This window comes from Peromyscus californicus, unplaced genomic scaffold (genome assembly GCF_007827085.1).
Source record: "Peromyscus californicus insignis strain IS unplaced genomic scaffold, ASM782708v3 Scaffold_6__1_contigs__length_162567912, whole genome shotgun sequence".
NCBI lineage: Eukaryota > Metazoa > Chordata > Mammalia > Rodentia > Cricetidae > Peromyscus > Peromyscus californicus.
Window position 1 is genome coordinate 33,086,088 of NW_026294584.1, and position 72,089 is coordinate 33,158,176.

The 72,089-nt window shown below is 36.6% G+C and overlaps 1 pseudogene; it reads right to left on the minus strand.

Moving 5' to 3' along the window:
* Positions 1 to 9,072: 9,072 nt before the first annotated feature.
* LOC128098756 (ubiquitin-like domain-containing CTD phosphatase 1) lies at positions 9,073 to 19,780 on the minus strand (annotated as a pseudogene).
* Between the last annotated feature and the right edge of the window lie 52,309 nt (positions 19,781 to 72,089).

Consider the following 72,089-nt stretch of genomic DNA (forward strand, 5'->3'; position numbering starts at 1 on the left):
TCATGCTCATTAATTCCTGTTATTAGGGAATCAGGGAATGGAAATGCTCAGAAATAAACACTTTAAAAATAGTAATTTTAAGATGACTAGCAGTTTCATTATTAGCAAACTGCATATTAGCAGGTTTTTTTTTAATTCTTCAAGTCGGTAAAACTTGAAAAAACTTCAAAATTACTTAGATAAAAATACAACTGTAGTTAGAGCTCTGATGTTGACCTATTTATAGAGCAGGTGCACTCATGAGCACAATCTATATTTGATGACAACTTAGTGTCAAATCACTGTAAATCTTCTAGAATTCATAAGTAAGTTCCTGTGGTGATTAAATTATGAATTTGATCTTACAGTAAGACTGGAGCAAATCTCTTAATAACAAAGGTCACTTTTTCAAAATAAATTGATAAAAATACTGTTTTCCTCAAAGGGAAATTTCTTCAACCATTTTAGATTCCATGAAATGAATAAAAAAGGAAATTTATTAAGGAGCTTTATATGAAAAATGGCATTTCCTTTTTCATCGAGAATCATCTACACTGCTGCTTTATTGAAAATTATCTTTGCTGAAAATGTTTCAATCTGGTCAAAAAACAACAAAGGCAAAGCACTCATTATATCTTATTCTCATGTTGGGATAAATATTAATACTTAAGTTTGCACCTATCTGCCACTTGAGTAATTTTAAGATAAGTACTGAAACTGTAAGTTTTTTTTCTTTTTCCTTTTTTAATTTTATACTTTGATTTAATTTAACATATCAGCCACGGATTCCCTTGTCCTCCCTCCTCCCACTTCCCCCCCCCCCCGCCCTCCCCCCAGTTCACCCCCCATTCCCATCTTCTCCAGGGCAAGGACTCCCCTGGGGATTCAGCTCAGCCTGGTAGATTCAGTCCAGGCAGGTCCAGTCCCTTCCTCCCTTCAACCAGGCTGAGCAAAGTGTCCCTGCATAGGCCCCAGGTTCCAAACAGCCAGCTCATGCACTAAGGACAGGTCCCGGTCCCATTGCCTGGATGCCTCCCAAACTGTTCAAGCTAATCAACTGTCTCACTTATCTAGAGGGCCTGATCCAGTTGGGGGCTCCTCAGCTATTAGTTCATAGTTTATGTGTTTCCACTAGTTTGGCTATTTGTCCCTGTGCTTTTTCCAATCTTGGTCTCAACAATTCTTGCTGATACAATCCCTCCTCTTTCTCTCCGATTGGATTCCTGGAGCTCCACCTGGGGCCTGGCCATGGATCTCTGCATCCGCTTCCATCAGTCATTGGATGAGATTTCTAGCATGACAGTTAGGGTGTTTGGCCATCCGATCACCAGAGTAGGTCAGTTCGGCCTGTCTCTCGACCATTGCCAGTAGTCTACTGTGGGGGTATCTTTGTGGATTTCTGGGGACCTCTCTAGCACTTTGCTTCTTCCTATTCCCATGGGGTCTTCATTTATCATGGTCTCTTTTTCCTTGCTCTCCCTCTCTGTTCTTGATCCAGCTGGGATCTCCTGCTCCCCTAAGCTCTCTTTCCCTCGACCTTCACCCTTCATTAACCCCCCTCACGTCCAGTTTGCTCATGTAGATCTCATCCATTTCTCTGTCATTGGGTGATCCCTGTGTCTTTCTTAGCCTGCTACTCACAACTCCAGGGAGGATACCTAGAAAACAGGAAACTGTAAGTTTTTATGTGAAATAAAATTATCATAAATTCAGAATGATTCAATAGATTACTAATTATGTTATTTATTTTTATTTTGAAATGGTTAAAATATTACCAAAGAGCTTGGAGATTCCAATATAAAAAGTCATTGTTTTTCAATAATTAAACAATATTATAACATTGGATAATTGATTTTTGAAATACCTTGAAGGAACTTCTAGATATTTAAGTCATAAATTTGTAGGAATATCCAAAATAAAATTATTATAAATGCAGAATGTTTCTATGGATTAGTAGACTAGTCATGTTATTTATTGTTTTCTTTATGAGTTAAATACCCAAGCACAACTTTTTAATCTAAACAGTAAGATTGATAGGTTTTGAAGAAAAATTAGAAAAGTAAAGATAGAGACAATGGACCAAAGGAAAAAAAGGACACATTAATACAGCATCTCAGGTTTAGCTTTCATCTTACTTGAATGCATTCCTGTGGGATATATTGTTATAGGGAACCTGAGACACATAACAGCACCAGGCATAGACTTTAGATAATATACTTTCAATAATTTATTATGCTCATTATTATATCACATAGCAACATTTCCTTGCCCACCTAGAAGCCACCGTCTCTGCTTAGTCCAAAGTTATTCTATAGCTTTGTCAGTTACGATTTTCTTAATACATCTTCTGAAAAAAAAAAACCAATTTAAGAGTGAACAAAGACTTGCTTCTATCAGTAACACATTCTGATATCTACTGAATATTAGGTTGCCTCCGTGATGAAAGAAAGAACCAGAAGGAATGAGGTTAACTTTTCAGCAACCCCTCCCTCCATATGTTGAATGCTGATGACTTGTATGGAGGTCATGATTCTTCAAGACTTGGCAGCCATACATCAAATGGAGACAGAGATGCAATCATAGCAGGCATAGCAAAGTGGAATAGTTGAATAGGCTTCATTTATTTACAGTACTGATTACCAGTGCTTGGCATCTGCATCTAAACTATGACTTAAAGCACAGTGTGAATGTTCTCATTGATTGAATATAAAGTCAAGAATTTAACTGATATGATGATATTTTATGTGATCTCTGTGCTTTGAAAAGGATATAATCATCCTTTGGAATAGTTGACTAATCTCAGTATTTTTTCTCTCAAATTCATACAAAAAGTGAAACAATGGCATAATCATTTTTGAATTCTACTTCTATTTTGATACATGAATGCATTCCATTCTCTGTGTGTCTTTCTGGTTCCAAAATCATTTGACATGCTGCCGAGAAGTGCAGCAAATAAACCTAGACAATGTAGGCAGATATTTGAATTCATTAAGTGAAAGGTGGGGTGCACAGATCTACATTCTATGAGAATTGGACAGAAAAACAGTTTTGAGTAGCACAGTAGATAAGAGACTTCATGCTCTCTCAGAACAGCACCTTTTATGAACAAGCTTCTATTTGAGCTCTCTCCTCCTGAACTGGGTACAAATAAGTGTTTTCTTATCATATCAAAATACCAGAATATTTACACCAAAAGAGAGGAAAAGATAAGCAAGTTCAGGTCAAACCATGGCACATTTTTCTTTGAAATAACTTTGTAAAAGTAAGACTATAGCTTCAGAGTTTGAAGTTTGGTGTGGTGATGGTTGCAGTTTGGGATAAAGGTTATTGATTATGCTGACTTTATTACTGATGTATTGTAAAGTTTACCATTAATTCAACACCTGGCTGCAACAATATTTTATATAATAAGAAAAGAAACATCACTCACTTTACAAAATATATTTTAATTTGAGTGGTATTTTATAGATTGTATTGTGGTATATCAATAATCATAAGCTTTGAGCTAATACAAGATCGCTTAGAGATCTTTTCAAAATCCACATTGTAAGGCCCATGTCTCAACCTTAATATTAGTGATTGTCAGATCAGTGCCTTGAATCTGCATTTTGTATGGGTCCTCAAGTGGTTATGGTAATGGTGGTTTAGGGACCACATATAGATCCTGTAATATGTTTTAGTGGGTAACATAATAAACATTTTAGACTTGTAGACTATGCATTCTCTCTCATAACTTCTCAAATCTGTCATTGCAGCTCAAAGACATGTGAGCAATATATAAGCAAATCAGTTGCTTTACTCCAAAGAAAGTTTATTTCCAATAACAAGTCATGTGACTAGATTTGGCCATGGTGGAAACACAAATTACAAACCAATCTCTGCTCTAGAACAGGTTTTTTTCAACTTCAGAACTTGGGTATCTTGGAATGGAGAAACAATGGTGTCAGGTAGAGATGGCTCTGCCTTATAGGATGTGGAGGGACATACTTTACCTTTATCCACAAGATTCCTGCTGCACATCTGCAAATGTTAAATCAAAGGTGTTTCCATAGATTGTCAGTTATCTCCTGAAGACTGAGATTTCTCTTATTTGAAAGCTACTACTGTATTGGAGAATGAATTATTACACAAATGAGGATGTTGTGATAGAAAACCAGTGGATTTGTACTCCAAGTGAATGAAAGCCTGAGCAATCATAGCAAACATTTCTCATTCCCTCTTTATCTTGAGATTCCTTCATATACCAAGCAGCAGTGTGGGAGTCAATTTTTGAATGCATCAGGGAATTAAATAAAGTTGTTATTTTGAAAGCTGCTAAGGATGACTCAAGTATGACATGTGGTGCTGGCTTCCAATTAAAACCTGTCTGATAGGTAAGTGACATGAGATAAATGCCACCAACAACCTGTTTTCAAGGTATGCATACCAATTAGTGGATGAACGGATAGACTTAGTATTTAGAACAAGGAGGAAAATGAATCTTGGCCTTTTAGTTAATACAGTTCCCAGAGAGTCTAGGGACTTCTGTTGGCAAGCATCAAAAATAATTTACAGAGGTGCAATTTCTCAGGTTCTTAAGATTACACCAGCCACCTCTGAGAATTTGAGTTTGAGTGCAGAATGTCTGGATTTCATATATTTATTTTATTTTTAATGATGTGCGTGTCTGTGTGTCTGATGTGGGTGCGTTCCCATATATGGGATTGCCTACAGAAGCCAGAGGCAATGGGTCCACTGAAGCTCAGTTCCAGGCAGCTGTGAACTATTAGAGAGAGGTGCTGGAAACAGAACTCCCACCCACTGGAAGAGCAGACCAGACTCTAAACTGTTGAGCCACCTCTCCAGCACATTTAAGATTTAATTTTAAGATGCTTCCCATGTGAGACGATGCATATTAAAGTCTAAAAGACACTATTACCACATGTACTTGAAAATAGAAAGTTTCCAATTTTTTCTTTCATTCACTCCAAATTCAATAAAAAAGGCAGACAGTTAGCCAACACCAACTCTGCTGGACCATAATTCCTTCCACTTCTGCTTGAGCTGCTGCCAAGAAATTTAAAGAAAAAAAATAACTTTTAAAAACTAAAGTTCCAGGTGCTGAGAGCCATTTATTCATTACAGTCACAAACCATTCAATGAGCTTATGGTTTGTTGCAGGGTACAATGAAGGTGAACAAGAAGAGGTGATTATAAAAGGGTCCAAATAATGAATGGGAAGAATAGCATGAAAAGTTAGTTTTGTCAAAATAAGAACTCTTAAGGACAAAAAATCCATTCTAAGAATGGTGATAGGAGCACAACATTTAATTCCTAAGTATAAGAATTGAATGAAGAAACTGAAGGTGAGGCTCATGAAAATATTTCTTGATTCAGCATATGATTGCACCATATTAATGTGCAACACATCACTATTTAAATAAGCATCTTCATCCATTGCTGTCCATGGCCAGTGGTTGATTCACTAGTTCACATTATAAATCATACATAACAAGTAGTCTGCACATATACACAAACTTGCCAATAAAACTGTCATTGAAAGTTTTACACATTACAGACTTGGAAAGAATTCACCTACTATGTTCATTACTCCAAAAACCCAAAAACATCTGTCATTCAATGTTTCAAAATGTATGTATGGTGTTTTAAAGTGCAATGCTATATTTAATTAGAATATATTCATCAGACAAAAAATTTGGCTCCATAATGACATTTCATTCAAATGTTTGAGAAGATTCACCCTCAGCCTGTATCCTCTTCTTCCCCCATCTTATTCTCCTTTGTCTTTCCAAATGGTCACCCTTCTACTTTTACGCCATATTTATATGGAGTTCAGTTCCCAGTATATGTATATAGATAGATAGATAAATGATAGATAGATAGATAGATAGATAGATAGATAGATAGATAGATAGATAGATAGATAGTGGCTCTTAATAAGTTGTCCAGCCAGGACTCCCCTTGTGATTTTATCTGTGAGATTATGCTAAGCTGAAAATTCACTCTGTTAAATAATTATTCCTTTTATTTCTCTAATTCTATTAACAAAATCTATTATTCAAAATCCAGTTTGAACAGAGCAGCCTAAAATCCCCAGAGCTATTGTTTTAAAAATTACACATGAAAATCTATCTCAGGTCTTATATATATGTATGTATATATATATATATATATATATATATATATATATATATATTTAAAATCTTCATGCAGTTTTTTGCTAGACTGCAAAATGGCGCTATATCTTAAGTAATCTCCATAATAAAATGTCTTCAAAAATAATCTAATAAACAAGATATTTTCCATGATGCTAAACTGAGGCAATATGATGTCAATCTTAAAAATATTTTCCTCAGTTTTACTACTGTTACTCTTTGATTCAGAGTATAATTTCCAACTCTTATTGAATGCCCCTAGAGAATAGTTGGAGAATAGTTTCCAGATAATCAACTTCAGTTATGTTCAGATTGTAGCATCTCTAATAGTGTCTATTGTCAACATGATGAGCTCTAGAGTCACCTAGAGGAGAGAAGGTAGGTTTCTGGGCATGTCTGTTGAGGATTATTTTAATTAGGTTAATTGAGGTGGAAAGATCTAAGTGCGTGGTGTCTGGTGCTATTTCCTTGGCTAGGATGCTGAATTATATAAAAAGGAGAAACTGAGCTGAGTGTGAGCATTCATCACTGTCTGCTTTTGACTGTGGAGGCAATGTGACCAGCTGCCTCAGACTTCTGCTCCTGTAACTTCTTTGTCATGATGGAATATGACCTCAAATTGTGAGCCAAAATAAATCCCTTTCCATTAAATTAGTTTTGTCAAAGTATATTTTAAGAAAAGATATTCATTATTTACACCTGTTGGTAAACTGAGTCACATATGATGGCTGAAAAATGAGAGACACTCAAGGATGTGATGAAGCCTTAAAAGGAGCAGAGAACAGCCTCAAAAGACTGAGCAGCTTTGCAGAAATTTATTTATTTACTGTTACACAAGTTATTCTTTATTAAGAAATGGCTTATTCATTTTACATACCAATCACAGACCCCCTCTTCCCTCCTCCTGCCTCCCCAGTCTGCCCCCTCTTTGTGCAACCCCAACTTCCTCCTACAAGAAGGTATGGCTCTTCATGGGGAGTCAGTGGAGCCTGGTACATTCAGTAGAGACAGATTCAAGCTCCCTCCACCACCTCTACCACATCCAGGCTATGCAAGATGTCCCACCATAGGTAGTGGGGCTCATGTACCAGGGATTGATCCTGATCCTCCTGCCAGGGGACCCCCTTAAGCAAATTAAGTTATACAACTATCTCGCTTATGCAGAGGGCCTAGTCCAGTCCTGTGGAGGCTCCACAGGTGTTGGTCTAAATTTCCTGAGTTCCAATTAGTTTGGTTTGGTTACCCCAGTAATAAGATTGGCGAGTACCCTACCTGTCATCACAGAGCCTTTCTCCAGTAACTGATGGAAGCAGATGCAGAGATCCACAGCCAAACGCCAGGTCAAGCTCCACAAAAGTTATTTCTAAAGTAAGTCAAGTTCCTCATACCAGAGCCTCTGCTCTGGTCTTTGTGCTGCCTGAAGAAACACATGGCCCCCACACTTCTCGGTCCTAATTGCGCGTGGTTTGCAGTGCTCAATAAGGTAAGAATTCCAGGTTGGTCAGGAACATCTTGTGACTGACGTCATGTGAAGGCCATAAAGCTCCTCCAGAAAAGCAGCACCACAAATCTCAGAAGACAATCACTGATCAAGATACAAATGATTTCCTCAGGGCTTGGTGCACCAAAAACAATCCCACCACTCCAGTTTGGTGTTCATGCCAGATACAATAGTTTACCTGTGTTCCCACTACATACAGTACTGAACTAGAACAGTGTACACCGTATTCATTTAAAAGGAGCAATTCCCTTCAGATGCAGGAACTATATAAACCAGTACTGTCAAAACAAAATATTGCATATCTGCAGGGTTATGCGTTGAAAGTAACAGGTATCTTTATTCTTATGGCTAGATATGTTTAGTGCAATGGTGTCAGTAGTTAGCAATGACACACTGGTGGAGCAGAAAGAAATGCTATCCATACTTCTGAGAGAGAAGTCGGTGAATGCGCCTTTGTACTACTGTGGTAAGATGTGCTCATGACTATGGTTTTAAGGAGAAGTACTTATACTTAGCAACAGAAAAAGAAACATACTCTTGTCCTATAGTGTCATTTTGGTCTGCTTGTTGCCCTGCCATCTTGGGCATAGCTTCATCATGCGGATGTCCTCTCTTCTTAAAGAACACTGGCACAATCTTCCTGGTCGACTGCAGAAGAGAAACTGTGACAAGGAAGGACAACTCTTGAGAGTTTTCAGCATAACAAACATGGTTGTTATTTAAAACCTGGTTTGGGCTTTTTGGTTTTTAAGTGGGAAAATGCTAGCTAGTTTCAAGATTGGTTTGGTCTCAGACTCAGGCAGCTGACTATACAAGGAGACAAAGGCACAAGACCAAAAGTTGTTTCCGAAGTCACAAGATGCCACTGGTGGATTTACTTTTTGCTCCACCTCTCCTCTTCTTTTCTTTTTTCCATTTTATAGAGGGTTTGGAAAACACCTCAGTAATCAATGCCAGATAATGTTTTCTTCAAGAGTAAGTTAGCATCGAGGGAAGAGAACTTTTTAACGCTTTTTTATGATCTTTAAAAAATACAAAATTAAATTCACAAAGTGCTAGAAGACCCCAGCTAGGCAGCCTGGCATCTGCTTCAATGTCCAGTAAAATCATGGCAATGTTGAGCAAAGAAACTACCCCCATTGAGGCTTCCGGTAGCTGTCACCCCTGTGAGGCAGGGCCGAGAGAGGAGCCCTTAAGACCAGAGATCTGGATGTGCCGACTCTCTTGGTTCCTGGATCCTGGACACTAGAGGTCGACCGAGCAGAGTTCTCCAGAGAACACTGCCGGACTGCACTTCACCTTTCCCTGTAGTCTATCCCTTTACTTGTAAGTTACCCCACAAAATAAACCTCCCTTTTAACTATGTGGAATTGCCTTAATACTTCCACCAATAGTCCGTGGGTCTCAAGGACCTTCAGCTGTGAGTGTCGCTAGTAACTACTGTCCTTGCTTCTTTGACAAATACCTTTTTCCCAGTACTTGTGCTTGGCTATCTCCTTGAGACACTGAAAGAGCTTCACCAGTTCTCTGTCTTTATTTTGATTTGAATGCACTTTCATGAAATGCCTATCTTCAGTCCATTCTGCAGATTCATGAGAAATTTTATTCCTACGTTATCAAACATATATGTATATGTATATGTATATGTATCTGTATATGTATATATATTGCTGGAGAACTCAGAAAACTTCCCAAATAACACAAAGAGGCTTCACATTGATGAGCCCTCTCTCCTTCGAATGTGCAAGGTGATTGTAGCACTGTCCAGCATGGCGGTAATCTTATAATTGGCATTTGTGGTCACTCCAAGTTCTTTCATTTCAGCTCAAATCCACTTCATATTTGTTACATACCAAATAACAATGTCATAATCTTCATATGCAGATGTTGGAAATTCCTGAAGATATTATCCCAATAATATACCCCAGTCTCTGCACAAGACCTATGATCAAGTAATATATAATTGGCATCCAGCACCAGAAGTTTTTTCCCTTCCCTGAACAGTTCAGTACTTCCACTTTGTACTCTCTGATTCTGTGAGAGATCCTCAGTAAGTTTTCTTCCCTATTTTCTACTTCAACTGCTTCATCTTCAATGTCAATGTCAATGATGACATCATAATCAGTGAGAGAAAATACATCTTCAAGCTTTCCTCACAATTTCCCATTTTGATTTTGGTATTTTGTTTCAGAGTGAGAGCTCATAATTTTCGGTAGGTTTGCCTTTAACTTTGAGCCCCAGTAATTTCTGGTCTCTGGAAGCACTTCTGTAAGAGTATTGGGAAACTGCTTGAGATCCAGCACAGTATCATCTTCAAAAGGAATGGTCATTGAATACTGCTGCCCACTCCATTTCACAATGATGGGGAGCACTATTCTTCAAGCTTATAAAGTAGTAGCTTTCTGTCAGAACAAACTACCTGGAGAGTGGCAGAACCAGTCACAGAGGATGCAAAAACTGGCCACAGTAGAACCTAAGGAGACTGGAAGTCTTGTTAAAGTATTTTAACACAGCAACAGTATAAGTAATGAAAAATATCTTTTGGACATTTTATGAATAAAGTTAATTTTTTTTATTTAAAAAATGCATTCATTGGGCTGAGGGCTTGGTAAAGTACCTGCCAAAGGAACATTAGGATTTGGATTTGGATCTCCAGTACACACATAAAGTTAAGCTGCAAGCTGACAGTAAATCATTGAAGCTCACTGGCCAGCCAACCTAGCTTATTAATGAACTCGGGTCCATTTGGAGGCCGTGTTTCAAAAACAAAAGTGGATAGCTGTTGACACAGGGCTTCAACCTCTGGCCTGAATATGCATGTGTGTGAGTGACAACAAGTGCATGCTCGCACGTGCGTGTGTACACACACACACACACACACACACACACACACACACACACACACACATACACACACAGGCACTTTTAAGTTTTGTTTCAATATAATTAATTGAGATAGTAGACTTTTAAAGTACAAAATAAATGTTAAATGAATGAATTGGAACTCTATGAAATCAAGTGCACAAAGAACTACAGATCTAATAAACTGTAATCAAATGGGGAAAAAGAATTATGTCACCAGTTATTTAGAATATCTGCTTTCAGGGACATTTCAATAACTGTAATTTACCAGATTGTGGGTCTTCATTGTAAATGCATGACACTATCAATGGTTAAATGAAAAATAGACAGAAAAAGAAATCACCAGTGGAAAATGAAAGCTTCCAAATACTCAGAAAATCTGTATATGTTGCCACTTGTTTCTTGTTTTGAAGGTGGCCGTGATCTTATTAGAGTTGCTAATATTTAACACCACAAATAAACTTTTCATTAACTGAGAAATATTGACTCTGATAAAACTGCTATTAAGTAGCAATTTTGAACTTGATTTAATTTTTTTTTCTGGCTTGAAGGTCCAGGCTCCTTCCCAAACTATCTCATAAATCAAAATATTCTAAGGTAGTAGATGTTTGACTGAGATCTTTTGACTGAGATCTTTTCAGAAATACCAGGTTCAAATTAGAACATGAAAAGTCATTTCTTTTAACAGCATAATGCTATTAACTGCCATATATTCTCAGGCTTCTGTTTCTGTGACCCAGGTGGGTTATTTATGAGGATAGAGCCCTGTCTTTCCCTCTCTTCCTGTCTCTCTCTTTCTCTCTAGTTAATCCAGACAGTATTCTAGACCCATGACGGACAAATTTTATGGAAGAATGAGGTGATGAAAATAATTTTTTAGTTTTTGAGGCATATGGAAACTTAACAAATACACATTAAATACCAAACAGAATAGCAAATGCTGAGACATAATTGAGAATATTTTTTCTTAATTCTTTGTCTCTATTAAATAGTCATCTTTACTAATTGTTGGAAATGCTGTAAGCATTGCATTTAATTTATCTCATTCTCTTCTATTTTGTATGAGAACAAATTTAGTGTAATAATCATATAGCAGAGAATTGTAAAAACTCAATAGAGATAGAGAATAACAATATCAACTTACTTGCCCATCAGAACATTTCAGGTGGCTCATGTTCATGTAAGCACTTTACCCAGATGTCAAATGAATCAATTCCTCAAACACAACTTTTCTTTGCTTTAAAATATAAGTAATACAATTCACATCTTCAAGTAATGTTGACAGCTGCTGGTACCAAGAGGTCATGGAGGTATACAGCAGATGACAACTAGTGTTCAGCAGGTCGACCCACCATACTCTCTGATGGGGAGCCCCACTTGACAAGACCACAGAGTTACTGACTGTTAATGACCAGTTGCTCCTGTCTGTAATTTTTCTCATATGCCACTGCATTTATTCCCTAAGAACAGCTATGATTGTTATCCCACTGCTTGTGTGTTTATCTCATGAAAATATTCCATCTATTAGGCACACATATTTGTGGGTGGTCAGAAAGATGACTTCTTATATAACTGTATATAACTTATATAACTCTATGACTTCTTATATAACTAATATAACTATATAATTTTGATGAATAGAAACATATGAAAATATGCTTCATAACTAGAGCTATTGTTCTATATGACTGTTAAAGGTCTGTGCTCTATTTTTTACTTACTGACAGGGCAAATTGGACAAATGAAGTGTTTTTGGGATAGATTACAGGCAGAACTTTCACAGATTTTATTCATAAGAGAACTTGAAGATTTTTTACCTTGTTGGATTAAAATACTTAAAAAGAGTTGTAGCGAACTAGAAATGACAGTGCAGGTATTTGGCTTTGTTATATTTTAGTCATTCTAGAGAACAATAGCACCTATGTTGCCCTAAGCTTCCTCCACCGGCACCTCCCCACTCTGATGCAACAAACAATTAATATTTCATATTTATTTCTACACCAGTTTTTAATGCAATATTTTAGGCTCAGTAGACTATGTATAGGTCCTGAGATTCAGGAGATTAACAGAAAAAGGCTGTTAACTGATTTACCATGTCCAGATATTATTAACCACATACACATATTCTTTGCCTTTTCCTTAAATCTCTCATTGATTTAGTTTCTTCCCTTGTACTCTTGTGGCTATCCCTTTAAGAGATAGCCAGAACTTTTTTTTCTTCATTCTTAATCCAAATTTTATTTAATTTTCTTCATTTGATGTTCTTTTTTTTTTTTTTTTTTGCAATACAATTCAGTTCTACATATCAGCCACGGATTCCCTTGTTCTCCCCGCTCCTGCCCCCCTCATCTTCCCCCCAGCCTACCCCCCCATTTCCAACCTCCTCCAGGGCAAAGCCTCCACCATGGACTGAGATGAACCTGGTAGACTCAGTCCAGGCAGGTCCAGTCCCCTCCTCCCAGGCCGAGCCAAGCCTACTCTGGTGATGGGATGGCCAAACACCCTAATTGTCGTACTAGAAACCCCATCCAACGACTGAGGGATCTGGATGCAGAGATCCATGGCTAGACCCTGGGTGGAGCTCTGGGAGTCCAATTAGCAAGAAAGAAGAGGGTTTATATGAGCAAGAATTGTTGAGACCAAGGTTGGATAAAGCACAGGGACAAATAGCCAAACGAATGGAAACACATGAACTATCAACCAATGGCTGAGGGGTCACCAACTGGATCAGGCCCTCTGAATGGGTGAGACAGTTGATTGGCTTGATCTGTTTGGGAGGAATCCAGGCAGTGGGACTGGGTCCTGTGCTCATTGCATGAGTTAGCCAGAACTTTTTACAACCTACAACTGTTGTCAGTCGCCAATTAAGCTGGCCAAGTCTTCACCAAGTGGAACTCTTATCAGAATGCTTGTCTCTGAGAGTTTGCTTTGTAGTTTTTACTAACAAGTTTCTAATGAATGGATATATAAGAAGAAATAAGAACATGAATAAAGAACACATAGAATGAAGAGCATTTACCCATTTGTATGAAATTATTATAGAAATCTTCTTTTCCATCACTCCTGGAAGCATTTCTCTTAAGGAACCCTGGGTAGGAGCAGAGGGCAGGTACCTCAACCCCTACAAAGAAGCACTGCTATTTCATCATTTAAAACATTGCCTCATTATACATTAAGAAAAGAATATACAGGAAGAATGCATGACAAAGAAAAATCCCCAGATCCTCAATTTGGCAAAGACAAAAGGCTCTTAATCTTGCTTTTATGTTATTCTTTTTATTTGTTATTGAGAAATAAAATTGGTTCCTTAGGAAAAATGAATAGTACTCAAAGGCTTGACAAGTCTATTTAACATAATAAAAAGGAGCTTATTAAAACAGTTGTACACTCTCAAAGGAACTTAGACAAAGACTGAAATTCTTGTGAGTGGTTGAAAAAAAAAGCAAAGAAAAACTAAGTGGGCACACAGAGTGGGACCTGGTTCTTAGCAAAGTTGTAAATGAAGTAAAATATGAATACGTCAAGTGCTGTCTACAAGACTTATAGGAGGAGATGTAGACATCTGCCTATGGAGACCAGAACTTTAAAGCTGCAGAACATGTGGCCAATGAAATACTACCTTCATTTCTTTTATCAGAAAGCCAAATGATCAAGATCATAAACAGCACAACTGCATACAAAAACACAAGAAAAATGGCAGTTAGAAAAGAAAAAAGTTAAAGTTTGAATTTTCTTTAAAGACAGTAATGTTTCCTGTTTTATAGCCTTTATATCATGTAAAGAAACATGGAGAAGTGGAAAGATGGTAAGAAAAGGTTTCTTCATTTTTGTTTTGGGATGGCACCAACAATGAGTGCAGATCCAGAACACACACCAGAGTCATAGAGTCCACCTCAAGAATGGAAATGTTTGTTATCTCCTGTGTTTCAATGTATATATGTGTAATATATGTGTACAAATGCAAAAACCTTTGATTTCATGGATATCTTTTGTATAATAAGTGTGATGTGTGCACTGAACACCAACCTCCTTATTTCTTCCAAAATCATTTATTGAATTCTTAAACCTGAAAGAAAAATGTTTTATTTCAGAACTGAAAATCCAGAACTGAAATTTTAATTTCAGAACTGAAAATGTTATACAGTCAAACTTGGTAAAAGATAAGTGGCATTCCAATATTCAGAGAAAGAAGTTTGCCATTCATGCTAAATCAAATATTTCTCTGAGGTCAGTATCCTAAAGGCAAAGGATGCATGTGTGAAAAATTGAATCTTGGAGTAACTCTTGCTGATGTTGTCATTTTTATACTTCTTCATGAGTCTTTTCATCAGAGAGGCTGACTTAGAGAAGCCCATTGGGTCATTCCTAGAAGTTTCTACTTAGTTCTGATTCTGCTAGTGTGTTTACTTTTCAAATCCTTTCTCAGCTCTATTTTTAGCAAATATAGTAAGAGAATGGCTACAGGACCTTTCTTAGCTTGAGAGTAGCTAGTACTAGATATCATAACCCATTAACTTTTTATTAACTGAGATATAATACATGGCATAGTTCTTGACAGGACAATCAAGTGGAAAAGTTAGACATAGTTTATAAAAATTGAAAGTCATGCCTGAAGACCTTCAAAACACTTTTTTTGCTCTAGTCAAACATAACAGTATCTGAACAGAATATGTTACTTTGTATGAAATCCCTCTTAGGAGTGAAGCAGAAGGGTTATTTTGATGAGTCATAAAAGAAGGGTAAGAAGTGACTTAATGAATTTAGTAATTAGAGATAAAGTTGTAGCTGGAGTTTTTTCCGGTCCCTCCCAGTCCCACAGCTGCTCAGAACCAAATAAATACACAGACGCTCATATGAATTAAAACTGTTTGGCCTAATGGCTCAAGCTTCTTGTTAGCTAGATCTTACATCTTAAATTAAGCCATTTATATAAATCTATACCTTGCCACATGGCTCATGGATTATTGGTATCTTTACAACTTGCTTCTCATGGCAGTGGCTGGGAGCATCTCCTGACTCAACCTTCCTGTTCCCAGAATTCTCTTCTCTGCTTGTCCCACCTATACTTCTGCCTGGCTACTGGCCAATCAGTGTTTTATTTATCAACCAAATCAGAGCAACACATTCACAGCATATAGAGCGATATCCACAGCACTTCCCCTTTTCTTTTTTTTTTCAAAACAGAAGGTTTTAACTTTAACATAGTAAAATTACATATAACAAAACAATTATCAAGTAAGAATTATAGTTATAATATCTAGTCTATTTGTATTTGGCAAAATTAAGAAGATATCCTATTTATCCTATATTTGTGAGTCTAAGGTTTCATATCTAACTTATCTTTTATCATAACTAAGGAAATTATAACTATCTAGCCTTCAATTACATCAAAGACCCCAGAAGGATATCATATTACCTAAGCAAACAGGAAATGCTTTGTAAGTAACTTTCAAAAATCTAGAATGACAGAGAAAGCTGGCTGCCTGGACAGTCATCCAAAGTTCTTCTGTAACTTTGGGGCATCCATTCTTTAGCCTATAGGCCTAGAGTCTCTCAGTCATTTCTCCCTGTGTCCTGTAGAATGTCTGGCAGTTTCCTCTGTGAAGCAGGACCCTGAAGGACCATGTTGCCAAGCAAAGTTCAATGGTCACATTCCTATGGGTCCTGCATATCCAGTTGATATATCATTTTGTCAAGCAGTCCAGGCAAGAACAGTTTCCTGCCCAAATGGCTATTTTTGCCAAGAAAAAGATAAACTCCATATAGAGTGTCTTCGATGCCCATTCTCCCCTCTGAAATAAATCAGTGCTGTGAGGAACAGGCATGCCTCACTGTCTAGAAAGTCTAAGTTTTTAAAATATTTTAAATGCCATATTCTACAGGTCTTTGAAGTGTTTGAAGATTACCTACTTAATTAAATTATATCTATGTATACCTAGAAAACTTAGCATGACTGTAAGTTTGACTATTCATAGAAGACTAATTATTAATCTGTATTTTTCAATTATTGATTGCAGTCTAAATGAGTTACATAACATAATACCACAGACAGGGGTAGAAATATATATACAGAATAACAAAATTAAGTTTAAACTTGTATCAATAAACTAAAATCATACCAATGTAAGACATTTTTTTTTCCGAGACAGGGTTTCTCTGTGTAGCTTTGCGCCTTTCCTAGAACTCACTTGGTAGTCCAGGCTGGCCTCGAACTCACAGAGATCCGCCTGGCTCTGCCTCCCAAGTGCTGGGATTAAAGGCGTGTGCCACCACTGCCCAGCATAAAACATTTTTAAACAAGTTGCTGCTCTTTAAAAGTTGGTTCGTTAATCTACCCTGTATTCTCTGAACCAGTTGCCTTGAAACCATTCTGGATGTTGGATCATCTGGGCCATGGTGTCATGGGAGACCTTTCAGGTGGTCTTGGCTGGTCAAACCTGATGTATCTTAATCTGGAACAAACCCATAGCCTCTTGTTTCCTGTGGAATCCTGCCACGGGCATACGGTTTATAAGTAGTATAAGTCTCTGTTTGTTTACTTGGGTCTGAGTGGCTACAGAAGCTGGGTGGACACAGAAAAACTTCAGCTACATAAAGTTATACTTGATCATGTGTAATAATATAGAAACTTCAAATTCTTCAGCTTTGCAGAAATGAGAAATATCATAGGAAACAACCCATGAAGTATTCCTAGCATACTTCTGCTGAGTGTTTCAACACAGATTACAATACAATCTGACAGTTTATATACTATTTATCTGATATATCAATATCTAAATTAAATATTATCTAAATTAAAAAGAAAGGAAGAGCTTGGAGAGATGGCTCAGCAGTTAAGAGCACTGCCTGCTCTTCTAGCACCCACAATAATCTATGACTCCAGTTCCAGTGGATCCAACTCTTCTGACCTCTGCAGGCAGTGCTTACATATGCTAGACAGATATACATGCAGATAAAACATACATACACATTAAATACAACAGCAAAGGAAAACAATTTTTAAAAAGAAAATATGGCATTCTAATAATGCATTCTAAATAGCTTATAATCTTAAACCAAATTCCTAACTTGTTTTGGTTTTAAAGCTCTCATAATTTAACATACTTTAAATCTAGTCACTCAAGTGGTTAGGTATAGGAAATAAAAAACAAGATGTGTTAGGAAAGTTCAAGTTTTCCTGTATTCAGCTTATTTCACTTAGTATTATGATTTCCAGTTGCATCTACTTTCCTTTAAGTGTCATGATTTTACTTTGATTTATAGCTAAACAAATTCCATTTATATTTGCACATATCCTTTATCTGTTAACCTGTGAATTTGTAATTAGTCAGGTTAAATTTCTTGACAATTGTGAATAGTGAAGCTATAAACATGTATATACAACTATGACTGAACTATGTTGACTTAGCTGACAGACACCCAGGGGAAAGTTCGATGGTCACATTTTGATAGCCTCCTGTATTGATTTCAATAGTGTCAAAGGTTTACATTGTGAGCCGCGGTGAGTGAATAAGGGGTCCATTTCATCTGCAACATTGCCAGCATTTTTATCACTTGTATTGTTGATGATAAGCAATCTGATAGCCTTAATCTGCACTGCTGTGATGGCTAAGGATATTGAATGATCAAGTATCTATTCACCATTTATAATTCTTCCTTTGAGAAATGTAGATTTATTTCATTTTCCTATTTATTCACTGGATGTTTTTTAGTGTGTTCTTTGTTTTGTTTTTTTGAAGTTTGCTGTGGGATGTCTTTCTGTATGCTGTGAATATGTGTTGTTCTGATTGGTTAATAAATAAAGCTGCATTGGCCTATGGCAAGGTAGCTTAGAGGCAGGCGGCAAATTCAAGCCAACATACAGAGAAAGAAAGGAGAGGAGGGAGAGACATCTACCGTGCTGAAGGAGAAGCAAGATGCCAGCAGACCAGTAATGTCACTGACACGTGGCAACTTATAGATTAATAGAAATGGTTTAAGTATAAGAAACCAGCTAGTAAGAAGCTTGCCATAGGCCATACAATTGGTAATTAATATAAACCTCTGAATGATTGTTTTACCACAGAACTGTGCAGGACCAGAGAAACCTTCTGGCTACAGAAGATTTTTTACATGTACTAGATATTTATTGTGGTTTGAATGATAATGGATTCAATAGGCATATATATTTAAATTATTCCTCCCTAAATAGTTGGCAGAACTTTTTGGGAGGGAGCAAGAGATGTTGGAGGTATATTGATTGCCTGACCTTGTGATTTTTTTTATCATTTTATTAAAAAATAAAACTTGAGAGTAAATATTAGGCCATAAACCTGAGAGATCCACAGAGTGACTCAGAGACGATCACCCTCTTCTCTCCACTTTCCATGTGAAAAGGGCCTCACTACCTCTCGATTCCTCTTCTTCCTCCTCGTTGTGCCCGGGTATCTCCTTCTGAGTCAGCCAGGGAACTCTATGGTCTACTCCAGCCACCTGAATGTGGACTTTGCCCTCTGAACTGAGGTCAGAAACTATTTGTCCTCTCAGAGCAATCAACACAAGCAAATCTTCCCCAACAAAGGTGCATCAGTAGAGTGCTGGCAGTGAGGTTGAACATTCCCACACAATTCCCGGTTAGTTCTCTTTGCCTCTTGTTTATGGAGGGAGATGTAGTGCTCAGCTGCTTCTCCAGTGCCATGCCTGAGGGCCTGCTACCATGCTCCACGATGGTCATAGACTTACACTCTGAAACTAAGTCCCCAATAAACTAGTTCTCTTGTAAGTTGCCCTAGTTTGTGTCATATCCCAACCACAGAAAAGTAACAAAGATGATATTAATCCTCAGTCTCATATATAGTTAAATTACTTTTCAAATTCTGTAGGGTTTTGCTTCACTCCAGTAAGTGTTTGATTTGCTGTTCAGAAGTCTCTTATTTTGATGTAATCCCATTAATAAATTTAAAACAAGGGAGTACTCACTGCCTGAAATGAGGAGATTCATTATATAAACAAAGAAAGAAGCAATGTAGAATTGAATAATATAGATATAATTATCTAAAATTTCATGGCAGGAATAGTAAAGAGTAATAGTCATCACGGAAGAGTAAATTTTGACAATTTTAATAGCAAAGTACCTAAAATAATATATAACAATGTTAAAATGTAGTTAAACTTGCTAATCTAAATTTTATAAAGCCTCCATTGTCCCAAATGAGTATGTCACAGGATAGTACCTTTTAACATGAAGAAACACTTTCACAGGACTCATTGCATTTTCTTCATTATTGTCATTGTTCAATATCATGTCTCTAAAACTTTCACATTAAAACCAAATAACACAATGCTCAACCAATAAAATCAATAATTACTATAACATCTGCATGTACTATTTATGTATCTCTAATAATGCCCTCACTGTGGTAGTAAGAATTAATCTTAGGTGGTTTAATTCATGATGATTTTATTCCTTTCAAATGATCATATTGTTTTATTTTCACACAGTTATCAAGACTCAATTTTTGCTGGAAAAAAAAGTTTATTTAAGGAAATAGTATTATTATTTTTCACAGAAAAATGTATTTATTTAAGAAAATGGAATATGGAATAAAGATAATTAGTAAAAGATAACTCAATATATCATGCTTATGTTTTCAATATATAAATTCTCTCATAGGAGATAATTTTAGTTTTCTGTTCAGTTAATTCAGTCTAATATCAGTTAATCACTGTTTTTAATACACAGAGCTAATAACAGATTCATGTGATAGCTATCCAGTATGAGTAACATGAGGACATAAATATTGGTTCTCTCCATATTTGTAGATTTTTAAATTTTTGACAGATTTTTAGATTTTGACATAGTGAATATGACATGGAATGTTGTCACTGAGTTTTGATAACTGAAATAACAAATAGCCCATTTAAACAAGGAACAGTGAGAAAAGGATAAAAGAAGCAGAAACTTTCAAAGTAGAACATAAGAATGTGAGTAACTGTTGTGATCCTTGGGTAACAGAGAACCTTTCACCTTAGAGATTGCCTTTGCACATATCTAGTGAACATCCTCTCACTAAACATTCACTGCCAATTTAACATTGCCAAAACTATGCCAGGTATAAAAACTGAAATGCTTCAAAAACAGTCTAGTTTTCACGGTTAGTTTTTAAGAACTCAAGTTTTCCAGATTACATCCCATGCTTTTAGTTTGAGCACATAGAAAATAGACCCTGACGTTCAATTGTCATCTATAAACTGAACGCACCAATATTCTCCTTCAGACAACTAGCATTTTCCTTGAGATAATACATGATTTAATCTTTCTTAGATGGTTGATGTTATCCTGTCTTGCAAAGCTTGCAATAGTGAGGCAAGGGTGAAAGATGGGGCAAGAAAGAGATAATTGAAAAAAAATGAAGAAAATCATTATTGTAAAGACAAATTGGATGAAATAAGATAAATTAATATGTCTAAATTCTGATGAAAATTATTTTCAATGTACGCATTTCTCAGACAAGAATTTGCTAATGTTACAGACATGTTTGAAGTATCTCTGCTGTTTACACCGATGATTTTAAAGCATGAAGACAAATGTAGGGACATCTTCCTTGTTTTAATTTATTTTCTTAATATCTCAAGACTTTATTCAGAAATTGCCTCACATATGAATTTCTGAGGTAAGCTGATAAAGTGATGGCTCATATCCAAAACTTAAAGTACAGCTGACCCTTGTAAGAGCTTCAAGCACATAGATGCCCATGGGGATCCTTCTTGCTCTATGAAGAGTCTGCAATTTGATAATGAAGGAAGCTACTGATCAGTGGGGTCATCAGTCTTAGGGCAGAGCCTTGTTGAAATTTTTAAAAAGCAATGTTTTGAATTAAGTAAGTAATCACACTGGCTACCTATAGTTAGTTAGACAAACATGTCCCTCAAATGTCCACATACTGACTGCCAGGACACAAGGATATGATATGTTAAATGGTTAAGGAGAAGGAAAGAAGGAATATAGATTTCTAATAACCTGATATTGATATATTATCTTCGGTATGTGAGGCCAGTATAATTTCAAACATCCTTAAGTTTAGAAGAGGATAGCAGTATCAGATTCAAGGACTTATTTATGATCATGGAAAGAGTCAACTGGCTATGGCTGGCTTTGGAGATACAGAAACCCATGAGACAAAGGAAGTAGTTAACTAAAAAAAGCTAGCAACGAAAGGAAAAATTCTAACTTGGAAGTTTACAGAAAGGAAAGTAGGCAATCCACAACAGGATTGTAGCCAAGAAGATCTGTTATTGACTTTGACCTCTTGTGGTTATAAAATAAAAAGGATGTCATCTGATATATTGTAATATGGTGATGGTCTACATTTAATAATTTCTCCTCAATTTGGTCTTAGAAAACATTTAAGAACAAATGTTGAGTCTTGAATTTTTATATTACTTCCTAGTGATAGTCAGTGTAGCTACTATTAAATACTATCATCATCTCTAGAATAGAAAGAGAACAATAGGTTAGAGACATTCCAGGAACAATATAAATTGGTTTACAAACAGGATAAATTATCAAAGAAGTGATCTGCATTCCAAGACCCTTTCTGAAGGACTCTTATCTTGACCACACAAGCATGCTCTCAGTGGTATTAAAGGAACATACCTGGTGCTTGATCTCTGATAATAAAAGATAATATGCTTGATTTTATCATTTAATAATTGCTTTGTGAGCTTCTGTATTTTTCATGGTGCTTGAATAGAAAATCATTGCTGATTTTCTCCCTGAATATGTAGAAGTTAATGATGAAATTATATGAACATTTTACGACACCTTAAATCTAATTAAGAGAAATTGTCATGACATTTGTTAACTTGATCCTTGAAGATGATCTTATCTATGCAGATAAATAAAAAACACACAAAAGAAAATTACATGACTGCTAATATACATCAGAAGTAAATTACTTTCATCAGGATTACTATAAAAGTATACACATTGTGTCATTAAATATTTAATTCTTTCTGTAAAAAAATAAAATAAAAAGGGCTTTATTGTTTGAAATCACAAAACATGTAGTAATTTGTAATAAAAGCAAATCTAACACATCGAGAAGTAGGGAGTAAATGAAAACACGATGCAGAATTGATGAATATATATATATATATATATATATGTATATATATATATATATTTACCACACACATTAAGGATAGTATTAGTCAATCAAACAAGCAAACAAAATTGTTGATGGGAACAAGAAGAACCATATAAAACAGACAGCACTGTAATCTAAATCTTAAATATCCCCAAAGTCCATTTATTGAAGTCTTAGTTCCTAGAGTGTCCCTATTAGGAGGTAGATTTTTAAGAAAAGGAACCTAATAGAATGTTTCAGATCACTGAGTTCATGCCCTTAAGGGGATTATGAGTTTTGATTTTTTTCTCCTCACTTCACACTAATAATGGGGTAGTGAGCTTACTCTGCCATGCCCTTCTATTATGACTTATTTTGGGCCCCAAAGTAACAGGGGCATGTGGCCATGAAGTGAAATATTCAGCTGGGCAGTGGTGGCGCACACCTTTAATCCCAGCACTTGGGAGGCAGAGCCAGGCAGATCTCTGTGAGTTCAAGTCCAGCCTGGTCTACAGAGTGAGTTCCAGGAAAGGTGCAAAGCTACACAGAGAAACCCTGTCTTGAAAAACAAAAAAAAAAAAAAAAAAAAAAAAGAGAAAAAGAAAGAAATATTCAAAACTGTGATCCAAAATGATACTTCCTTTTTAAATCTTGACTATCTCATGATTTATTATAGTAATGGAAAGTGATTAATGCAGACAAAGACAACTAGGCATGATTTGTTCCCTCTTTAGGTGTTCAAACAACAGAAAATATTTTCTTTCTCTGCTCTACCATTATGAGATTTCAAAAATACACATAATATTAAGCATTCAACTGGACTGTCTAATAAGAACACAGGCAGTTCGGGTTCAAAGGAAAGCCTAATATAACACTTTATCATTTAACAAAAGTAAGATTTTCAATTTTAAGGACCATAAATAAACAGCTTAGGTTTCAGCCATTATTTTGCTTCATATGATAAAATTATTCTTCATGCTTATTGGCTAAAATAACAAAATTTCTATTCCTTTTTGCATATTAAGATAGTGTTGTGAGTGGAGACATTTTCTATAAACCAACAGTACGAGGCCACTTTAAATCCTCCTGTGTTTACAAGAAACTAAAATCTCACTTTGCAGATGCTTTCTTTTCTGTTCAGAACTGCAAATGAAATTGCACTGAGCTACTTACAAACACTCCATTAAATGGAACTTGTCTTATATAAGAATGAACAGTAAATGGACCATTCAGTGATTTCTAGTCTGCATACAACATACACAAAATAATTATCATAAATTGAAGATTTTTAAGAATAGATTTGCAGATCAACTATTGTGTCAAAGCATCTGTGAAAGCTACTATGAGTATAAATGAATGAAAATAAACAAAGTACTTAGCCTTCAAGCATGTAAAATAAAGTAGCTCTATATACATATATACGCATTAAATTATAAAATATAATACATATACAGTATATACAATATAATATATATATATATAAGCTTTACAAGTTATGCCACTGAAATTATTGAAAGATGAAATGCTGATACTCTATCACAAACTACTTACAACTCTTCTGTGAAATGCCAACTTTTTTTATGTAGTAGATATATGGTCTTCAAAACATGAAATAAATCTGGCTTGTACATTTTGTATTTCTAGAAATGACCACACCAGAGCTCTTCTAAGCATTGGCTTTTGTCAGAGAGTGAAGTTCAGGTCATGCTTATCACAAAATATGTGTCTCAGTGCCAGATATGCTACCACCCTGAAATTGGGTTCCCTCTAGTATGAAACGAAGCCCTGTGAACAAGCTCATCACCAAAGGTAGGTAACATTGGTCCAGAAAATGCTTGTAAGTTCATGGTGCACCATACATACCCTTTTTCATGGCAGTTGCTCTGTAAATATTTGTGTAGTAAAGATAGCTGCTTCAAACTATGAATTATGAATGAAAAGCTGGAGCATAAATACCTGTACATCAAACTTAGCTGATTTTTTTCCAATCTTAGAGCAATTTGATTTCATTTTCACAGATTTACTTGATATAAGAAGGATGATTGAACATACTGGGGTAAGTGATTTAAATATTTCCTTACATCAAGTATTTTAAATATGTGTATAATTCACATGGAAGAATTAATCCTGAAATCTAGTTTAAGTTCAATTTATACTAAATGAGGTGATCTTGGGGAACAATATTTTCTGAGAATCAAATTGCATTTTAAGTGACTGATGAAATAAGATAGCTCATGTAATATTCTATAATTAAATAGCAACTTCAAAACAAATCCAGTTAAATAGATTTTATTATATAAATTTTGCAAATACAAGGTTAAAATCTCTATAAGAAATAAGAAATATGGGCTTTGAGATAGCTCAATAAGGAAAGTACTTGCATTAAAAGCATGAGAGCCAGAACACACACATACATGCACACACACAGCAAACACAGACTCAGAAACACACGCATATGTATAAGTAAACACAAAATAAATCTATCTCTTCCTAAGCATGTTTTCCCTAATATTGTAGATATCTACAACTTTTTGGGCTCCTTTATCTAAAACTCTTTTTCCTGCCTTGTGTCTGCAAGTTAGCTATGTGTTTTTTATCTTCATGCCAGCATACATAGAATAGGCTTTTTCTTTCTTTCTCCTTCATTTTTCTTTTTTAATTGTATTTTTATTATTTAAAACAATTTGCAAATTTAAATATATTTTAGTCATATTCTTCCTTTCCCTTAGTCATTCCTGACCCTCTTCCCCTCCCTACTTACCCAACTTTGAGTTCTTTCTCAAAAAACAACAACAAAAACTTAGTACAATAACAAATCCCCTAAACTTAAAAAAACAAAAACAAAACAAAACAAAAAAACAAAGTCAAACACACACACAAAAGGAACTAAAATAAAACAAAACAAAAAAATTACAAACAAACAAACGAATGAACAAAAACTGTGGAGTCCATTGTGTGTTGGTCAACTACTACTGAACGTGAGGTCTGCCATGTAGTGTTTGATATATCCAGTGTCACTGCATTAGAGAAAGGTGATTTTCCCTCTCCCAATAGGTATAAATGACAGTTCAGTTGTCAAACTTTCCCTAGTGGCTAGGTTTTCATTCATTCAGGTTTTAAAACTTGAATGAAATAAAACATAGTACAACAATCACATCTAAGTTGGACAAGAGTAACCAATGCAAGGAAAAGAGTCCAAGAGAAGGCAAAGGAATCAGAGACCCACTCATTCACACACTCAGAAAACTGTTGGGGGACCCACTCATTCACACAATCAGGAAACTGTGGGGGGAACGGATCCCACTTTTCCCCCAGGGTACACTTGAGTAGGGAGAAGTGAGAAATACTCAGATAGAAATATAGAGGGGAGAGAGACAGATGGAAACACAAGATAGCTTGGTGGGGAGGCAGGGACAAAACCCACCAGCCCCTTCTATTGCTTCTAAAGGGCTATTTATAGGAATGCCAAGGGGTGACACAAAAGACCTCCCCCTAGCACAGCCAAGTGCAGACCCTTCCAAACACCTGATAACCATGCACGTGGTCAATCCATCCCCTTATGCAGCCCTGGTGTGTAAATCAAGCTCAGATCTCACTAGGAAATCTTTGTGGGCTCTCACAGGAAACCCGTAAGTACACTAAACTGGAAGCCATAATATATATGCAGAGGACATGGTGCAGACCATGCGGTCCCTGTGCAAGCTGCTTCATTCTCTGTGAATTCTTATAAGCTTTGCTCATGTTAATTTAAAGTCTTGTTTTTACCATGTTCTCCATCACTCCTAGCTCTTACAATCTTTCTTCCTCCTCTTCCATGGGGTTTCCTGAGCTCTGAGGGAAGGAATTTGATTAAGACATCCAATTTAGAGCTCAGTGTTCCAGATTCCCTCACTCTGTGTGTGATGTCTGGCTGTGGGTCTCTGTATTCGTTCAGTCTACTGCAGGAGGAAGCTGCTCTGATGATTGCTGAACAAGGCACTGATCTATGAATATAGCAGAATGCCATTAGGAGTCATTTTATCACCACATTTCTTTTCTTTTCTTTTTTCAGACCAGTATTATTTGGTTTTATCCAACGTACCAGGCTAACTAGTCTCAGGTTCTTGGTTCCTTAAGCAATGTCCAGTATGGGTTCCGTCTCTTTCACTGGACTCTCTCTCTCTCTCCCCCCTCCATCTTCCTCTCTCTTTCTCTTTTCCTTCCTTTCTTCCTTCCTCCCTCTCTCCCTTTCTCCCCTTATTTCTACATTTTCTTCTGTATGTTCCTTCTTTCAGGAGCTGCTGAGATTGGCAGCTGTGTGAATGACAGCGTCTCTGCATTATGAGCTTTTCTTTCAAATTCTAATAAAATATTTCCAAAGAAAGAGTGTCTTTAAAACTGGGATGGACTCAGGCAACATTATAGTGCTTTGGTGTTTTATGTTATTCTGTTAGTGGGGTTGCTATTTATTTACCTGTTTCTTAGAGTTTACTTCAAGATGTTTTCTTTCTCTTTAGAGTTCTACAGTATCATAATCCTCTCGTTCTGACTGGTAAATGTGTTTATTTTAATCATTCCTGTAATACAGAAATTCTAAAATTATTCCAGAAAGTTTTCAACCATTTGCTTTATTCCCCTTTCCTTGGCCACTATTCACATGTCATCAGGAGGGATCATCACAGCACAATGTCCTTCATTTCATCTGATTTTATTTTTTATTTTTCTTCCCTAGCTCACTTTTCAGCTTTTTTTCAGTCTAAGGACTAATTTCCACAGTTAATTTTTATTTCATTAGGTAATGTTTTAGTGAATCAGAGATTTATCATAAACCTTCTTGAAGAAATTTATAATTCAGTCGCATAACTGATACTTGGGATGTTTCTGGTTTATATGTCACTCTTACAGACACACAAAAATAGAAACAGGAGTCTTAAAAACAAACAAACACATACATGCAAACAGAAAAAAAGTCATTTAAGCTCACATAGATACAATACAAATGTTAATTTTAATTAACTTATTAAAATGAATCTTATTTTAATAAAAATCTCATAATTGAATGTGATAAGGATATGAACTATGGTAGGTAGAGAGAAAAGTACTCTTTTAAAACACAGCAAATATTAATCACTGCAAACGGCAAATGTTGATTTATATGAATAGAAGGACTTTACAAGTAAGATTATGGAAATTATTGGGTTTGGCTCTTTTTGTTTGTGTGTTTGGTTGCTTAGTTGGTTGGTTTTAAAGAGGCTTTCATGTATCCTAACGTTTATTGATTGAATGCTGGCCTTGAACTCATGACCTGTCTATCTGGGGCTCCCTAGTGTCAAGATATGGTTCTACCTCCATGCTTTATTCATGGCAAAGATCTTGAGGTAAGTAGTCAAGCACCACTTAAGGAAATTTTAAATGCATTTACATGTACTCTAATAATAATGTAGAGAAAACAGATTTTTACTATTCAAAAGTAAATGTTAAAAGAAATAAGGAGTGGACTTTCCCGTAAAATCATAAAAGGAAACTTACCCATTACAATATCAAGCCAGGAAAGGTAAATTCACACATCAGAACGTTGAACTGTGAGATGAAGATTTTCTTCTGTATCAAGTCATCAGAATTGTGAAGATTTGTTCCTGTAATCAGAGCAAATTAATATGTATATAAACATAATACATACATAACAGAAACATATAAATTACTGCTATGTTTAAGATACTGGATTCTGAGATGTACAGCATCAAACTTATTTATAATCAATCCATACAAGTGATTTTAAGTTATCATTTTAATTATGAAGAAAAAAGACATCAAAATGGATTAATTCAAAGGAAATGAGCTTTCTGGCTTTATTACTGATCCTTCTGCTTAGAAAACTAACTTCTAAAACTACTTGCATTGTTATGTTCTCATTGTTTTCTTGTCTGAGAGATGGTGACATAAAATCAATGAAGTGTTTATCTTAGTTGCCAAAAGCCTAATGTGAAGGAATAAAATTACTTAGCATGAAGTTGGCCCTTTTTATGACAGGGCACATTTATTTATTTTTTTAAGACATGTTACATGCCTAAGAAAGGCAAATGTGGTTTAGGAAGAAAACAATAGGAATTTCTTCTAAATTCTTGTTAATATTAAAATAGTTAACACAGGCTAAAGAAAATGCTTATTTTTCAAATGAGTATGAAGCAAAGGATACCAGTGACCATCAAGAAAAGCCAGACACTTTATGAGAAATAAATTCTCACTGCTGTTTACAGCTGAAATCTCATGGATCTAATTAAGGTGATTTGAAGATCATATTCACTTTTAACTTTCTTCATAAGGGAAAAGAAGAATGAAACACAAGACTCCCATTGTCTTTATGTTTGAGTTTATATGAGCCCTTCTGAATAGAATCTTCTCATGACATAAGCTATCAAAAATGTCTACAAGCACAATGGATATGATAGTAGTATTTAAATTATTTTTTGAGCTTGATGATGTCCTGAAGATTTTCACCAGTGAAATTGCACAGAAAAGTATGAAAAACCATCAGGAAAATTATAGAGTGGCCTCCAAAACTGCACTTAGTTTTGACACTAAATCTAAGTCAAATATTCTTCAAAAAGATGCTCCTATACATGCTTTAATTATAAGAATTCAAGGAGCCAGTTTGAAGTAACCATGGAGTTTTCTGTAGTGAAAAAATATGGATAGAAGAAAGATATTCAGCAGAATCTAGGAAATTCCCACAGGAGGAGCTTTTCACTTGCCTTTCCCCACTGGTCCTGGGCAGAGCTAATTTCCTGACAATGGTATGATGATGCACACAGAATGATTCCAACCAGGAAAGCCCACTAGAAGCACAGTGCCCAAAGATTTAATGAGATGTGACCAGATATATTCAATGTTAGACTCCAGTCCCATCTCTAAATCATTCTGTTACATTACCTGATGTGTAACAAAGAACTCATGTAAACACATGTAAACAGAATTACTCTTTTCTGGCATAACATTCCAAGTATGTAAAGATTACCTCCTAGGAGCCAAACATACAGACAAAATATCTTTTTGCTCATTTAATTCTTCCATCCGTTGAAGGGAGTGAAAGAAGCCTTGAGTGAATAAAGTGCTAAGTTAATGTGTATTATTGGCAGAGTCATGTTGAGGGCTCCAAGACCATGAATTCATAAGAAACTGGCTAAGTAATTTCCTATATGGGCCAGACTTGGAAAGACATTTTCTACCCCTGTCCAGATACTAGCTTATATGCACACTTCAGTTTATACACATGTGTACAAAATCTAGCAAGTGCATCTTCCTTTTCTTCGTGGATACTTACAGCCCGAGACTGTATGATGAAAGAGAACCCTCTAGTGAAACTACCTCCCCCTTTCCCTTGTGCTACACATAATAAACACTCTGAAGTTCTAGGTTCTAGAAGCAGTAAGTACTGCTTCATCAGAGAGGAAAACCTACCTCACTTTAGTTTTCTGTGTTTATATGTCTGTGTATCTGTCCTTTTATTCATTCCTCCACCATGCCCAGACATGAATCTGAGACCCAAGACCTGTGGGTTATAGTAATACATCTTTTGAGTTGTTGTGATAATGAACAAGTTCTTTGAGTATTGTCAACTGTGGTAAAAGTCAAACTCTCGTCATTTTATTACACTGTATCCTGTGCTTACACTCCATCAGCTCATACACATGGTAGGCAAAAGTAAAATTGGAATATGTGTATTTAAAAGCTAATTTTGAAGCAGCAAAGTCATGTTTATTTTTAATACATATATGTTTGCCATATATACAATGTTGTACACACTGTACTAGAACTTCATATGCATGAAGATGAATAGGATGTTAGAAGTTTTTCTTTAATATAAATTTTCTAACAAATATAATCCCTCAAAGCAGCATTTTCAGTAATATATACATCAATGAAATGAGTCAATTGTTTTCAATTTAAAATAAACACTTCTTTAATACAAATAGAATGTTCTCACTGTATCTTTTAAACACAGCATATCCTAGGGAACATTAGTTGGCTTGGGATATAACAAAATGACAAATAGAAAGAAAATATAATTGAATCAACCTATAAACTATCTACATATAAACTTTTCTGAATAAAATTGTGGGAAAGCACAATCAAAAGAGAGTAAGAATACTATGGCTAAATGTCTAAATGTTTTTCTTTGTGGTTGTTTATTAAGTGAAAGTACCAAAGATTTGGGGAAGAAAATCTAATCACTAGGAATTTAGTGTTTCATTTTTCAATGATAAATTCACACCGTTGGTTTGAAGTTCTGGATTTGTAAAACATGCCATTCTTTTCATAATTATATCATTTTATATATAAAAGACCATAAGAACTACATCAGTAAATTTCTAGGGCTAACAAGTATATTCACCAAAATAGCAGGACACAAAATTAACACACAAAAATTTGTGGCCTTTCTGCATACAAATGATAGACATACAGAAAAAAAGAAATCTGCGAAACAATACCTTTTGCTGTAGCTTCAGAAGTATCTTCGAATAATTTTTATTAAATAGGCGAAAGAAAGACTTGTGTAATAAAAACTTTAAAGCACTAAAATAATAAACTGAAGAAGTCATAAGATGATGAAAAGATATCCCATGCTTATAAATTGGAGGATTAATATTGTGAAAATAACCATACTACTAAAAACAACCTAAAGATTCAATGTTATCACTATTAAAAGAGAAAAATAGTTGTCAATGTATAGATACCTAATGATATTCTGCTATACTCAGAGATTGGTGCCTAGCACAATTGTCATCAAAGAGGCTTCATCTAGCATCTGATGGAAACAGATGCAGAGATCCACAATCAGACATTAATCCTAGCTTGGGAAATCCTGCTGAAGAGAGGGAAGAGGGATTGTAGGAGCCAGAGGGGTCAAGGACATCACAAGAAACCCACAGAATCAATCAACCTGGGCTCATAGGCGCTCACAGATACTGAACTAACAACCAGGGAGCCTGTGTGGGACTGACCTGAGCCCTCTGCATTTATGGGACAATTATATAGCTTGATACTCTTGTGGGACTCCTAACAGTGGAAACAGTCACTGTCTTTGACTCTTTTGCTGGCTTTTGGAATCTAATTCCTTATACTGTGTTGCCTTGCCTAGCTTCAATACAAGAGGAGGTGCCCAGTCTTACCACAACTTGATATGCCATGTTTTATTGATATCCATGGGAGGCCTGCTCTTTTCTGAATACAAATGGAGGAGGAGAGGATGTGGGGGATAAAGGGGAAGTTGGGGAGGAGTGGAAAGAAGAAGAGGGAGGGTAAACTGTGGTCAGGATGTAAGATAAAGAAACTTTTAAAAATTAAAAAAAAATTAAAACAATTTTTCATCAAAATTGAAAAAGTAATCTTAAACTTCATGTATAAACTCAAATCCTTGAGATGGCTAAAACAATGCTGAACAATAAAAGCTGCTGGAGGTATAACCATTCCTGACTTCAAGTTATACCACAGAACTATAGTAATAAAAGCAACCATTCTATAAACAAGAGGCATCAAGGTCATGATGGGGAAACCTACAGAGACACCCGAACCAAGCTAGTGGGAACTCATGAACTTTAGACCAACAACTGTGGAGCCTGCATGGGACTGGACTAGGCCCTCTGCATAATCAAGACAGTTGTGTAGCTTGGTCTGCTTAAGGAGCCCCTGGCAGTAGGATCAGGATCCATCCCTGGTGTATGAGCTGGCTTTCTGGAGTCCATTACCTATGGTGGGACACCTTGCACAGCCTTGATTCAGGGGGAGGGGCTTGGACCTGCCTCAACTGAATGTACCAGGCTTCGCTGATTCCCCACGGAAGGCTTTACCTATTCAGAGGAGGAAATGGGGAGGTGGAGTAGGGGAGGAGAAGGCTGTAGGGGAGCAGAAAGAGGGAAAAGAGGGGGATCTGTGGTTTTTATGTAAAAAGAATATAAAATTCTTAATAAAGAAAAAAAGATTTATAACTGCAAAATAAAAGCAACCATCTGTTGGCATAAAAATTGACAAGGTGATGTAGGAATTAGAGCTGAAGATCTAGACATAAGTCCACACTTGATTTTCAGAAACTTCTTTATAGCAAAGAAAAGAAACTAAATAATATGAAGATACAAGCAGAAGAATGGGCAAAATACTTGTATACCATTTATCTGGCAAAGGATTAATATCCAGAATAGCTAAGAAATATAAATAACTCATCAGCAAAAACAGAAGCAAATAATTTAATTAAAAGTGGACAAATGGTCCATACAGACCTTTGTAAAAGAAGATACGCAAATGCTAGTAAGTATATGGAAATAGTGTCAAAGTGCATAGAGCCTTTTCAGGAATCTCTCATGATGTTTTATTGATGTATGTCTTTGCCAACAGTATATGTGTTCTCCTTTCTCTGAATCCTCACCGATGTTTCTTATATTTTGGGTCTTTTTGTTTAACACAAGTGAGGTGGTATATCATTTTATTTGGGTTGGGATTTACCTAATGATTTGTAGTGTTATCCTTCAATAGTGTGAATTGCATGTTTATATCAATTAGAAACCAATAATTTGGAGTGATTAAATAAGTAGACCTTCACAAACATGCCATACTGCTCTATCTCCAACTCGGTCTTTCAGTAAATATCATAATTTTAAAAAGGTCTTTTTCTTGCCACAAAAACACAGCTCTAAGTTCATATCACATCTTATCATAAGTTAAAAATATTCCCTGGATTATGCCAGAGGATGATTTTGATTTTATATTTAAAAAATAGTATCCTTTGACTATAAATTGATATAGTAATGTGGGGAAATGCATTCACCTAAACAAATAATTTGAGAATTTGAGAAATAATCACACTGACTCACTTTAGACATCCCTCCAACAGTTTAGAAGTAGAGGAAGCAAACTAAACCTTGTAACAATGTTAAACAAATAAGTTACAATAGATGGTGTCCTTAGTAGAATTGTTACTACTGTGTAATAGTGCAGAAATTGAGGTAGAGTGTTGGGAGCTGAGCAAATTCACACAGCTCATCCAGTTCAGGCTGGATTCCATCCTAAGGTTTGAATCCTGCCCCAGCCTCTGCTTTGAGCCCTCATACCACTGAGCATCTCCTCCCTCGTTGGAAAGACCCTCATTATGCCAAAATACATGTTTTATTTTTCAGTTGACTTGCTTTTAAGTTTTGCAAGACTTGAGTAAACCTCTAAATCAATCAGTAAACACGCATTGTCTTCTTCTTAATCTACCAAAACTATGAAGTTAAAAGCAAGCAACTGCTATAGACAAAAGTTCACACTTCTAAAAAAGAAAAGGAAGAAGAAAAAGAAAGAGAGAAAGAAAGAAAGAAAAAGAAAAATGCAAAGCATTCCACAAGCCTTCAAAATTTGAGCTGCTCAGGTGCAGTGGCTTGCATTATTACTTGGCCAGCATTTATCAGTACTTTAATGTGGTGCCAAAGGAACTGTTAGCTTTGCTTAAAAGTGTTCATTTGCTGCCTAGTGATAACAATTACCTGTCTCCTCCTCTTTCATAGTCTCCTAATCTGTAAACTGGAGATGTTGTCAGCCAAATTTGTAGACATTGTCATTTGAGGCTAGGACATCAAATCCAGGGATTATGCTGAGCAAGGAGTATGCCAGCAACCTAGGCCCACAGCAGGGAAAGTAAATAACACAGGAAGGTACCCAACAGGCGGTCGCATCAGGTACAACTGCCAAATGGCAGTTGCTTGATCTACGGCAATGGTCCAGGTTCCCAGGATCAGGTTTGGATTAAATAGCTACACTGCTTGGTTGGAAGTGTTTGGTGTTCTTCAAAACCCTGTCCCCTAAAGGGATCCCTGCAGACTGAAGCAGCTGCTGCTTCTGCTGCAAACCCCCCTGTCACCAATACACAGGGTGAATTCTTTTCCATTTCCTCAACTTCCTAATTATCACTATGAACATTTTATACCAGGTTCCAGCACAATAGGTTACACTGTATTGTTTTTCTTCCTCTTTCAGGTCATTTTATATATTCTTAAGAATTTTTTCATGTGAAACTCTCACTACCTTCAGCTTCCCACCATGTTTGAATACAGGTTGACTATTCATTGAGTGTTTAAAGACTTTGTACCCCAAGCTCTCTGGCATATCCCTGCCACTCCCAACTGCATGGAGAAGGCATCTGCCCTCCGTCTTCACCAGCCCTACAGCCTTCTGGAAGAACAGGAACACGGCAACCTACATTTGCTTCATTCTACTCTCTAGGAGTTCTATCTCAAGGTACCTTTTCCTGTGAAGAAGCATCCTAGTCATTATAACAAGGTATGGATGGACTGTGATAGCAGCTTCCAAATTAAATCATCTGTATTATTTTGTTTCTGTTTTATAAAATGCCTGCAGTTTTATATGGCTGTAAATCAATTGTCCTCACTGTAGGGAAGAGAAAAGCAGGTTGGACAGTGAGCGGATTTGCTTGAGTGTCCAAAGTGACCATAACCAAGGAGTTCTCCTGTGGTCCTTGGGTGCCGTTTGCATGATTAAACTGGTACCTCCTTCCTCTTTGCCTAATCACTATGTGTCTTTTAGTGTTTTTTTTTTTTTTTTTTTGGTTTTTCGAGACAGGGTTTCTCTGTGTAGCTTTGCGCCTTTCCTGGTACTCGCTTTGGAGACCAGGCTGGCCTCGAACTCACAGAGATCCGCCTGCCTCTGCCTCCCGAGTACTGGGATTAAAGGCGTGCGCCACCACCGCCCGGTGTTTTTTTTCCCCCCTGGAGCACAGTACATATCTCCTGAACCTTCACTAGCGTTAAGATTGTTCATGATCAATACTCATCTATAGAGCACTTGTATCACCTTGAAAATACTGTTGTTGAAGAATTTGCACAGGGATAAACAAAATTGCTCTGAGAAGTTACTTCACCCTGAAACTCCATTAATCTCAAGGCAGTTGTAGGGGAGTAATCATTCACTGACTGGTAAGAGACAAAAGTAGATATAAGGAAGCAAACTAACAAGCAAAATATTTAAAAATGTGCTCTATTGAACACCATGCTTGCTCCTGCTGGCTCCTGGTTGAGCTAACTGATCTACCATTTCATTTTTTTCCCTGATGTTTGTCTTACTAAGTTAAAAAACAGTGTAACAGCAAATAAGGAACTGATCACCAAATTAAAATATAAAAAAGAGGCCCACTAAATGACCACTTACTGGTGATTGTTTGGTCACTGCCTTTGTGGTTGCCTGTTCAGAGGGAAGAGAACTTATCTGTACTATTGAACATGCCTAAAGGTAGTGTAGTATATTCCGTCTATAAAATATGTTTGGTGAGGGAAAGATCTGTTCAGTGTTAGAAAAGAGCAGCATTGAAGAGTCATAGCCTCCACACAGAGCTTCACAACAGACCATCACAGCACAGTAGCTTTTGTGCTTTGAGCAGTCATAATGGTGTACTTACCATACTGAAACCACCATAAATATAGCTGTTCTCCATTCATCAGCATGAACATCTGCAACAATTACTCATGCAGAGGATAATGATTTAGCAGCTGTGTACGCTAGACTAAAGCTTGTGTAAGATTTAAGAAGATAGGAATAATACACATATCATCCTGACAAAAGCTCCAGCACATATGATTTATGGATTTTCTCTTTATGAACAAATAGAAATTATTGCTACTGAAGACATAAAACAAAAGTGTACTGCTTTGAGGCCTGTTTATGTTTGTTAATATTTATTGGTTTACATTTAATTAATGCATGTAACAAGCATAAAACAAATTGTGTGTGTGTGTGTGTGTGTGTGTGTGTGTGTTTTCCAGGTTTCTGAAGATGTCTCATTTATTTATAAATTCATAAATATTTAATGGGTGCTGGCTGTGCTAGTTCATATTGACTGTAAGCTTGACAGGATCTACAATCACCTAGAAGACAACCTCAGTACCTGTCTGTTATAGACTTTCAAAACTTGGATAGGTAGGGAACCCACTCTAAATGTAGGCACCACTGTCCTCTGGCCTGGGTCTGAACTGCATAAAAGGAGAGGGCAATTGAGTACCAGCATGCATCTGTGTCTGCTTCCCAACTGTAGATGCAATGTGACCAGCTGCCATAAACTCCTGTCCCCTGCCTTCTCTACCATGTTGGGCTGTAAAGTTGAACTGTGAGCAGAAATAAATTCTTCTTAGATGCTTTTTCTTGGGTTTGCTCACAGCAATGAGAAAAAGAACTAATACAGATACTTTTAAAACATGTGATGTGTCTTCATTTAAATGTTTGAATGGTCTATTTCTATGGAAAATTTTATGCCACATGTCTCACAGCACAGACTCTCCAGGTCTGGCTCAGCCACTGTGGTAGATATATGACTATCTTTCATTTCCTTGAGACTTCCCCTTTCTATGAGCTTCCTTCTTTTCCCCCCAATATTTTCTTACTGATTACATTACTTCCGTATTATTTCCAATATTTTTATTTTTTGTTATGCACTTTTCTCTGCCTGTATGAGTTCATCTGACACCTGCTGAAGATGAATTCAACCTGGGTACTTTACAGGAGCAGAAAACACACTTAACCATTAAGCCATCTCTCCAGTACCGTATTTCACTATTTAAACTATTAAATTTTATGGTAGCCTCATCCAGCCCCAGTTCATCCAACTTTTCTTAGAATCAGTCCTGTTGTATAGCAGTTTCCTACCATCTTGGAGGGAAACTTCTTAAGACATAAGATATAAATAGGAAGTTGAAACAACAGGAAATTGAAAGACAGGATGTTTATAGGCAGATGAAATGCTCTATCCTGCAGAGAGGCTTTTTGAGACAGAAAATAACTAAAAATAGCTTCAGAAAGTCCCTGAAACTGACCTGATCCACTAGCCAACTCCTTCCTCCTCAAGCATATATAAGCAGTAAGAACTGCTCAGAGTCATTCTCAGGCAGGCAAACTGTCAAGAAGAGCTAGAAGAAACAGAGACCAGCTATGCTGCCTAGAAGAAACAAAGACAAACTGGGCCATCTGGAAGAGATTCACACAAATTGAGCTACCTGCAAAGAGCACTCTCCACTCTTTGGGCTGCTTAGAGGCTGTGCAGTGTGTTCCAGGATTCAAGCTTTTGTGAACTTTCACTCATGCTGTGGCAGGTTTTGGTGGTACAACTATCATTGAGTTATTTCTGTTCCTTTAAGTGACCCCTCATCTATATTTCTGTAAGGAACCCAAATGAAGCTCATTGATTTATCTAGCTGGACTTTATAGCATCTTCACTTTGGTCTGTTGTCAGTTCTCTATCTGGGTGAGTAGACATTTGCTCACATCTCCTGAGAAATAGTGTCTCAAGACAAGTACCTCTTTCATCCAATAACTTCTTGCATTGTGGACATCCTATCTCTTCTTCCCTATTTCCCTATTATCCAGTTAACTCCACATAATTTAATATCTACTCATTTAAATGTCCTTCCAAAACTTATTTATATCTCAGTCTAAGAGAAAACCTTTTGCCCTGATTTGATGTATAACAGCACTTAGCAAGGTTTGGTTCCTGTGCATCTGTTCCTATGTCTTCATAAATCCCAGGTGTAATCCAGGCCTCTCAGTCTTTCTCTCCTAAAGCAGTGTCAAGGGAAGGATGTTCTTTTTTGTACACTTTTAAAATTTGAAAATAGATTCTTCTCTTATACAATACAACCCAACAGTTTCCCCTCCATTCACTCTTCCCAGCTCCTCCCAGCTCCCCTCTTCCCAAGATCCACTCCCCCTATTTTCCTTCAAAATGGATCAGGGCTCCAAGAGGCAACAACAAAACAGGGCAGAAGAAGATACAATAAGACCAGGCAAAAACCCTCATATCAAGGCTGGACAAGGCAACCCAAAAGGAGGAAAATAGTCCCAAGAGCAGGCAAAAACATCAGAGACACACCCACACCCACTGTTCCTAGTCCCACAAAAACAACAAGCAACAGCCACAACATATATGCAGAGGATATGGTGCAGAGTCATGCAGGGCTGGTGCTTGCCTCTTAAGTCTTTGTGAGCCCATGTGAGCCCTGCCTAGAGGATTCAGTGGGTCACATTCTTGGGAATTGTGCTCCAAAAATGAGCAGTCTTTTTCACTTGCCTCACACCGTTGGCTATGCACACACTGTCGTTGCTTCTATGTTTCCAAACCTCCGGCTAATAATTTAGAATGAAAATTACCAAGATTATCGCAAGGTAGTTATTTTTACATGCCCACCATTCAGATTTCTATTGACTGAAACTTACATGTCAAGTGTTGATATTTCTAACATTTTAACTCGAGAAAGTGCTTGGCCACTGAGAGCCCCAGTGTTCTCGCTGTGCTTCCTGTGGTGTATGGAAGCTTTTCTCTCACATAACTACCTTGTTTTCAAACTGGTAATCGTACCATAAATATCCTCTGGTACATTTACTTGGTGAAATCCCATCCAACCTACTTTGTGTCTAAGCCAAGGCAGATGAATATGCCTTTGAACGAGAACCAAACCATGAATATTGATATCATTTTATATTTATAGCTAGTAACTTTTGTAGACCTATAAATATACCTATTGCATACACTTTCCCTTTTACTAGGAAAATATTTTCATATTTTCTGTCTAATAAAACCTCTATAAACTCCTAACTTCTTTTACTCAGCTCATGATTCTCAATAGCTCTTCTGCTGAGAAAATAAAAATATTGCAAAAATAACTTCCATGAGATTCCAAAATCATATATGTACTTTTTCCTATAAAGACAAATTTTCATTTTTCCTTATGGTACTCTTGACCACATGTCCATCTTTGTGAAGGCTACTGCTTCAATTTTGTGGAGAATTCATCACATCTTCAGTGCTCACGGATTACAATTTTCCCCATACTGACTTACTTTGAACCACATTTTACTTGTCCACTAAAAGCATAATCTTCTGTTCTCTATTGAGGCCCATATCTGTCTCTGTGGTCCCCATATTCTTTGCTGCTTTTTAAAACAATCTTTCCTCCATATTTACATCGTCTCTATTACTGTTTGCTTTTTCCCCCAATTCACCAACATATATCCAAAGACAGTGGCCAAGAAATAAATATGAGCTTACTAACAATATGTAGTATTTGATAGAAATGCTAAATTTGACTTGAAATATTATTTCCATTTCATGTTAGTGACAATGAGGCATTTTTCTCTATAGCAAGATAACTGCACCGAATTAAGAAAACATTTTTTTCTTATGCCTTGGATAAGGGCTTACGACTCACTCAGTAGGCTGCATGTTCAACTTCAGTCTCGACTTGCCTTCCAGGGAAGCATCCTTTTATTAGACTCAGTCTGTCCTACAATACCAGGCATCACTTTCAGTTATTCCTGCTTTCCTCTTGCCGTCTCGTTTTCTCAGTCTGAATGTCAAAACAACCAGGGTCAAAACTTGAATGATTCCTTTCTCTGTATTGGTTACTCAGGTGGTTAAAATGAGTTTCTTTAGTTCTATTAGCTAGAGTTTGACTCTTTAATGTACACTAAAAGGCTTGGTACATTGGTTGAAGGCTTTGACACTTGCTGGTAGTTTACTTGGAAGCTATGGAACAGATAAATGTGGGGCCTAGTGGGAGAGAGGTTATTTGAGGCATGTCATTGAATTGTTAATGTCATCTTGTCCATTGTTCTTTATCCCTTTGCTTCCAGGACATCATGAGGAGAGTAAGTCCTCTGTGTCATAAATACCCATTATATACTTTTCTGTAACCTGTTCAATAAAACAGGACCACACAATGTCAATCTGAAATTTGTAACCAAAATAAACCTATCTTCCTTCTAATTATTTTTGTAAGGTATATTTTCACAATGATGTAAAGTTGACATATAGTCTATATGTTGACAGCTATGAAATGTCTCACCCTTGATTAAAAATTGCCATGAAATCTAAGATTATATCACAATCTGTCTGTTTGACATCTTGATTACTAGGTCAAACAAATATCTTCTGCAAATCCAATTAACTGGTTTTCTTCACTGATTTTTGTTCTCTTTCTTCCTCTTTGTCTTTATAATTGTGAACCTTCCCCATTAAAAAAAAAAGAAAGAAAGAAAGAAAGAAAAAAAAAAGACTTTAATCCCAGCACTCGGGAGGCAGAGCCGGGCGGATCTCTGTGAGTTCGAGGCCAGCCTGGGCTACCAAGTGAGTTCCAGGAAAGGCGCAAAGCTACACAGAGAAACCCTGTCTCGAAAAACCAAAAAAAAAAAAAAAGAAAGTTGTCACTGACTTGGAGTAAAATTCAGAAATGATTTTCCTCATTTATTAACTTTTCTGAAACTGGCAAAATACCTGAGGGAAAGGAATCAAGGAAAATGGAAAATGAGGAAGAACATACTGTGGTCTCACAGTTTCAGAGGTCTCAAGCCATATCAGCTGGCTTCTTTGTTTCTCAAAAAGTGGTGGGGCAGAGTGTTGTGATGATAGAAACAGTCAGGCTGCTTAAATCTTAGTGGAAAAGAAATAGGCAAAAACAGAGAAGACAGGGTAAAGGTAAGCTGTAGCACTGAGAGACTCATCTCTCATGTCTCACTACCACCAATTAGATCCTAGCTCAGCTATGAATTCCCCAATAGATTAATCCATTGGTGGCTTCATAATTAGTCACATCTACAATGTCAGCTGGCAACAAAATTAACATATGAGACTTCACTGATCATTTTTGTATTTAATGTATATAACAGTATTTTATAAGGCTCTATATGGCTCATTAATGGTATGCACATCTCCAGCTGTGCTAGTCCTTTTGTATTTTTAACATAATGACATGTAAATTTCAACCTCAGGACTTGGCACAGGCTAGTCTGTTATCTTAATGGAATGCTCCTTGTAAGTGTACAAATGATTCTCTACTTCCTTCATGTGTGTCTTTCTTTCAATAGACTATCATAATCATCTTTTCTGTCAGTATGTACAGAGTACATCTTACTGAGTTTAGTTTATGTTTCTCTTATGCATTTTATACTTCTAGATGATGGCAATCAACACAGCATGAATAATCAATTAAAAAAGAAAGGAAGGAAGGAAGGAAGAAAGAAAAGAAAGAAAGAAAAAAGAAAAAGAAAATGAAAGTGCAGTTCCTAGATAACCATTCCAGGTCCTCAACATCTTATCCTATGCAATATTTTAATCCATAGCATAGCAATGTTACCACATGATTAAAAGTCACAGTGATGCACTATGTTTTTGAAATAATAAAGACCTTAGCAATTTGTTCATTTCATTATAAACAGGATCCCTGGATCTACAATCATTGTCTAGAAATATAGGTAACATTAATCAACTTATAGAACTCTTTATTTGAGAATATTTTTCCCACATTCAATTTCAAATACTACATACAATTATCCACAATTGAGTTTGAAAATTATATCCATTTTCATTGCTGATGATTTAAAATGAAAATGTGAAGTTGTTTCTTCACTGGTTATAAAATATAATGTGTTCAATTTCTTCTGTTAACTAAGTAAGCATTTTGAGAAGATTGGAAAAAAAAATGAGGACTTTCTTAGTAAATAGGATAATCTCACGCTGACATAAAACAGCCATTAATTAAACAAATGTTTAAAATAAGATATATACCTTTCAAAGGCCTGATTCATTCGTCCTTAGCCATTTTTCTATCTTGTCAGTAAACATCCATTCTGAAGGAGAAACAAGTAGTTCCAGAAGGCAAAAATGAGAAAAAGAAAATAATTGCATTTATCAAAAGACTTTAGAAAAAAATACTTCTTTAGATGACCACAGTTGTTTCCAGAAAATTGCTTGGCAACTGAACTATCTGAAAGTGATTGATTTTCAATAGACTGTATTTGATACTAATGTACAATTTTCATAGAACTTAACCTTCTTAGACCCTATGCATGGTTACATACTTGGCCAGAAAAGGTATTTCGGGGGGATTAAATACTTCATTTCAGAATTTGAGAATGTTCCTCAGGATGTTTGTTTTTGTAGATAATAAGAGACTTGCAGTGGAGCCTTGACTGTCTTCAGATGGCTCAGCCTTCCTAATGATGGTACTGTATGTGTACACCACAATAGCCGGCTTTTTGTTAATGATTCTTGAGGAATTCAGAAACAGAATCACAATAACAATTTTAGACATTATAAGCTTTTATAAAAACAATATGCTTTGAAAAAAGACACACAACTGACAATTTTTGATGTTAAATCAGGCAATAATTTTATAATGGTGAATGTTTATCTTTCATAGATTATTAGTATTTATCTGAATGTGAACTAAATACGAATGATTACACAAACCTTTCTGATTACATGTTTAAAATATGTAGAATTTGTTGAATGTAAATAAAAAGATGATTTATTTTAGAACATATCTTGATGAAATACATATATTCAGATAGTTTATAATCATTCAACTATTAATATAAAAGCTTAGTGCCATTCACTGATAAATTCTATTATAAATTAGAAAATATGTAAACCTTGCTATACTGATGACAGAGTATTCAAAGTAGCACCTAGAATTATATTTTCATTATTTGATTTCACTAGTATTGATTTCGTCACTTTTTCTTTGTTTTTCAGTCTTTAGCCTAATTTTTTATTAAGAAATTTTCTATTTATTTTACATAGCAACCACAGATTCGCTCCCCTCCCTCCTCCCATCCCTCCCTCTTCTCCCCCAACACACCCCCCATTCCTACCTCCTCAAAGGCAAGGTCTGCCCTGAGGAGTCAGCAGAGCCTGATACACTCAGTTAAGGCAGATCCAAGCCCCTACTCCTGGACAAAGGCTGCAGGCTCATGCCGCAGGGATGGTTCCTGATCCCATTGCCTGGGGGCCCCTTAAGCAGATCAAGTTACAAAACTGCCTCACCTTTGCAGAGGGCCTAGTCCAGTCCCATGCAGACTCCACAGGTATTGGTCTAAAGTTCATGATTTGGTTTGGTTGTCTCTGTATGTTTCCCCATCATGATCCTGATGCTCCTTGCTCATAGAATCCCTCTGTTCTCTCTTCGACTGGACTCCTGGAGCTGGACCTGGGTGCTTGGCTGTGGGTCTCCCCTGGTAATCAGATTGGTGAATACCCTGTCATCATAGAGCCTTCATCCAGTAACTGGTGGAAACAGATGCAGAGATCCTTAACCTAATTTTTAAAATGAATTTTACTTCTTAATTATAAATTGATCAATTACAACTGCATGTATTTTGAGAATAAAAGGTAAGCTATACTATTTGAGTAGCATATTAATTATTTAGGTAAGATTTTATATATTATATATATATATATATGTGTGTGTGTGTGTATGTGTGTGTGTGTGTGTGTGTGTGTGTGTGTGTGTGTGTGTGTGTGTTTGGGTATAAATATTTGAAATTTACTCAGTGATTTTTCAAATGTGTAGTACATTATTATACTTGCCACATTGTACAATAAACCTTGCTAGAAAGTTTTCTTTTTTCTTATTCAATCATGGCTATGTATTTATTTTTATGTTCTTAATTATGGTAAAGTAACAAGACAAAAAAATTAGCATTTCAATTATTCAGTGTAGAATTCATTAGTGCTAAGAATATTTATATTGTTATGGCAACCCTGAGATAAAATTATTCATCTTGCAAAACTAAAACTCTGTGAACATTATGCTACTTACTCTGTTTCTAGCACCTGGCAACCACTTTTGTACTGTGAATGAGAGTTCTTGGAAAGATGCTCTGTCTGCCAAGAATTATTTGCTTATAAAAACCACAGTGATGTGGTTAGGTTAGGATGTTGCAAGTCAGAGGCTAATAACCTCATCTTGGTCTAGCGTTAACTCCCTGAATTCTTTACCTTCCTCTGTTTTGGAGCAAACATCTTGTGACTAATAAATAAAAATCTTCTGAAATCTTTTTTCTTAGGAGACCAGTGGCTTCTATCAATCCAGAAGCAACAACTATCACAAGATAGCATCAGGAGTCTAAAGAAAATATACCCTCAACTTTGTTGAAACTGCATCTCTGAAGTACTCACCAATGTATTTTAAAATTATCTTGATTTGTGACTTTCTTTTTTTTTGTGTTAGACTATAAAAGTTCATGAAACTCCTTCTATGTTTAAATGTGGATTTCAAGGTCTTCCCAGGCCATGGTCACTCAAAATGGCTCCAGAATAAATCACTTATTCCTTTTAACATGAGAGTTATGATTTTATGTAGACACTGATTTCTAACTTGATTACTTTGAGTGTCTCAGGTATTTCCTATGACAAATTAATGCCTTTGTGATCATCCTGTTTCACTTAATATACTGTCCACTGTTGTAATATGTGTATGTATGTGTGTGTGTATGTGTGTGTGTGTGTGTGTGTGTGTGTGCAATTTTGCTATTGTGACCAATCCTGTGATTATAAACAAATATTTATTGAAAACAGTATTTTCAATGATGGTATGTGTGTGTAATCCTAATGTTGGGGAAAAAGAGGCAGGAGGAAACACTGGACTAATGACATGTCAACCTGTTACTCTTGGTGAGTTACAGTCCAGTGAGAGACCCTGCTTCAGAGTAAATAAATAAATAAAGTGGAGAATGCCTGAGGAAAAGCAACTAAGGTTGTTCTCTGGCCCCTACATCTATGCACATACACATGTATATATACCAATACATACCCACGTGTGTGCCTACATATAAGTAAACATACAGACACACTAACATGGTCTCAGAGTTGGAGTTGCAGGATTATATATACAGTCATACACTCTTAGTTTTTAAAGGAACTCCCATGTTTGTTCTGTATACTTGCTTCATTTTCCAGTCTCAAAAGTGTTGCACAGGGATTTCAAATTCTCCCAATGTCACTTGTTCCTGCTTTTTAGACAGTAGCAATATTCTAATGGGTCTGAAGTGCTGTCTCATTTTAGTTCTCTTTTAACTGATATTATATCATTTTTTTATTAACAGAACTTTTAAGTATACTCTAGCTGAAATAGCAAGATAACAGAAGATACAGTTGATAAAAAATAATGGCAGTCAAGATAGGAATGGGAGACAGTGCTCCAGGAAGCCTGAGGGAAGTCAGTCAGAGTCAACTGCCCAGTCAACTCTGTCAAGACAGACAGAGTACATGACAGAATTGCATGTCATGAGGATATCACACCTCACAGTGAGCACGGTAAAATCCTGGCCATACAAATTTCTACCAAAGACAAGTACTAAAAGCAATACAGACTACAGGAAGCCTCCTAGTTCACAATTTGCTCCCAAATAAAAGAAAATTTAATTAGTTTGTGAAATAATAGGTTGCCACATGAATTTCTAATGCAAATTTCAATTTGGTTGATTTCCCTCCTTCTGTTTCCCATTCATCCTCCTGACCATCCCCTTCTCATGCAGTCCCTCTCTTCCAGATTGTTCAATTGTCTTCTCCACCCCCTTTGATTAAAGCTTTCTCTCCCCAGTAGCATAGCCCCTTGCTACTTTCCTAATATTGATGAATATTTATTCCCATTGGAGTTTGCATATTCAAATGTTAAATACTAAGGTCCACATATGAAGAGGAGCACATGGTGCCTGTCTTTCTGAGCCTGGGTTACCTTGCTTAGTACCATTTTCTGTGATTCCTTTCCCTCCGGTTCTATGTCCACAGCTCTAGAACCCAGATATAGGATCAGTTACATCTCTGTTCTCCCTCTTCTGCTACCCATCCTGCCTGCACTATCAGGTGCCCTGACTCTGAAGCTACCTGGATTTTAAAGCTACAGAGCTTCCTTTAGAGTAGTCATCTCCTCTGAGTCTCTAAAGCAGTGAGTGGTTCTCAACCTGTGGGTTGCAACCACTTTGGCAAACCTCTCCCTCCAAAAATAATCACATTAGGATTCATAACAGTTAGCAAAATTTCAGTTATGAAGTATCAGCAAAAACAATTTTATGGTTGGGGGTCACCAGAACATGAGGAACTGTATTAAAGGGTCACCAAACTAGGAAGATTGAGAACTGCTGTTCTAAAGCATGGGCACACTATTACCTTTGCATCCACTTCTAAAACAGTCTCCAAAAGCAGCAATTTTAGTAAGATGAATACATTTCTCAGCCTACTTTACAGTGTAAGATAAGCAGTGCCCTTTACCAAAAAACATACAAAAGCCAAGCATGGCTTTAAAAACTCATACTGGAAAGTATGTAACTCAGGATCTTCTCAACACTATTTCAGTAAAAGGAATGTAAAAAGTTATGAAATTTTCCTGGATCAAACTCTAAATAAACATTTAAAATTTGCAAATTCAGGTAAAATATTGGAGGAAAAAAAACACTAAATAAGCTGGGCGGTGGTGGCGCACGACTTTAATCCCAGCACTCGGAAGGCAGAGCCAGGCGGATCTCTGTGAGTTCAAGGCCAGCCTGGTCTCCAAAGCGAGTACCAGGAAAGGCGCAAAGCTACACAGAGAAACCCTGTCTCGAAAAACCAAAAAAAAAAAAACACTAAATAAAACAGATTTCAGTAGGGTAGTTTGTAATAAACTTTTATCTCAAGCTTCATATTTTAATAGAAATATTAAGAATCTTTGATAGTTTAATTCTAGTCATATTTTCTCTTAAAGATTATTAAAATAACCATCAACACCCCATGCTTTATCCTATGTAAATTGCAGCACTATCTGAGTGACATGAGCCTGAGTATGGAAATGTCCTATAAAAAAAAGTTAGTTTACTGTGCTTCGCTAATTCTTCCAATCAACATCTTGATAGTGCTTCAGAGTGACTTTTAAAGCCTAAGCGTGTGTGTGTGTGTGTGTGTGTGTGTGTGTGTATGTGTGTTTAGTGATATTTTCTTGTTTGTATGTTTGTTTTTGTGCCAGGATTGAATCCAGGGTCTAGGACTCTATCACTGAGTTACAACGCCAGTTTAAAACTGTATCTTGAAGCAAGGTCTAGCTAAATTGCCCTTGGTAGCCTCCAATTTGTCAGTGACTATCTGAGGAGGTTAACTTCCAGAGCACTGTAGTTAAGTGCCTGTAGTGATCACTTACTGTTCTATAAAACCTTCTTCCATTTTAACTGCAACAATTCTCTTCTCTTTCTACTCTTTTGTAATATGTCCACATGCTAAAAATAACGGGAGTATTTTACCCTTCAGGTTTCTTCAAGAGAGTAGCAAATTCTTGCTTGAGATATGAAAGGAGCACAAGTCCTTCTCTTGAATGTAACTTTACTTGCTATGATCTCCTGAATGATACCATTAAACAAGCAGTAAAGGATGTAACAGAAGTTCCAGTTGTCAAATGAGTGCCACCTTCAAATATATTGTGGTGGCAAAAATTAGTGGTTGCAACCACTGTATTTTTAAAGCACAGTTTTCCTGAATATATATAATTTTTATTAGAATTCAATGAATAAGCAATGTCAAGTATTATCAGGTTGCAAAAGCATTTTTTTAAATCTGAAGACAGTGGAACTTTGCATTCCACCCATCTTTCAGAAAAAGAATTTTACCCAAGCTACCCTGAAGAAGCAAATTGACAGAATGTAAGTTAAGTACATAGCAGGGCATAGTGAAGGACACTTTTCAGTACTTGGGAAGCTGGGGCAGAATGGCTGTCATTAGCCATAATTTCCAACTACCAAAACTGTTTTGGTAGTGTTTCAACCTAAATCTGAGAAAGCTTTAAAATAAAAGATCTAAAACAGAGCTAAAAACAGCTTCCTAGTCCTGTCTCTCAGGCAAGCCATGATCTACAGTATGGAGGTTCAGAGTAGCATGTGGGCTTGAGTGCAGCATGGCAGATTTCTGCCATGGTACACAGTGGTGTCTCCAAGCGGCACAGTGCGCTGCATGGTAGATTTAGCTTTTGCTAATAGAAAAAAAAGAAAAAAAAGGTTTTGGGGCTACATGCTGCTGGATGGAGGCATAGACCCAGTGCCTTCCAGAGTCCAGTGGTGAGCATGGTTCCCCCAAAGCTGGTGGTAAACGTAGTTCCACCATGTTGGAAAGCTGAGATGGGCGGAGCCAGCAGCCAAAACTGCTATTTCAGTCCCAGTAATGCTACAGTTTAAAGCAATAGATTCACAATAAATCAAATTCAGATTAAATAAACCTCTAAATGGTTTACAATGTGTGTAAAAATGTACATATGCTTAAAAGAGAGAGAAAAAGGAATATATGCAGTTATATAAAGAAATAGAAAGTTTTACAAAATAAAGCCTTTAAGAGAAAGTAAAAGTAATATAAAAAAAAGCCACATAAAGATGGATAGTACACAGAGAATCTGAATTGTGATGTCTTTGGGATTTTTAACTGCAGAAAGACATTTGATTATAAAGGCTGCTCACTTAAACCAATATGTATATTTTAAAGTTATGTTGACTTCAAAATTTGGATCTAAGTATATGTTACTTTGGAAAGGAGGCTCTGCTTTTGTTTCCACAGGAAGCAAGAGGCTATGGATTTGTTCCAGATTAAGATACATCAGGTTTGATCAGCCAAGACCCCCTGAAAGTTCTCCTATGACACCATGGCCCAGATCATCCAACATCCAAAATCAACTTCAAGGCAACTGGCTCAGAGAATACAGCATCACAGACTCCTCCAGTTAGGACTTGACCTTAATCCTAAAATATTCTTTGTGTCCTTATAAGATTACCAGCACCTTCTATCAGCAGGAAGTAGCCTAGAAAATTATGCTCACATTCCCAAAAGTTGGATTATGGATGTTTGTCTTTGTTTAGTTGTTGGTTACAAATTGTTATTGATCATAGTCAATCTCTTTCTAAAAGAATAAAGGAGGATATGATATAGAAATATAGGATATAGATATGATAGGATGAAAGGATAGATTATTGAATCTAATTTTAAAGAGTAACAACTTGTTTAAAATATTTTACATTGCTGTGGATTTTAGTTTATTGATACAAACTGAAAGTTAATTTTGTTAAACTGTATGTATATTTCTACTCTTGTTTAAGATATTATATTTGTGCAGCTCATTGAAATTGTAATGGATAATTAAAATACAGATTAATAATTAGTCTTCTATGATAATCAAACTTATAGTCATGTTAGTTAAATTTTCTAGGTATACATAGATACATTTCAGTTAGGTAGGCAATATTTAAACACTTTGAAGACCTACAGAATATGACATTTAAAATGTTTTAAAAACTTAGACTTTTCTGGACAATGAGATAGGTCTGCTCCTGGCAGCACCAATTACTTCAAGGAAGATGATGGGCATCAAAGACATTCCGTATGGAGTTGATCTTCTTCTTGACAAAAATAGCCATTTGGGCAAGAAACTGTTTTTGCCTGGACTGCTTGACAAAATGTTGTATCAACTGGACATGCAGATCCCATAAGAAGGTGAACACTGAACTTCGTTAGGCAAAATGGTCCTTCAGGTTCCTGCTTCACAGAGGGGACTGCCAGAAATTCTAGAGAACACCAAGAAAAGTGACTGAGAGAATCTAGGACTGTGCCCTGAAAATGGATGCCCCAACATTACAGAGGAACTTTGGAAAACTGTAAAGGCAGGCAGCTGTCTCTGTCATTCTAAATTTTTGGAAGTTGCTTACAATGCATTTCCTATTTACTTAGGCAATATTATATCCTTTTGAGGTCTTTGATGTAGTTGAAGACTAGATAGTTATAATTTTCCTTTGTTATAATAAAAGATAAATTAGATATGAAACCTTAGTCTCACAAATATAGGATAAATAGAATATTTTCTTTGAATTTGCAAAATATAAATAGACTAGATGTTGTAACTGTAATTCTTGCTTGATAACTGTTTTGTTATAGATAATTTTACTATGTTAAAGTTAACAGTTTCTTTTTTAACTAAAAAGAAATTGGAAATGCTGGGGAATAATATATTTGTACATTGGTTTAATAAAACGCTGATTGGCCAGTGGCAAGCAGGAAGTATAGGAGGGATTATCAGACAAGGAGAATTCTGGGAAGAGGAAGGTTGAGTCAGGAGATGCCAGCCCACCGACCAGGAAGCAACATGTAATGGCACACAGGTAAAGCCACAGAACACGTGGAGACATATAGATTAACAGAAATGGGCTGAGTTTAAGTGTAAGAGCTAGTCATTAGGAAGCCTGAGCTAATGGCCAAGCAGTTTTAATTAATATAAGCTTCTGTGTGTTTACTTGGGTCTGAATGGTTGTGGACTGGGCAGGACATAGGAAAACTTTCAGCTACATACAGTATTTCGTAGTAATTATCATCAATTATAATAGAGTGCAATGAACATTCTTCTAGGGAGATTTGCATGCAAAGACGCAGGAACCTGGACAGATTGATAAATAAAAGCAACAGAGGAATATTTTTTAGTCTCTGAGATTTCTATCTGTTAATATTAACTATGAAGTTTGCCAAAAAGTGTAGATGTAACCAACGGTCTTATAAAATAAGAAACACAGAGCCAATTCAGAGAAGAAAGCCAAGAGGTCAGAGCTAAGAGCCTTACCCTTCCTGATTCAGGGATCCTCTCCAGCCAAGAGAGCTCTCCGAAAGGACCTACTTCCTGTGTGTCTGTCTTTAAAGTCTTCCTGTTCTGCCTTGTCATTGGTTGTAAACCCAAACATGTGACTGCCTTGTCACTGCCTGAATGTACCGCCCTCCACGTCCTTAAAGGCGTGCGCCACCGCTGCCATGCACTTGCTATGACTCTAATAGCTCTGACCCCCAGACAACTTTATTTATTAACATACAATTAAAATCACATTTCAGTACAAGTAAAATACCACCACATTTCCCCTTTTCTATTTTAATAAAAAGGAAAAAAAAGAAAAAGGTTATAACTAACAAAAGAAAAACTATATACAAAAGTACAATGACTATATACAATATATACAAGTAATAAATGTCTAAACAATGTCTAGTCCATTTGTATTTGACAAATTCAGAGAAAATAATTTCATTATCTATCCTATTTTGTTAAGTCCAAAATGTATCTAATTCACTTTCTATCCTAATTAATCTTCAACTATAACTAACTAACCTTCAACTATAACTACCTAATCTTCAACTCCCTCAGAGACCCAAGAAGGAAATAATATTAGCTAACAAAAATGAAAACAGAAAGTGCATGCAAGCAACTTCCAAAAAATTTGTGAGTTGACAGAAACAGCCAGCTGCCTGGACAGTCACCTGAGGTTTCTCCACAGTGTTGGGGCATCATCTTCAGCCTATAGGCTTAGCATATCTGACAGACTCATTTGTGAAGTAGGATGTACACAAGGTCAACAGTTCAACCTCACATTGGGTGAGAGCAGTCCATGTACCAGAAACACCTGAATTCCACTAGTGTCATGTCATGATTCAGGATTTTAAATTCTGGAAATTGTTGTTGATTTTTTAATTCAGCTGTCCATTCTTCTGACGTTGGGGCGCCAAATGTAGATGTAACCAACGGTCTTATAAAATAAGAAACACAGAGCCAATTAAGAGAAGAAAGCCAAGAGGTCAGAGCTAAGAGCCTCACCCTTCCTGATTCAGGGATCCTCTCCAGCCAAGAGAGCTCTCCGAAAGGACCTACTTCCTGTGTGTCTGTCTTTAAAGTCTTCCTGTTCTGCCTTGTCATTGGTTGTAAACCCAAACATGTGACTGCCTTGTCACTGCCTGAATGTACCGCCCTCCACGTCCTTAAAGGCGTGCGCCACCGCTGCCATGCACTTGCTATGACTCTAATAGCTCTGACCCCCAGACAACTTTATTTATTAACATACAATTAAAATCACATTTCAGTACAAGTAAAATACCACCACAAAAAAGCATTCTCAGTCATCTTCAGAGAATACTGAAAACCTTTGCAACCACCTAGACTAAGATTAATGCTTTTTGGAATGCAAAGACTGAAAATATTTACATTTTAAATAGAGTTATTGGAATTAAGTTGTAAAATGTTATTTTATGTAGTTTTGGATAACATTTTATGCAAATTATACTAATGAAAACCTTATTTGATGATATGCCATAAATAACCTTTTTCAGTTTTAAATGTTATGTCAAAGTTTTCTACTCATGCCCTCTTGCAAATTATAGTAAAGCAGAATATCAATCCTTTTTTTTTTGTTTTTATTTTGCAATACAATTCAGTTCTACATATCAGCCATGGATTCCCTTGTTCATATTGAAATCTAACATGCCATCATCAGAAATATGAATATTAATTTAACAATGCTGGTTTGACTGCTTTTAACCTAAGAAATACAGAGTTTATGTTTAGACTGATAACTTTTGTTTATTGTAGTGTGGGATAATGGTAGTAGGTTTTAGAGATCAAGTACTAGTTAGGACATTTTTGTAAGAATTAAGGCTGGAAGCAGTGGTGCTGAATATGGACAGAAGAATGCAGTAGAGAGGGAGACATGTAGGCTAGCTAAATTATACTGTTTAATTGATTGAAGAAGATGATTATTCTAATATGGAGGCTAAAGGGGGAGAGGAATGCAGGGATTTTGGTTCATAGTTGAAAGCATTTGTCGATTGGGGTACTATTTCCTATGAATGGCAAATATTTGTTGAGAAGGTAATATGGAATATGAGCACATGGTAAAAAGACAAGGTAATTTTGCTGGAAACTTTACAAGTAGAATGGATGCACACGTGAGCTTCCCTGCTCTCTGAGCTACATGCTTGGATCAGGAATAGTTTTATTCAACCAGCAGGTTTCTCCAGGGAAGGGGCCATATTACCATTGCACATAGAAAATTTCTCAACTTCTGAATAAATGAGGTTTCTTGGTAAAGGAAGAGGTGTCTTCTAAAGCTCATATATTGGCACAACTATAGATTTCTTTTGTGATGGCTCAGATTCACCAAGCCAAACCCTTGCTAACTCTTCAGAGGAAAGAGGAAGTGAATCTCAAAAGCTATCTCTATTTTGAGGTCCTCTGGAGCAAAAAAAATAAAAATAAAACAAAACATCAAATATTTTCCATGTCCATAGGATATGCAATAGAGAATGCAAGCATGAAATTGAAATTGGTAATAGGACATCTGCTTTGATAATGCACAATCTGACGGATACAGCATGAAAATCCCAGCATTGACAGTCACAGACAAAAAAGGAGGCAAGCACAAAAGAACTGGACAAATGCTAGTGATTAGAAGAATATTAGAGAAATGAAAATGAAGAGAAACTAGTTAAAGGAATGTGGAGAGAACTAGCTAATTATGGTTTAACTTAATTTGAAAGTGAGTAGTGGCTTGAAGAGAGAGACACTTCAGAAAAAAAGCATGGTAGGCTGTGTAAATGACCATTTTTATAACTAAGAACACAGAAAGTAGTCAATTACCCCACAACTAAGTAACTTAATTCAGAAAAGTATTGCATATTGCTAAGAATCATAGGGTGTTATTATGTGATCTACTAACACTCACTTAGAAATATTTGCATCTAAAATATTTTCTAATAAGAATATTTTATGCCCTAAAACACATATACAATGTTTTGACATCAAATAGGAGTGCTATACAATTAATTGGACATTTCCTTTATATTGGCATCATCCCAATATCTTTTTATCATTTGACCTGCCTTGTTCCAGAGCCGGCAGACACTGGAATCATGTTTTTGTCATTCATTTCAAAATCCCTCAAGTAACTGTTTGATATTCTTTAAATCACAGGAGGACATATTACTGTATGAAAGGCTTACAAAATGCCTTCAAGGAGCCAGGCCTCTGAAAAGTGTTTTACTTCACTGCATTCATAACAGTCCAGATATAAAATTCTGCTGAAATTTATGTGTGAGGTTGTTTACACAGATATCTTTCCATCCATGTCTGGAGACACTGAGGCATGGGGCTTAACAATATATGTGAAAATAAAGCCAGAGAGCCTGTGCTATACACACACACACACACACACACACACACACACACACACACACACACACACACACACACCCTAATTACAACAAAATGGCTTTCTGCCCTCATTTGAAACGTCTGCTATTTTAAGCGCTTTGTGTCCTTTAATGTGGTCAGCTTAAAGATCAGGTAAAGTTAAAGTAAACTTTCCAAATGCTGAGATGTTGTCAAAAGTTAAATCTAAACATAAAATCACCTTTTAATCTCAATTTAATGAACGCACGGAGCTGTTCACAGCTACAGCTCTCTAGCTCTCTAGTGGAGTCTGCTTCTAGTAATTAACAAAACGAGAATAACACATTCACATTTCCAGCCAAAACGATATGTTTAATTAAAAAAAAAGTTCATCTGCGATCTCTGCTAAAAGTATAGTAATTATAAGTTTTTCAGGAAAAAAAAGACAGATGAGGTGTCAAATTTCACTCTGCCTTTAAACTTCTGAAATGAACTGTTTCTGTCTTGTTGGTCTTCTGTCTCTGGTTTTGTTTTGCTCTTTTACTTGGGCCTTCCTTTTAGTGTCAGCGGTAGCCGAGATGATATATTGTATTTTGTAAAAATATTCTAGTTTTCAAATTTATTCTTTTTCTAGGTTTATAGTCATTAAACAAGTCTGCATAAAGACATTAACGTTAAATGGCATCAAAGGAAGTGGACAAGGAGGTAGTAAGTAAAGAGAAGAAAGAGGAGACCATAGAGGGGGAGCAAGGGGAAGCGGGCAGTGACTGTGGAATGACCTTAAAACGGGAATCCTTAGAAAAGGTTAGGAGAGGGGATGGAAAGGAAGTGGAGAGGAGGGAAGCCTGAAATCACCAGAGAACTAACCAAGAGTTTGGCTACCTGTGGGAGCCCATTCTCGGGTTCCTCATGGCTTTACCCAGCAGGTCCGCATAGAGGATGATTAGGACCACGGGCCTGAGTGCAGGTGTCTGAGATGGTCTGCACTTGGCTGTGCTGGGGCGGGGTGGGGGGTGGGGGTGGGGGGGTGGTCTTTTGCTCCACCCCTTGGCGTCTCTATAAAAACCCTGGGGCGAGGCCCGTTGGAATAGGTTCTAGGCCCTCTCTCGAGGCTATCCTTTATTTTCTATCTGTTTATCTCCGCGATATTCTCCGCAATAAATCCTTCTATCTAATATTTCCTGCTGCTCGCACTCAAGAAAACTCTGGGAAACTGTGGGGGTGGTTGGGTAAATGCCCCACAGCTACCTCAGAAGATTTGCCATGATGTGTAAACCCAGGGACCCACAGTTTCCTAGGGAAAACTGAAGGTAGTGCATCTTTCATGAAAACAAATTGACATTATCAATATGCCTTTTCTCCTATTAAAACACAGAACTTCAAGAGAAATTCAGTAATTTTCTGATAGTCATAGAACCTTCAACAACTTTGTGAAGTGTTTAGTCTGAGTTCATTCCAGTCCCAGGGGGAGCTTTAAATTCAATCTCACTTAATTTGCTCGGGCATCTTTAATCACACAATTCCTGTGGACCATCAGTTACAGCTTTCTACCTAATTTTACACCTGAGCTACCTGAACAAGAGGGATTAAATAATGTGTGCCACTCATGAGGTAAGTTAATGATGTGGGAGAAAATAGAAAATGGTATCTTTATCTTCTTTGTAGCTATCACCTCTTAACACTTAAACAATTTTACCATTGGATGGAGAATTGCAGACATAGAAACCAGGTATATTAGCATGCAATCAGTAGGCTGTTGTTAAAATATCTTATAATAGAAAACTTTAGAATAGGATACAAAAAAAAAACCCAGAAAACCTCATATCCTCTGTACAAGTGTTCTATATAGAAAAGCAGCCCTTAAGATTTATTCTTTATCTTCTCACCCCGTTACTGTTCACTGGCTCACTACTGTTATTCTGAGGTATATTCATAAATTCTTATCACTCTTATGACCACCTCCTAACCTTCACGTATATTTGGTTTATCTAGCCTCATTCATTTATGTACTAATTCATCCATTAGCCAATGCCAAAACTGTTTTAGGTACTGACTTAAAAAGATAAACAAAATATAATCTATCCATTCAAAATTATTAAAGTATGAAAGAAGAGATAGAGTCAACTAAGCCAATAGCAGATGGAGTATAAACAAATATTTCTACTAGAGAAAAATCAAGGAGTAATGAAACATTGAATAAAAAATGGTTATATGAAATATGATGAAGGCATTGCAAATGGTCATTGGGTTTACACAACAATTTTAAGTAATCAATAATAACATCTAATTCACATATACATATATAATACATATAATATATGTATTATATATAGCTACTATTGGTTACATGTCTTGCCATGACCAAACAATCCCAGTTCTTTTTTTTTTTTTTTGTTTTTTTTTTTTGTTTTTTTGTTTTTTTGTTTTTTTCGAGACAGGGTTTCTCTGTGTAGCTTTGCGCCTTTCCTGGAACTCACTTGGTAGCCCAGGCTGGCCTCGAACTCACAGAGATCCGCCTGGCTCTGCCTCCCGAGTGCTGGGATTAAAGGCGTGCGCCACCACCGCCCGGCGTTTTTTTTTTTGTTTTTTTGTTTTTTTTTTTTTTAAATATTTATTTATTTATTATGTATACAGTGTTCTGCCTGCATGTATGCCTGCAGGCCAGAAGAGGGCACTAGATCTCATTACAGATGGTTGTGAGCCACCATGTGGTTGCTGGGAATTGAACTCAGGACCTCTGGAAGAGCAGTCAGTGCTCTTAACCTCTGAGCCATCTCTCCAGCCCCCAATCCCAGTTCTTACAGTTCAACACAAAACAATAGAATATGTTTGGCTCTTTGTTTCATCAACTCAATGCAAAGGAAAATAACAATCCATAAACCGTATTTCATTGCAATTATCATGTTTTTGCCAGGCTTTGGTATAGCACACAAAGGACAATTGCTTTTTGTTATTTATGAAAGAACATCTACCAAAGCACCCAGTGCATCAGACTTAATTGAGAAGCACTCTGTTCCACCTGGAGGAGAAATTTCATAGAACCTGAAAAAAAGGAATGAGTCTAAATCAACAATATTTAGTCAGAAATACTACTTGGAAAATAAAGAATGATTCTTGTGATTTAGTAGCTGTAATTTTTAAGACAATTTAGGTCTATCAAGAATGATGGGGTATAAAAGTTTCAGGATGAGTTTCTAAGCAAAAGTAGTTTAAAAAAGTACAGTATCAAAGCTAGAATGTTAATTCTTAAAAGAAAACATAGAGTTATTCAAAGTCTACCAAGAACTTCTAGGTCTGTCAGACTAGCATCTTGATAAAAGGATGCTTTCAGTAGAAACCCTTCTTTAGAATATTCTTTGTGTTATATCAAGAAAATAAAATCACATAACTTTTGGACCTTTTGTTCTTGAACTTAAAGATTCAGCAAGTGAAATTAATGATCACTTCAAATCCCAAATCACTGGTTATTTTTTAAGCTCATATGCACTCAAAATCTTAAGTAAAGATATATTTGTCATTTACAAAAAAAAGAGAACAATATTTTATAATTAGGACTCATTTAAAATATATTCTGTTTTTAGGAAATATTGTTTAAATTCTTGTCATTTATACTTCAGTTGGACTCTAAGAAATTAACCTGTTAAGTGGATACAATTAAATGAAATATAAATATTACTAGCCCAGAGATAGAGAGAGAGAGAGAGAGAGAGAGAGAGAGAGAGAGAGAGAGGGAGAGAGGGTTTCCTTTGTTGTTATTCTTGTTGTTTGTTTGTTATTTACTTTCAAGACAGAATCTCACATGGTCTCATGTAGCCCAGGTTGGCCTCAAACATGCTATGCTGCTGACCATGGTCCTGAGTTACTGTTTCTTCTTACTCCACTTCCTGAGGGCTGGGATTTTAGGCATGTATAAGACCTTACACCAGGTTGCATATGGTACTAGAGATGGAACTCATGCTCTTATACATTTTAGGCAAGTGTTTTAACAAATGAACTATGCTGGAAATTCTATCCTGAATGAAAGCCAAAGAACATTGAATGATTTTTAGTGACATTCAAGTGAACAATTCAAGAAACAATTATTTAAATATCAAGCATTCAAGATTGGAGATATGGCAGGTGGTGGTGGTGGTGGCGGCACTCAGGAGGCAGAGCCAGGTAGATCTCTGTGAGTTTGGGGCCAGCCTGGTCTACAGAGAAGATCCAGGACAGGCACTAAAACTACACAGAGAAACCCTGTCTCGAAAAAACAAAACAACAAAACAAAACAAAAAAGATAGTTGGCAGAATATTTGCACAAAGCCCTGGTTTCTACCCCCAGCACAATGTAAAAAAAGCACATAGCAATTTTTTAATGTATTTTTAATGATTCTTTGGTAATTTCGCAACATGCACCCCAATCTTATTCATTTCCCAGTCCCTCTGTATCCACCCTTCATCCTTGTAGCATTCCCAAAAAGGAAAAGTTAAAAAGAAATAACAAAAATAAAACAAGAAATAAAAAACACAAACAAGAATACTAATTAAGCAAGAAAACAAAAACAAAAACAAACAAATATACAAAAATCAAACAACAACATCAAAAACAATACTTTGCTCCTCTGTCTTTCACACATCTCCATCGCCTCTTGATTCCTCATAGTGGCATTGGGAGCTGTTGTATATCAAACAGCCTTTTTCCAAACAGCTTCACTTGTAAATGTTCATTGTGTAACATATTGCTGATCAGGTTAAAGGCCTATGGCTTCTGGCACACAATCAATCCTGGACCCTTACCAAACCTCCTCTCGGATATCCTACCTGTTACCCTGAATCATAAGACTATAATCTTGCACTTCAGAGGTGAGGTCAGGAAGATTCAAAGTTCAAGATCGTCCTTGACTGCATAACAAGGCAAAAAAAAAGGAAGCTTCTAATGCATGAGACCTTCTCTTGACACAAAGAAGCAATATATATATATAAAATTAAAAATCAAGTATTCTACCATAATATAAACTGTTAATGTCTTAGCGTTCTATTACTGTATAAAGACATTATGAGCACAGCAGCTCTTATCAAGGAAAGCATTTATTTGAGACTACTTTAGTGTTAAGTTTAGCTCATTGTCATCATAGCAAAGAGCATGGTGGCAAGTAGTTAGACATTGAGCTGAAGAATTAGTTTGAGAGTTCTACAACAAGATTGCTGGGGAGCAGGTAGAGAAAGAAACTGGCTCTGGATTGACTTTTTGAAATCCCAAAGTCCACCCCAGGAATACAATTCCTTCAGCAAGGTCACACCTACTCCAACAAGGTACTCTTTTTAATCCCCCTGAAGTAATGCCAGACCCCTGTTGATCAAGCATTCAAATATATGATTCTATGGAGGCCATTCTTTTTCAAACCACCATATTCCACTCCATGGCCCCATAAACTGGTACCCATATCATAATGGAAAAATACATTTATTCCAGCTTCCAAAGTCCCCATAGTTTATCAGTCTTAAGACTGTTCAAAAGTCCAAAGCATGTTCTGAGACTCATGCAATGTCTTAGCTGTAGTCCCATGTAAAATTATAAAAAAAAAAATCACATGTACAACATAATGGCACAGAATGTCATTACCATTCCAGAAGGGGGGGAAGAGAGCATAGTAAGGGGATACTTGACCAAAGCAAGGCCTAAAACCAGCAGACCAAACTCCCAAATCTGCATCTTCATGTCTTGTGGTGATATATTGTGTACCCTAATAAACTTGCCTGAGGATCAGAGGACAGAGCAAGCCACTAGATTAGACATAGAGGTCAGGCAGTGTTGACACACAGCTTTAATCCTATCACTCGGGAGGCTGAGGTCTATCTGAATCTCTATGCGTTTAAGGCCACACTGGAAACAGAGCCAGGCAGTGGTGGCACATACCTTTAATCCAAGTACTGGGAAGCATACATGCCTTTAATCCCAGGAAGTGATGTCTGGGCAGAGAAATCTATATAAGGCATGAGGAAAAAGGAACTCACTCTCTTTAGGCTGAGGATTTCGTAGAGATAAGAACTAGTGGCTGGCGGTTCTGCTTCTCTGATATCTGGCTCTGGGTTTTTTTTTTTTTTATTAAAAGACCATCTAAGATTCAAACAACAATGTCTGATGGCAAAGGGCTCTTCAGATCTCCAACTCCTTTCAGCTTTGTTGACTGCAAGACGTTTCTCTTTCTTGGGCTGGTTCCACATTGTGTTAGTATCTCTCCTTGGCAGGTATACCATGACTCTGTCATCTCCAACATCTTGGTGTCTCCCAGTGAAATCCTGTATTGACTGTGTTGTGTGGTTATTAGTGGCTACTCTTATGCAGATCTATAATGAAAAGGAACAAGGTGAGCCAGAAAAAAAAAATATAAAGTGAACAGTTTGAGGAGAAAAGGAGCACCGGAAGTATAATAGAGCTACATTCAGTGCTCAAGGAGATAAAACATTTATAGAAAGGCTTGCTGCTAAGTGGGATAAAGGGAGCGGGGACATTAGGACAAGACTCCAAGGAGATGAGCTTTGAAACTGTGAAAAGTGATTAAAGAAAAACTTAAGCAGTGAAGGAAACCAGCAAAAACAGAGAGGTGGTTAAAATGTACTTGAAATAAGGGGTCAAGTTCTAGCCCCAGATGGCAAAAGATCCTGGTAGCTTCGGCCATGTGTGGTTCTGGCTTTAGAGTCATGGATAAAAGAAATGGATTGTGAAATCTCCCTCTGTCTTGAAATTTCCTTGGCCAGCTTCACTAGTTCAGAACTCTTCAACTTAGCCTCAGGCAGATTTTTTGGACAAGGGCAAAAAGCAGCCACATTCTTTGCCAAAATATCACAAGAGTAGTCTCTAAGCCATTTACTATTGTTACTCCCTCTTAAATTTCTTGAGCTTATCCCCCACAGGTCAAATCACCCTCTGCACTGTCTTCCATGTTCCTACCAGGAAGGCCTAGTAAGCCCTGCTTAAAGCATTCAACTGCTTTTCTAATCCAAAACCCAAAGTCCACATTCTATCAATAAGCAGCATGGTCAGATCTGTCATAGCAGTACCCCACTGCCTGTACTAACTTCTGTATTAGATAGTGTCCATTGCTGTGATGAGTTCCCTAAACATACCAACTCTTTTTTTTTTAATAAAAGAAAGTATTATCTGTGTCTGGCTTACAGTTTCAGAGGTTTAGTTTGTTGTCATCATGGCAGCTCACAGCAGCATGAAGGCAGACATGGTGCTGGAGAAGTACCTTAAGAGTACTTATATCTGGATCTTTAGGCAATAGGAAGAGAGGGACATTGGGACTGGCATAGCCTTTTGAAAGCCCAACGCCCACCCCCAGTGACAAACTTACTCTAACAGGGCTTCACTTACTTCAACAAGGCCACACCTCTAATCCCTCTCAAGTAGTGCCACTCCCTGCTTGCCAAACAATGAAATATACTTATTTAAACTACCACAGTTTATATATACTAATATATATACTAACTTGATATGTGGTAAAGAATTATCGTTGGTATATATTGAAAGTTCATTTTCCAGAAATAAAACAATACGCCTGAATAAGAGCAGACTTAATAACTGAAGATCATAATATACAATGTCTCAAATCTGAACAGAGGTGTTTCAGCCAGCATTTGTTGGTATTTCCATGGAATTATGGGATGCACAGTGCAAATATGCATATTTTGTTTTCAGATTCAATGCTAAAATTAAGTCACAAAATGCAACTCAGATGAGCACTGCCAGGAACACCTGGGATACATTAAGTATTTAGTTTTGAATTCATTTTTGGTAGCTGTACATTCAGAAACTTCTTACCATTGCCAAGTTTTTTATACCCTGTATATTCACTGATGCAATCTTAAGCAGGGTCTGTATCCTACATAGTTTAAGAAGTTGTGGATTAAATGACAGGTGCAAAAGAAAAGAGATTTGACTTATAGTTTGTTCAAGATAACATGCATTTGATCAATTGATTCCTAAAATTGAGCTAATTCAAGTATGGAATAGGATGGAAATTCTGAGGATTTGTGTCTGTACATGGGTGGCTTTCCCTCATATAAACAAAGTGATTATCTAGGAGTCTAACCATACATGAATGGATGGATGGAACACATACAGAAGTGTTCTTGGTACTTCTTTTCCAGGATCACCGTGTCAGACCAAGTTCATCATTGTCACCAGTTGCTAAACATTTTTTCCTTATGGAAAGTAACTCTGTCTTTACACAATATCATTTTCATAGATGGACTTATGTGGCAGCTCTATGAAGCCAAGGAAAAATAGTGACTAAGGAATTTATCATGATATCATCTCTACTAGAAAATAAAAGACAATATTTCTAGGATGAGAAGTCCAATACCCAGACAGGATACCTGCATGAATTTTCAACTAGATTTCCATCCTAAAAGAAGTGTCTTTCATCATCCCTCCTGATGTATAATATCCACAGCGACAAATCTGACACACAGGGCCTCTAAGCTGCCAACAGCCATGTGCATCTGGTGGCAAGGCACGGTGCCCTTAATCCAGAGCTTTGCCAATTCTATCAGAAATCCTTTATGCAAGATCAGAATTTGTTTTCCATAGACCTAGATATCTGGCTTCTTTCTTTTTAATTTTTTAAAACTGTTTTCTACTGGTGTCTCCTTCACAAGGTGAAGGATCTAGGAGGATGAATGAGGCTCCTGAAGGCAGGATAAGAATGAAACCCTGAGTCTAACAAAGGACTCCTCCAACCTTTCATAGATTGTCCAGGAATGAAGATATGTGCCTCTCATATTTTTCAATTAATGGGCAATTTTCATTTACTGACTGATACCGTTAAAAATTACTGAGGGAAAATGGAATGAATCTGATGTCACTTTGGGACTTCCTTCATAGAATGGCTGATATAAGAATTTAGGTGATCCTCATAAGTGGATATTAAATGTAAAGCAAAGGATAATCAGACTATAACCCACAGCTCAAGAGAAGTTGTGAAACAAGGAGGACCCTAAGAGGAAGTCATGGATCACCTTAAGAAGGGGAGACAGAGGAGCTATCCATGAGTAAACTGGGGATGCAGGAAGGGGCTGCAGTAGAGAGGAAGTGATGGGGGATGAGAACCTGAGGGAATGGGATGGTTGAGCTTGGGGAGGGATGGGATGGGAGAGCAAAGAGAGAGGTATCTTGATAGAGGGAGACATTATGGGGTAAGGGAGAAATCTGATGCTAGGGAACTTCCCAGGAATCCACAAAGATGACCCCAAATTAGCCTACTAGCAGTAGTTCAGAGGATGCCTGAACTGGCCTACCCTGGTAATCAGATTGGTGAATACCCTGTCATCATGGAGCCTTCATCCAGTAACTAATGGAAGCAAATGTAGAGATCTACTACTGGGCACTGGGCTGATCTCTGGGAGCCCAGTCTAGGACAGGGAAGAGGGATTATATGAGCAAGGGGGGGGCAAGATCATGATCAGGAAATCTAAAGAGACAACTGAACCAAGCTCATAGGAAGTCACAAACTTTAGATTGACAGTGGTGGAACTTGCATGGGACCGGATTAGACCCTCTGCATATGGGAGACAGTTGTGTAGGTGGGTCTATTTGATGGGCCTCTAGCAGTGTGGTTGGGATCTATTTCTGGTGCATCAGCTGGCTTTCTGGATCCCATGACCTATGGTCGGACACATTGCTTACCCTTGATACAGGGTGGAGGGGCTTTGCCCTGCCTCAGTTGAATGTATCAGGCTTTGCTATTCCCCTATGGGAGGACTTATGATTTTGGAGGAGGGGATGGGGGTTGCTGGGAACTATCCCCAGTGGTAGAAAGGGTCCCAGCATAGGCTATAAGGAATTGGTGGGGGAAGAAAGTGATTCAGGCCGTGGTGGTCATGAGAATCTTACAGCCTGACTGACAGCAGACAGAGTGCTTCTTTATTTATACAGATTTTAGAAAGCAGGGATACATTCATGATGTTCCAAAACATAGACTATATTATTTTTGTTTTTGGACAACGTATTTCATTTCCTTTTGCTCATCTTTTAGTCATCATTAATAAACTGTGACAGAACAGACTTATCATTCCCAATCATATCCCCTCAAATTTTGACATCATTAATAAAAAGAGTTATCATTCTTACTCATTAACCCCATAACCAATTTTTAAGAATCTAGAGGCATATGACAGCCCATTCTTAGGCTGGTAACTTTGGTTGCTTCAAGGACACTAGATCAAAACAATATCTTCAAGCCACCCCAGGCATTTTGCCATGTAATGGTCAGAGTGCCCAGGAAAAATCCACAGGCTAAAGCTGCTGCAGTTATTCAAACTCTTGTATAATACAATGTTTATATTTATATCTTTATAGAATTTGTCTATATGTCAAATCCTGGCATTCTGTTATTCCTTGATCATATGACACCACAGTGGCTCTGCATGTGCTAACTTTTCTAAGAAAGGGAGGTCTTGACATCTCCTTCTTTTTTATCATCTTCTCACTCCATACTTTGTTCATCAATATATCTCTGTGTAGGGCAGAGGTGTACACCATGTAATCATCTGATTGTACAGTGGGAAGAGACTTGTAATCTGAACTGTGGCCAACTTCTCTAGCCCACTGAATCTTGTTGACCTTTTTAAGTTTATTTTGTTTTGAGTATCTTGTCCCTGTGTAAGTACAGAGACCAATGTTTGAAGAATGTCTCATAGCCTCATGTAGAGACATCTGGATTCTTTATGTGTCACAACCTCCAAGGCATAAGGAAGACTTTCAAGTAGATAAGGATATCTCTCTAGAAGTGAGAGGGATAATATGTTCAAGACTTTCCTGAGGAAACTTAGAAGCAATACTCCTGGGAGAAGTCTTAAATGATGCATACAAATTTTTCCATCAATCCAATATCCCCAATTGTACAAATATTAAAAGTCCCTCAAGTATGCAACAGGTAGAAATGAAAACCAAAGACGGCATGGCAGCCATCATGTGGCTCAGCTTTGCTGGATCTTTGTCAAGCAGCTGTGCTGGCCTTATGACTTCTGCCATTCCATTCAGTTATGGCTGTGCCAGGGAGTGGATTGGAGGGAAGTTCGGGGGGAGTGGGAAGAGGAATGAGAGGATGATCTGTGGTTTGTATGTAAAATTAATAACATTATTTTAAATATAAAAAATTTAGATGATCAAGGACAATTCTGCTGCACTTATTAGATGAAGAACCAGAAGCAATCTTATATTCAAATGAAATATGTTGTAAGGCATTACCATCTTATTCAGCTTTAATAAAATAATAGATATGAACCTAAACAGAACTTGGTTACAATATTTTGATTTCACAAAAATTTTCAAGACACTTAAAGACTTTAGTAAAAAAACTACATTTTCATTATGTCATTAAATTTAATTTTTCTGGTGATTGTTTTTGTGTCACTTTTTCATTCTTCTAATGGAATATTTTTGTTTCTTTCAGTAACCAAATTCACTGAAATTAGGTGACAATTTTTGGTCAATTTTGTTTCTATGTACTCTATGCTTGCAGAAGATAGACATTACATTTGGCATGAAATATTAAAAAACAGCAAGAGTATACAATTTCTCGTCTACTATTTGTTAACAGAAACGTGAGGCATTACAAGCTTCCACTCTAATGATGTCCCCTACTGTATGACAGCTAATATGTGATGAGAGATACTATCTTAAAAAATTAAGATGGGTGGCTCCTGAAGAATGACACATGAACTTGTCCTTGTCTCCACCTGCCCCTACACATGTACACAGACAAATAACACACACAAAGAAAAAAAGGATATACATACAAATAAAGTATGGCACTGGATAGCCCATATAGAATTTTGGGTAATTCAACTATATCACACATAATAAGATGCATATTATTCTTAATAAAAAGGCTAATGTATACATTATTGATTAATTTGTTCCTTTGGAAATCTTCAGTTTTATTAGTACAATCTTTAAAAGATAGCAACTGAAAAACATAGTACTCTGTGCCAATTAGTATATTACACAATTTCATAATCTTGGAAGTGTTAATTCTATAACTTGTTAATGAGTATGTGTGTGTATATGTGTGTTTAATAACAATTTCTGTTTATATGTATGCAGGTGAGAATGATTCAGTGAGACATTAGTGATACAGAATGGAATATGAATAATAAAATATTTTAAACTTCTGAGAAGATGAATATGGATGGGATTTTCAAGTCATGATTAGGGACTTATAAATAATTTCCACTTTTTTTTCAAAAAGAAGAATATGTCAAAATAACTGATTTGTGGATTTCATTGTATAAACATGGAAAGTATCTTATTGTGTCTTTCATTTGCTCAGTAAAATACAAATACAAATAAAATATGATCATCAGCTGAAAACTGTATGAAGAGAGGTTAATGAATGGGGGTAGAAATGTCTTAGAAAGCATATTTTAAATAATAGTGTTTCAAGAATTTTATTGCAATATTTGGGACCTACTGGAATAATTAGTATAAAATACTATAAATTACTGATAGAATATCATTGATTTATTGTTACTTATACAGTATAAACATATTTAAGCTTTTGACAATTGATTGTAACAAGGAAGAGAGTATCTACTATAATAATTATGAAAAATCATTAAGCTTGGATATAAAAGGAAATGGAAAAATAATAGCAGAAGAGTCTGTCTGAGAGCTACATCTTACACCGACAATATCATGTACTGGTCATACAAGCTTTGTAAATATGGCTTTCCATAAAGTTCTGTACTGACTTGCGTGGTAATATAAATAAGAATGGTCCATATAGGCTCATAAATTTTAATGCTCCATCCCTGTTTGATGGAGCTGTTTGGGTTGGATTGGGAGGGATGGCTTTGTTAGAGGTGTGTCACTGGGGGTGGGCACTGAGATTTCAAAGGACTAGAGCCATTCCCAGTGGCTCTTTTTCTCTTCCTTCTGCTTGTGGATAAACTAAGTGAGCTCTCAGCTGCTGCTGCAGCACCATACATGTCTGTCTGCTGCCATGATTCCTATCATAATGGCCACAGACTCACCCTTGAAACTGACAACTCCTGATAGACTCTTTCTTTTATGAATTGCATTGGTTTTGCTGTCTCTTCACAGAAATAGAAAAGTAGCTAACTTGAAATTGTTTTAGAAAAAAAAGTAATCTTATCCAGAGGCCATATTCAACTAGACTTATTCTTCTGTGTATTTTGTTGTTGTTATTATTTTTGTTTGTTTTTTAATTTATATTGAGGCAGAGATTATGTAGTTCTTACTGGCCTGAAACTTATTGTGTAGGCCAAAGACACTGAATTCTGATCCCTTTACCTCCTTCCAAATGCTGAGGTTACAGGTGTGCCCAGATCATTTATTGGGTATTTTCAGGAGCTAGGACTATAGTCATTTCATATCATGAGTTTATGTCAACAGACATGATATCTAAAGAAACAGTGGCTAACAGTAATGAAACATTTATGGATCCTTATGTTCCCAATGAAGTGAAGTTTATAAGTCATTTATGGTAAGCACTCCTATCTCATTTTGAATATAAAATTAATGGACAAACCCATCAATTTTCTAGAAGCTGTGTTATAGGGATGCGTGCTCTACTTTCTACTAGTAAAGCTACTCTGTAATAAATAATGTAGATGCAAAATCCACAAGAGAAATTATCTGAAATTGTCTCATACATACACAAAATGAAGTAAGTGAAGTGTACTCTTTTAAGTTTAAGTGACTAATCTAAATGTGGAAATCATTGATGACTATAAAATGACAATAAGTAAAGGCAATTTATCCAAACTTGCTATAACAAGAAAGTCATCCACCATAATTTGCATTTGGCAGAGACTCAAAGACAGAGCAAGCAATGGGAAATTTTGTTACAAAAAAAATAAAATTAAGGCTTCTTCTATACACTAATGGAATATAGCAGGCTTTCAACATGGAGAGGCCTGTAGATGCCAAAAGACACAGTGTTCAAGCCTCTTACATACAGTTGGGTGGCATCTTCTTATAACTCATGCAAATCTATCCTTCTGTATGTTGTCCTAACATCATATCTAGATTACTTATGAAACCTCATACAAAGTAAGTGAAATTTGTGTTAATTTTCATTGTGTTAGAATAATAGCAAAGGGATTACAATAGATATTTCTAGCAATGATATATTTCCTTTCAAATTAATATAATTAATTTTTTTAGTCCTCAGATGTGAAAGACATGGAACTAGAGGACCTGAGGTCAAAGTGAGGTTGTTGATAGTGACTGGACAGTCCTGAATCTTCTGAGGCCAACGTGATGCACAGGTTGGGGGTAGGCTTCTGGACTGGCTTCTTTAGAGTTCTGTTTCCATGCATAATCTGGCCATGGTTCATTTGTGTATTTAGAATTTCACGAAAAAAAAATTGAGTACTTAGGCACACTTTCAGAATTTTTTGAACTTAGAAATCTTATTTAAGGATAAAAAAATCTCAAAGTAGAAAAAAATGAAATCATTGGTACCAGCTTAATCACTACTTATGTCTGCCTGTCTTCAAAAGTATGGCAACTTATTAGAATTGTATTAAGCACTACTTTACTCATTCATACAATTTCATATTTTTACTTATCTGCATATGTAGGGGGATGGGAGACGGTAAATGTGGATGGGCATGGGTATTAATGTTCCCATGGAGACCAGAGGAGGGTTTTGAATACACTGAGCTGGAGTTACAGTGGTTGTGAGCTGCCTGATGTGGATGCTGAAAACTGAACTCTGGTCCTCTGGAAGGGCAGCAAGCATTCTTAACCAGTGGGCCATTGTTCTTACCCTATCATCATAATAGTTTCAAAGACTAATGTAGAAATAGTTCTCGAATACCCTGGAGACAGAGAAGTAGGTATATTGTGGGAAGCTATGTCCCCAAGAAACATGGAATATCAAGCAGCAAAGACACAGAAAGCAAAGGCAGTGCGGAACGTATCGAAAAGCACAAATAATTAAGAGAAAAACCACAAAGTTAAAGGCAAATAAATTAAGAACAGAGTGACTGAAGGAAACACAAGCTCCATAAATCTTTTACAAGAATAAAAATGAGAACAGCAGTAACAAAAGGAATGTCAAAAATACAGTTGTATGGTCACGTATTTTGGCAATTTGACAAAATGTAGAGCTATCCAGGGAAAGGGAACAACAATTGAGGTGTTGTCTACATAAGATTGGTCCATGATCATTTCTGTGGGACATTTTATTGATTAGCAATTGACATGGAAAAGCCCAGACCACCAGAGTGGGTACCACCACTTGGGAGGTGGTTCTAGGCCGCATAAGAATGTAGATTAAGCAAGTAGATGCACAAGCTAGCATGCAGCCATCATCCATGGTTTCTGTGTCAGTTCTTGCAACCAGGTTCTTGCCTTTAGTGCCTATCTTGGCTTACCCTGATGATGGACTATAACCTATAAGCCAAAATAACACATTTATCTCCAAGTTGCAAATCCCATGCTGTTTATCACAGAAAGAGAAGAGCTAATTAATACTGCAATATATAGTGCAAGATCTTTAGAAAAATAGAAAATTAATAATTAAAATAATATTAAAAACTATGCAAGTCTACAGAGATTAACCATGCACCAAAAATGTAGTTTATCTAAATTGCATGTGGAGGAATTTGAACTAGCAAAACATGGATAAACATAATAACTGAAATGGTGCCCCTTGTAATCTCATGTTGATATGACAAGACTAGCAAACTATCACCTACATATGATGATAGGAGTAATAAAATATGAGGGCTGTCCTGCCAATGTAGAATGTGAGATCAGCTTAATTTTAATGAGAAAAAAATTAAACCACAAATCCAGTTCATAAGTACGTGCCAATGATGAAATTATATTCAGAATACTAGCTACACTATAAAAGTGTGTGTTAATATTTTTAAAATATATTAAGTAGAGTTTGTTCTTCATCACCATATCTTGTGACATCCCGCTAGTTGGCCTCCTACATCCATGCTTACCACTCTACATTATACTTCTTATACAGTGGTGTTCTATTTGAGGAAAGTCTACAATGATGTCAGTTCTTTCCTCAAAATGCTTTATTGTCACCCATCTAATTCAGAATAAAACCCAAAGATCTGAAGCCCAAGTTGATGTCACACCTTAACGTGTTGCCTTCCTCCCTTGATGAAATGCTGTATATCCTGTTCAGTCATAGTGGCCTTTCCATTAAAATACTCCAAGCATGCCCCTGCTCCTAGCTCTAGCACCTGTTTCTCTTCCTAAAATATACTTCTTCCAATGACTCTACAATATCTCCCTTAGTATTTCCATCTGTTCTGTGAAAGTACATGTAATGACTATTCTTGGTTGTCAACTTGACTACATCTAGAATAAACTACAATCCAGAAAAGGAGGGAACACCTGTGAGAGATTCTTTGCTTGTTTTGAGGTGGATAAATCCACTTCTAGTATGGATCTTTGAGGAAGACACAAACTTTTGATCCTGATTTTAAGGCAGGAAGAATCATGCTTTTAATCTGGAACTTGAGGAGGGAAGACACACTTTTAATCTGAGACATATGCTTTTCTGAAAGTCTATATAAGGACATAGAAGAAGGAAGCTTTTGCTTTTTGCCTACTTGCCCTTACCTTGCTAGCACATCCATTCCTTCACTGGTACTGGAGCCTCCTTCTTCCAGATTGCAGCATATATTGAAGACCCCTGAGACATCCAGCCTTATGGACTGAACAACTAATAGATTCTTGGGTTTTACGTTTACACCTAGCTATTGTTAGCTAGACTGCAGCCTGTAAGTCATTTCAATAAATCTCCTTTTTATAAATATAGAGAGGTTCGTTCTATAAATTCTGTTATTCTAGAGGACTATGACTAATATAGTACCACAACAGCAGAGCTCTATCTCAATGATCTCTATGAATAGGAGCATGGCACCTTTGCCCAACCTTCCCCACAGAAAGCCAGTATCTATCCTAGTGAGAACATGCACCCTGTTTTGTGCAGCAAACACACCTATATCTATAAAATGAACAAATGATACAAATGAGAAATCTATAGGAGAAAACTGAAAGTCTTAGAAGTTCATGATGTGGAGAATAAGATCACAAACTAATGCCACTGAGTTTGTTCAGAACATGAGCTATGGGATACCGAATGTGTTCCTTAAGTTATATAGGCTTTGAGTTAGAAGCTGATGTAATAGTATTGAACATGCACATACTACAAAGGTAGATTATATGGAATTGGTTGGGGGCTAAATGAATACTAAGAAATCCTTAGGAAATTATGGGGTAAATTTGCTATATAGTATTTCTCTATAAATAAAACATAAAGTTGTACACATCAGGAATTCATCTAAAACAAATTTAAAGCCTAAACAATGGGTTAAGAACTGTTAGGAGTAGAAGCTAGTATTGTATTGACATAGATCACTTTGTGAGAACATAGTAAAACTCCTCACATGTTTCATAAACATAAATCATACTTCTTGTTTTGTGCTCAAATACATACATGTGTCAATTAAAAAATCATGGAAGAAGGAATTTCTTAAAGCATTGCTTTTCCTAATAGATAGACGAAGTGATATATGTCAGTAGGTAAACAACATGCAAAATGCAATGGACATATAGAACACAGAGCAAGAATCAGAATGAAAAAAATAGTACTAAACAAAAGTAACAATCCAGTGAACTCTATGGCCCAATGTAAATTAGTAATCATGTACCAATCCACAAATAATAATTTAAAGG